General features: G+C 48.5%; 2 protein-coding genes and 1 long non-coding RNA gene across 7 annotated transcripts; all 3 read right to left on the reverse strand.

The window, feature by feature from the left end:
• Window positions 1–498: 498 nt before the first annotated feature.
• Window positions 499–13,385, reverse strand: LOC309366513 (immunoglobulin lambda-1 light chain-like). 4 transcript variants are annotated; one of them, XM_081905188.1, is made up of 7 exons: window positions 10,787–11,299; window positions 10,547–10,612; window positions 8,606–8,925; window positions 5,788–5,848; window positions 3,425–3,760; window positions 1,844–1,969; window positions 499–773 (listed from the first exon to the last, which is right to left on the reverse strand). In XM_081905188.1, exons 1-7 carry the CDS (start codon window positions 10,860–10,862, stop codon window positions 766–768), a joined length of 993 nt encoding a protein of 330 aa, XP_081761314.1. In that variant the 5' UTR covers window positions 10,863–11,299; the 3' UTR covers window positions 499–765. The 4 variants fall into 4 exon arrangements, with proteins under 4 accessions (XP_081761314.1, XP_081761315.1, XP_081761317.1 ...); XM_081905189.1 differs by lacking the exons at window positions 8,606–8,925; window positions 10,547–10,612; window positions 10,787–11,299 and adding exons at window positions 12,812–13,143; window positions 13,299–13,385; XM_081905191.1 differs by lacking the exon at window positions 10,547–10,612 and having other exon boundaries at window positions 10,787–11,296.
• Window positions 13,386–23,718: 10,333 nt separating this feature from the next.
• On the reverse strand, window positions 23,719–27,376 carry LOC309366937. The gene is made up of 3 exons (XR_014166919.1): window positions 27,233–27,376; window positions 24,633–24,786; window positions 23,719–23,839 (listed from the first exon to the last, which is right to left on the reverse strand). It is a non-coding gene; the product is annotated as an uncharacterized lncRNA (long non-coding RNA).
• Window positions 27,377–55,242: 27,866 nt separating this feature from the next.
• On the reverse strand, window positions 55,243–66,216 carry RTN4RL2 (reticulon 4 receptor like 2). 2 transcript variants are annotated; one of them, XM_081905074.1, is made up of 3 exons: window positions 65,550–66,216; window positions 57,925–58,400; window positions 55,243–57,021 (listed from the first exon to the last, which is right to left on the reverse strand). In XM_081905074.1, the coding sequence occupies exons 1-3, from the start codon at window positions 65,578–65,580 to the stop codon at window positions 56,224–56,226; spliced, it is 1,305 nt and encodes a 434-aa protein (XP_081761200.1). In that variant the 5' UTR covers window positions 65,581–66,216; the 3' UTR covers window positions 55,243–56,223. The 2 variants fall into 2 exon arrangements, with proteins under 2 accessions (XP_081761200.1, XP_081761199.1); XM_081905073.1 differs by lacking the exon at window positions 65,550–66,216 and adding an exon at window positions 60,801–61,143.
• Window positions 66,217–70,063: the final 3,847 nt, after the last annotated feature.

Genomic DNA, 70,063 nt, shown 5'->3' on the forward strand with positions numbered 1-70,063 from the left:
TTATATTTTTAATATTTTGTTGGAAGCCACCCAGAGTGGCTGGGGAAACCCAGCCAGATGGGCGGGGTATTAATAATAATAATAATAATAATAATAATACTGATTAATGGACGCAGGAGAATAGGGAAGCTGCCTCATGCTCAACAAGACCATTGGTCCATCTAAGTGAGTCTAGTCTACACAGACTGACAACAGCTCTCCATGGGTTTCCTGCAGGGGGCATACTCAGCCCCACCTGGATATTGGACATCCATCTAAATACAAAGCAGATGCTCTATCACTAAACCACTACAGCCCACATCCAACATGTGAAGTGCATACAATCCCAGAATTAATTAGATATGGGTGGGATTTCATGGATGAACATTTGAGAGAGGTTGTGTACCTTTAACAGGGGCTGCTTCTGTGTCTTCCCCCCAAAACAGAGATGCAGCAATGAGGAAAGGTGCACAAGAGGAGCTTCCCATCTTGTTGGATTAAGAATTCCCAACACAGTCATGCGGAGATAATAAAATCTAGTTCTGTTTATTGTTGCACAGGAAATTTGCTCAAGGAAAGGAAGAATTCAGCAGTTTTTCAAGTGACCAATGTAGGTCCTCAAGATTGACGAGCAGATGAGAAGGAAGATGGGAAAACGTCAGAGAAGAAACATTGAGGATCCACATTGAGAATGGCCTCCAGCTGCAAGCGGATAAGTTTCTTGACTGGAGGAAGAGCTAATGCTTCAATACCAGCAGGAAGACACAGAGCATCTCCACAGCTCCATCAGAGACCTATAAAAGAAAGGGATTCAGAGGTAGTAACCCAGCAAGGCGATGATCATCAGCGCAGGATGCTCCATCAACTCAGTGTGTACAGTGATATATGAAGCAAAGCAGAGCGATGTGCGGAAGGTTCTCAAATTTCCGAGTTAGATGGCACCATTAACAAGGCATCTTGAGCAAAAACAGATCCTGAACCATTCTGTGGCTTGGGAAATGCTCAGAGTTCAAGAGGGGAGGGAATGCAGAGCTGGCAGAGGGATCTTTTGTTTTGATGGACAGGTTTTGGGGAGGGATTAAAAAGTGTTTGTTTTGTTCCCATGGATCTACTCATTCTTTAATGCAAAGTTAATAGAGAAATCTCCATTACACCCTAAAAAATTGGGGAGGGGAGTGCACCTCACATCAATGACCCTTGGGGTAATGGGATCCTTATTGGGATGACATTTTCCTTGCTTCAATATTTCCTGTAAATTCATGTTCTTTCCCCCACTGCAGCTATCGTTCTGAAATTTGGCGGGCTATTTACCCCCTTAGAAGCTATGGCCACGCTTGCAAATTCCATCTAATTCTGGTAGAATCTGAAAATTTAATATACTTTTCCTTTGTCCCCCCTTTAAAAATCAAAATGTAAAGATGCCCTGCATGAAAACACCTGGATTTTTCCTGCCTACAATTTGGTAGGTTTAATCGATTCTGGAGGGGCCCCTATGCTGAAAACTTTATCCATTTCTACAAAAAGGAAAACAAGTTATAGCTGTTTTTAACTTCCCCATTGTATAGGATGGGGAGTGGGAAACAAATTTAACAAATCTATTTGGGTCCCAAATAATTAATAAATTGGAATGACACAGAGTGGCTCCAAAACACAACAGGCAGCTTCCCAAACCTACAGATACAAGCTGAATCTTGTGACCGATACACACTTACATATATACTGCCAAATTGTTCCAACTAAGTGGGTAGGGGCTTTCATTATATACTTTGGATGTTACCAGGGCCTCTGGATACATGAACAATGGTTCCCTGTGGCCAAGGGAGTTGTACCCTTCAGATTTCAGTAAGTAAAATGGGTCTCGTACCTGTTTTCTTCTTACAGGCTGTGTAGATTCCCAGAGCAGTACCATAGGCAAAGCTCTTAACCACCAGGAGCAGGAAAATGAGCTGCCCTGTATGAAGGCTGCTCTGAAACTCCAAGACAGTTGAGGCTGACATGAGAGAAAATAGAGAGAGTGAGAGGCCCACTCACCTTCACCAAGACGGACATTTCAGACTGGCATTTTTAGAGCACAAACTCCCTAACAACAACAAGAACAATTTATTATTTATACTCTGCCCATCTGGCTGGGTTTCCCCAGCCACTCTGGGCAGCTCCCAACAGATAATTGAAAACACGATAAAACATCAAACATTAAAAGCTTCCCTAAACAGGGCTGCCTTCAGTTGTCTTCTAAAAGTCTGATACAGTAGTTGTTTATTTCCTTGACATCTGCTGGGAGGGCATTCCACAGGGCGGGTGCCACAACCTAGAAGGCCCTCTACCTGGTTCCCTGTAACTTCGCTTTTTGCAGGGAGGGAACCGCCAGAAGGCCCTCGGTGCTGGATCTCAGTGTCTGGGCTGAACGATGGGGGTGGAGACGCTCCTTCAGGTATACTGGACCGAGGCTGTTTAGAGCTTTAAACGTCAGCACCAACACTTTGAATTGTGCTTGGAAACCTACTGGGAGCCAATATAGGTCTTTCAAGACCGTGTTATGTGGTCTCGGCGGCCGCTCCCAGTCACCAGTCTGGCTGCTGCATTCTGGATTAGTGGTAGTTTCCGGTTCACCTTCAAAGGTAGCCCCACACAGAGCGCATTGCAGTAGTCCAAGTGGGAAATAACTAGAGCCTGCACCACTCTGGTTGCAGTTTCCATCCTAGCATTCAAAAATGAAGTCTAGAACCTTATGGATACTTCATTTGTTTTTGTAAACTGTCCTGAAGGCTCTATTGAATTACTTGGTATATATTTTAGATAAATAAATAGGATATATTAGGGCTGTCTGGCCCTGCCATTAGACAGAGTAGAACAGCTGCCTCAGACTGCTAATTTTGGATGTCATGAAAGGGCAGCAAACTGTTCATTTTTTAATTTATTATTGTTATGTTTGTACTTCAGGGAGAGTTCTTTGTAGGATTTTCTGCCTCAGCTTCCAGCACTAACCTTGGGCACTATGCCTCTTGTGGGAAGGTATTCTTTTTTCAACGCCTAGCATACATTAAAGTTAACAACCATTTAGGAGCACTTCAAATTATATTTGGGAGAGGCAGAAATGCTGAACCCTTAGGGAAATCAGCCTCCAGTTGTGATAAAACTTTATCTCCCAATCCCTCCCCATCTTTGTTTGCTTGTTTATCCATCAGGGTGACCATACACAAATCCAAATTAAGGCAACATCATAAAATTAAAAAGAATATTAATCAGAAAACTAAAACAGCAAAGAAAAACATCCCTGTTTTGACCATCTGCTCCTGAAGTAATGTTTGCTGCTTTCCCTTTAATCAGCCCTGTATTCTCAACCTTTGACCACCAAGAGGAAGAGGGCACCTTCTGGCTACTCCCCCCATTATGTAGGATCTCCAACCTGGTACATGTAATTGCCTCCAGCCTAGTCCTTGCCTACCTGGCTGCTGGCTCGGCTGCCTTTCCATCGACTCTTCAGCCTCAGCTATGTTCCCTTGTCTCACGTGGCATGAGTACACATGCCTCTCCTGCCACTCTGCAGCTGTCATGCTCAGGCGACTGGAAACCCCAAAGTTGCATGTGCCATTATTTAGGCTGCGGACGGGGTCGGTGGCGAAAGAGAGACGAGTCACCTCTTTCGCATCACGCTTCCAACTCACATCAATGGGCCACTCATAGGGAAAGCCCTGGGCCACACACACGAGTGTGACATGGTCCTTGTGGCACACGGGACCCAGAAGATGGACAGTCGGCTGTGAGCGTTGACAATTTTCATCTGCAAAGGGAGAAGATGTTTTCTTTGTTCCATGAGGGCATGTAATAAACAGAAGGCCCAAGCTGATCAGCCCTGTGATCGGGACTGTGAGTGGCTGGGGAATGAGTGTGCCTGTTCACAGTGAGGCTGCCCTTGGTGCCTTAAAAGTCTCTATAATAAACCCACAGATAAGCAGTTACTCCACATGACTTGATGCTGATTAATTATACCATTTTAATCAACTTGGGAAACAAAACAAAAAAAGGTGGTTTAAAAAGGAGATTTAAAAGATGCAATGGCAATCTTAATTCAAGTGCATTAGGCTTCAATGCTATGCATGGAGGTCTATGAAATACATGAGAAACAGGATTTTTGAAGCTACGGTTAGTTAACCCAGATATGTGATTTTCTAAAGGTGGCACCTCTCTGCTTCAGTTGTGATATTATCTGTTTCTTTCTGCTGTGCCTGCCTTTGAACACACATATACACTGTCTTACTCTAATTTAAAGACAATCAGACTTTTTAGCCTGGGTATGCACCATGCATTGGAAGCACACCCCCCCCCCCGAAAAAAGATCCTGGAAACTGTAGTTTACCCCTCAAGGAAGTATAATTCACAGTACCTTAAATTACAGTTCCAAGGATTGTTTGGGGCGTTTTTTGGGGTGCTTTAAGTGTATGGTATGTACATAGCCTAAGTCAGGGGGTTGCTTCCCAAGCATGTGCATGTACATACACAATTATTGTTACTGCATAATCACTTTCTATGAGAAAATGGTACTTATTGCCAGCTGTGCAGCAGCAACAAAACCTACTTTATTCCTATAATGTTGGTGGTGCTATACAGGCAAGTTTAAAATGTGAAACTGCACTTGGTCTGAGTAGTTCTATCTTAACCAGAGTATTTTCTTTTTCTTTGGGTTTCACTCTAAACTATCAGGAATGTTGTAAATCATGGACCGCTGAAGAGAAGTGTACATTGTGTGCATCACAACTGCAGCACATGGCTGTGGGGAGCCCATAAGGCCAAATTAAGTCTAAAATAATAAAGCATTCCTGGTTTGAAACAATTTGCTCAGCTGACTCTCAATGTTCCCGCTCTCAGGATCCGGAGGAAACCTCACCATACTAACAGAAACCAGCAGGTATACCTCCCACCTGGCTTCTCTTCCCCGTTCCAGCTAATGGATCTCTTTCTGAAGATTCTAGTCCTCCTGGATGCCGAGAAAGAGCTTCTTTGTTCTGGAGCTTAGGCTTTCATTGGCTCCCATGGGGAAGGTAGTAAATTTTGGCTATGTTAGCGGACTGCAATCTTCGCTCCCGCCCCCCACTCGCCCCGCAAGTGGTGGTAGTGCTGCTCAGGGAACTTTCTTGTATCCGGGAAATTTCTCTCTCTACTGGATCCACTTTTTGTGCCCAGAGCATTTGGACTCTGACCCGGCTAAACACTCCCTGATGGGCTGTGGTATAAAATGACGCTGTTTGGGAATGGTTAGGATCTCCACCCCCAGCCCCGAGCCCCAAATATTTATTTAGAACCGTTGCAAGGCAGAAAATGCAAACATCCATTCCTCCACTCCAGCCATTTGGAGCGAATTGGAAACTCTTTTCGATATTTTAACCCCCACCCCACGTGCTTTTTTTTTTTTTTTTTAAGGAGAGCTGGGACTTGAGACAGTGGCTGGATCTGGGCTCCCTCGCTGGTGATCTGTGGTCTGTTTGTTTTTTAGCAGGAATGAGAAAGGAGGCAGGAGCAGAGTGACTAGGGCGGGGGGAGGGTTAGATTTTGTGCCTTGGGTGGGAGAAAAGCCGATCTGGCTCGAAGGGACTGTCATGACTCCCCCCCCCCATCTAAATAAACTTCCCACCCCAATTGCTGCCCATCTGGATCCTCTGCCGCCGCCCCACCCGTCGAGGAGACCGAATCAGCCTTGTTCTAATGGGAAATAATGAAAACGGGGTGGCCGGTGGGGTGGCCGTGGAGGTGAGAGCCCCCTCCCCGCTTTCCCCCCACCCCGAAGGTGGACGCGAGCGCTTTCCGACTGACCTTCGACTATGAGCTGCGTCCCAGTATCCGCGAAGTAAGCTTGCTCACACAGCACTGCCGCCTCACGGGCCCCCCTTGCAAAATCTTCCCGGTTGCTCCCGGCCCTCCGGGACGGCTCCTTCCTCGCCCTCTGGCCCTCCTTGCTCTCCGACGGCGAAGCGTCCTTTGGGGCGGCGCTTCAAGCCAAAGGCGGCCAGGGAGCAGCCGGACGAGGGCTGCCCAAGCCCCTCGGGGCCGTCCAGTGCAGTGGAGAGCTGGGAACGCATCTCGCTCGAGAGGGAGACCCTCTAGACCTCTCCGGAGCACCTCGATCTGTCACGAAGGCCCCACAGCGGGTTTTTTCTCTGGGGGCAGCCGCTTGGGTTTGCTGCCCATTCCCTGACCCCTCCATCGCCTCCTTCAGGCTCCCGTCGAGTATTGGGCGCGGCGTGTATCATCGTGGCGCTGTTGACACAGCGGGACGCGATCGCACAAAAACTCTCTCCCAGCTCTCCCGGCAGCCTGCTCCCTCCCGTCCGGTCCCTCGATAACCAGAGGCACTTGAGGCGGCTCACTCTAGTGTCCTGCTGGACCAGACCAGGAGATGATCTCCACTTGCGCCCCCGCCACCTCCTTCTCGTTTCTCCAATCGTCAGCCTTCCAGTCAGTTGGGAACGCTCCGGATTGAACAGCCGCCTCTCGCTTCGGCGTTCCTGATCCCAGACTGATACCGATCTGGAGGCAGCTCCCTTCCATTTCTGCTAGGAGGTCAGTCAAGTCCCGCTCCGTCCAGCCGAGTAGCCAGCCGCCCTTCTTTCCGCAGCCCTGAAGGCGCCGTGCAGCAACTGCTCGTTCGCTCGTGGCTGCAGAACACCGCTCTCTTGCAGGGAGGGGAGAAGGAGTCTCTTCTCAATTTACTTCTCCAGCAAGAATCTGCTCCCTGCTCAAACCTTTCTGCCTCCCATTCGAAAGATCGCTCTGCTGGGTGTCCACATCTGCACTTAAGGTTGCGTCTTAGGACCTCTTTATAGCTGGGAGTGAGCCCTACTGAACACAACTTACTTCTGAGTAAATGTGTGCAGAAATGCATATATTCGGGAAGCACTTTTGAAGCCCCAAGTAGAGTTGCCAACTTTACTTTTACTGATCTTACTCTTGTGTCTTTAGCCGCTACAGCTGACTTGACACTCAAAAGCATTAAGAGGATGGCGCTTTCCTCAGTCCCATCCTCTGTTTGCGTCCTACTGGCTGCGATTTCAATAGGACTTGCTCGGAGCTTGATTCCGTGTGGAGTTAAGTACATCTGAACTCCCTGGTTACACCCTTTTGGAACCAAACAAAGGATATGCCTAGTGAAACAGCTGGCAAAGAAAGAGTTAAGTGTCTATAACCTCTTTTAATAAGCAATACAACACAAACGCAGATAATTTCAGGGAGGAAAGGGTTAATTATCTTCTTCCTTGTGTCCACCCCCCTTTTTCTTGTTTTTGTTTTGCTAGACCCTTCAAGGAACCCAAGTTTTCATTTTTCTTAGGGCAGAAGGTTTTTGTAAAGGCACTCCCTGAGATTGCATCACAGTGACCCCCTGTATAGCACAGTGGTAGAATACTTTGCAGAAACTCTAGAATCCGGTCATGTTTCCCCTGAAGGTAGTTCCATTAGATTCAGTGGACCTCACTCCTATAAGTAAGCACAGAGGTACCCCTTCCTTTTTGCAGTTCTCCATGGCAGGACTCCTGTACCTCAAACAGATTCAGGGATTTATCAGCCGCCTCTTTAAAAGGCAGTGTGTCTCAAGAGAGAGAACTGGCAAAACTTAGTGCAGTCTTTCTTAATCGGGTGCCTTCCAGATATTTTGGATTACAATTCCTATTAGCCCTTGTCAGCCTTAATAAATTTCGAAACGTAGATATTTGGGCTGGGCAGCATGAATGAGACAGAAGAGCTGCAAAGAGAGTCCTGCCAATTCATGGGATCCTCTAGTTAACTGAGCTGTAATTTCTGTGAGCCACCCTGAGATCTACAAATGAAGGATGGTATTCAAATTTTATAATAAATAATTTCCTTGACCCCCCCCTTAAACATTTTGCTGTTAAAGTTCCGTTTGTGAACTGCTGAGAATTTCCTTCTGAAATGTGAAGTGGTGGCCAACACACCAGAGATAAAACATCTGGATGCAATTCCAATACAGATGTAAAATGGGAAATCTCTCTAATTAAAAGGCTTGCTGAAAAAGGAAGTTCATTAGAAGGTGCCCAAAAGACAACAGAGGTGGCACCTGCCTGATATCAAACAGGAGAGAGTTTCCACCACAAGGAAAGTCTGATCCCTCTGTGGTGTGGAATGGACCTCCTGCTAACATGGGATCTGCAAGAGGCCTTTACCTTCTGAGCGCAGAGATCAGTAGGATAGATAAGGGCTGAGATGATCAGCTGCAGCAAGAAAATAAGCAGCATTATAAAGAACAATGTGTGTGGGGCAGGAGAGGGTTTGTTAGGGTGGCAGAACCAACAGGATTGTTCTTTGTAACACTCAGCCATATGAAGACATATGGGTCTCCACATGAGATATTTGATCCACCACTGTTGGCTGTGTGTGTGTGTGTGTGTGTGTGTGTGTGTGTGAGAGAGAGAGAGAGAGAGAGAGAGAGAGAGAGAGAGAGAGAGAGATTATTTGTACAGAGCTGGCCAGTGGGCACTAAGTATACAAGATGCTTCGCTAGTAATATGTAGTGGAAAGTAATGTCCCTAATGTACAGAGAGGACGTGTTTCTCAGCAGCACATGGAGAGACGTATTATTGTTTGGTTTTATGACAGCTCCTGGTGCTGCTACAATCACTGTGTCCCTAGAAGCACAGAGATATTGCCCTGAGTCAGTAAGTTGGAGGCCTTTTAGGTACAAATATACTTTTGTGCCAACCCGTTTGCCACTCAGACGACTGTTCAGATCGTTTTTTGGAATCTCCTCCAATTTGTCTGCAGTAGAGTAAACAGTCCCAAGGTGCTCTAGATTAATCTCTCCAGGGAGTTGGCGGTACCAGTAGTAATGATAGGTATTTTGATGGACATCGCAGCTCAGCTCCAGGGTCTCGCCTTGCCGTTTGTTGGCCAGTGGTGGGTGCTGGGTCACTTCCACTCCAGAGGTGCTGGTTAATAGACCTAGGAGGAGAGAAATGGTGTCCTGTCAGTGAGAGATGATCACCAGGTACTGAGGCAACCTGAAGCAAGGGGAGACAATAAGGGCACTAACTGGCCCTGTCTTGGAAGTAGCATCTGAAAATTAGCTGAGGGTCCAAATGTGCCCTTGCCCTCACATCCCCAGGTACTTACCACCCTGCAGGGCCCAGAGGGAGAAGAGCAAGTGTTGGAAGAGCCCACAGCGGGAGTGAGGCAGCCCTGCCGCCATCTCGTCCTTGAAGCAACTGCCAGTGGGAGAAAAACGGATGCTGCTGGTTTCCTCTCTCTCTCTCTCTCTCTCTCTCTCTCTCTCTCTCTCTCTCTCTCTCTCTCTCTCTCTCTCTCTCTCTCTCTCTCTCTCTCGTGTGAAGAGGATTTAAAGGGAGACCTTTTCTCTTTATTTAGCTTCTATCTTCCATTCAAAGGCAGCTCGGCAAAATTAATGAGCAAGATGTCACCTATTAAACCACTGATTCACACCAATTCATTAATGGTAAAACTGTTTTTATATATTTAAATAACTATGATCTATGGCTGCCCCCCAAGGGGTGGCCAGCTCTTTCAACTTCTGCCATGTGACTGGCAAGAAGCGAAGGAAGCTTTGCCCTTCATTGAAACTCCCATACCAGAAAAAGGCAGCTTGTTTGCTGCTCATCCAGCTGTTAAAGGAGCATTATGGTTCCTCTGGGCTTCAGAGAGAGAGAAGCCATGGACGGTGGCCCATTGGAGTGAATGGGGCATAGTGTCCTACCAACCTCTGTCTGCCCTCAGCCTGACCTCACTTGCCTGCTTCTTTACTTACAGCCAGTCCAGGTAGCATCACTGGCTGTACACATCCACCCACCCACACCCTCAGTGTTGCATTTGAGAGCAGAGAGATAGAATCATAGAATTGTAGAGTCGGAAGGGAACCCGAGAGCCATCTAGTCCAACTCCCTGCAATGCAGGAATCTCAATACACAGTTCCCCTCTCTTGCAGCAAGAAGAAAATGAGCAGAAACATCAACAAGGATTCTGTGCGAGGAGCTGAATTGTTGGGGAGGCAGAAGTATCAGGATTGCACCTTGTGATTCACACATGTGCGGGGTAGATCTCTGAATCAGGGGTTTTGGACTGCTTGTGTTAGCTGTGCTTGTGTGTGTGAGAGAGAAGCAAAGAGACTGACAGACCCACAGACAGTGACTATTTGAACAGAGCTCCTTGTGGGCCCTGAATACACACAATGCCTGTTTGTAGTGGCAAATGAGCCACTAATTTATAGAGAGGACATGTTTCTTAGCAGCACATGAAGAAGTGTACTATTGTTTGGTAGTCAGTTTTGAGACAGCTCCTGATGCTGCTACAGTCACTGTGTCCTTTGAAGCACAGAGATACAGCCCTGTGTCGCTAACCTGGAGGTCTTTTAGGTACAAAGTTGTTTCATTGTCTTTCCGTTTGCCACTCAGCCGACTATCGAGGCTACTTTTTGTGTCGTCTTCTAAATTGCTACTATAGGTGCTGAACGTCCCAAAGTATTGTAGCTTTGGCTCTCCAGGTTGCTGGCGGTACCAATAGAAAAACCAGTTTGCTTGGTTGACGCCACAGCTCAGCTCCAGGGTCTCACCCTGCCGTTTGCTGACCACTGGTGGGTGCTGGGTCACTTTCACTCCAGGGTTGCTGGTAACTAGGCCTAAGAAGAGAGAAATTATATTCCATCAATGAATAATAGTTGAGCACCAGGGACTGTGGACACCCTGAACAAAAGGGAGACGGTCAGTGAACTAGCCCTGTCCTGCAAGTGGTTTTTAAATAATAGGTCAATGTGTTCAAATGTGCCCTTGGCCTCATATCCCCAGGTACTTACTACCCTGCAGGGCCCAGAGGGAGAAGAGCAGGTGTTGGAAGAGCCCACAGCGGGACTGAGGCAGCCCTGCCGCCATCTCGTCCTTGAAGCAACTGCCAGTGGGAGGAAAACTGATGCTGCTGGTTTCCTCTCTCTCTCTCTCTCTCTCTCTCTCTCTCTCTCTCTCTCTCTCTCTCTCTCTCTCTCTCTCCCTCCCTCCCTCCCTCCCTCCCTCCCTCTCCTAAAAGAGGACACCAATGGCAGATTTGATTTGTGTGTGTTTATGTTTAGTTTCTATTTTCCATTCAAAGGCAGCTTGGCACAGATCATGAGTAAAAGTTATCTGTTCAATCAGCAATTTACACCATTGCATCAATTTTGAAACTATTCTGATATATTTAAGAAACTGCCCAATGTCCAGATTATAAATATAGTTCAGTGTTAATGAGCTCCAGAAAACTCTTCATTAGGAAACACCTGAAGTATGAAACTGGATCTGAATTCGGTTATGTTTTTTGTGAATTTTAAAATCAACTTAGCCTTGACTGGGGGAATGCGAGCCAAGTGAAAATGTGGTTAACAACAACAACAACAATTTATTTATACCCCACCCATCTGGCTGGGTTTCCCCAGCCACTCTTGTCAGCTTCCAACAAAATATTAAAAATACAATAAAACATCAGACATTAAAAACTTCCCTAAACAGGGCTGCCTTCAGATATCTTCTAAAAGTCAGATAGTTGTGTATTTCATTGACATCTGATGGGAGGGTGTTCCACAGGGCGGGCACCACTACCGAGAAGGCCGTCTGCCTGGTTGCCTGGTTCCCTGCAACCTCATTTCTCATATTATTTTATTATTTATACCCTGCACATCTGACTGGGTTGCCCCAGCCACTCTGGACAGCTTCAAACATATATAATAACATAATAAACATTTTTTTATTTAAAAAACTCCCCTGTACAGGGCTGCCTTCAGATGTCTTCTAAAAGTTGTATAGTTAACTTATCTTTATGGCTCGGTGGGCCACATAACTCCATACCTTCAGATAAAAATAGGGACATCCTAAGGAAAGGCAGGACGATCCAGGATCAAATCAGAAACTGGGAAGGAGCATTATAACTCCTGTGGGCTTCAGACAGTGGGAGAGAAGCAGTGGAAGGGGGTCCATTAGGGTAAATGGGGCACAGTGACTCACCAACTTCAGTCTGCCCTTAGCCAGCCCTCACTTGCCTTCCTTCCTACTTACAACCAATCCGAGGGGTGGGTGGGTGTCTGGCTATCAGCTTCCCCCTCCTTAGTCTCACCCTGCGTGCACCCTCCTGTTTCCTCTGCATCCAGTGCACTCCCAACATCAGTCTTATAAGCAGTGGACACACAAGAATAGCCACTATCCATATTTTTCATGTATCCGTCCTGTTGTTTCTTATGAAATACTGTGTTTGGTGAATTCCCCCCTCCCCTGCAACCAGCTTTGATCTGCACTGAGAAAAAGAACGACCTGGCTGCATATTAAGTTGGTAATGTGTACACATCCTCAGTGTTTCCTTTGTAGAATGCAGCAGGGAAGAGGACGGGGGACAAAACTAGACGAATTTCCACCTGTCATTGCCTCTGCCTCTGTTGCCCTCTCTGCCTTATGCCTTGACAGACCCAGCGGGCACCAACCACCACTGGAGACAAGCAGGGACTAGAGAAGTCTGTTTGTAGCAAGAAAATGAAATACCAGTAAGGATCTGTGTGAAGTGTGGGGTTATTGGGGTGGCAGATGCAGCACAATTGTGCCTCGTGACTCTCAGGCACATGAAGAAATTTGGGTTGTGGGTCTCCCCATTAAGGCCTTTGAACTGCTCCTGTTGGCTCTCTAGGTGTGAGAAACAGGCAGAGACAATTTGTACAGAGCTGGACAGTGGGCCCCCAGGACACAACATGCCTTAATGGCATCCCCTCATACACAGAGAGGATGTGTTTCTCAGCAGCACGTTGAGAGACGTACTGTTGTTTGGTAGTCAGTTTTGTGACAGCTCCTGGGGCTGCCACAGTCACTGTGTCCTTTGAAGCACAGAGATACAGCCCTGTGTCATTAAGCTGGAGGCCTTGGAGACTCAAATTTGCTGTTCTGCCGTCTCGTTTGCCACTCAGACGACTATCTATTTCGCCACCTGGTTTCTCCTCCAATGTGTCCCCCTCACTAATCGCAAATGGTTTGATAACCCCAAGTTGCTTTAGGTTTGTGTGTCCAGGGCGTTGGTGGTACCAGTAGAACTGATAGTTGTCTACATCAACGTTGCAGCTCAGCTCCACAGTTTCGCCTTCTGGTTTGTTGGTCAGTGGTGGGTGCTGGGCCACTTTCACTCCAGAGACGCTGGTTCGGAGGCCTAGGAGGAGAGAAATGATGTCCTGTAAATTAGTAAGAGATCGCCAGGGACTGTGGACACCTTGAAACAAAGGGGAGACAGTCCTGGAAGTGGCATTTGAAGATTAACTGAGGGCCCAAATGTGCCCTTGCCATTTACTTACGCCAGGTACTTACCACCCTGCAGGACCCAGAGGGAGAAGAGCAGGTGTTGGAAGAGCCCACAGCGGGAGTGAGGCAGCCCTGCCGCCATCTCAGCCTTGAAGCAACTGCCAGTGGGAGAAAAACGGATGCCAGTGGTTTCTCTCTCTCTCTCTCTCTCTCTCTCTCTCTCTCTCTCTCTCTCTCTCTCTCTCTCTCGTGTATGTGTATAAAATAAGGGGCCAAATGACAAGTCATTTTTAGGTTTAGTTTCTTGTCATTTCAGTGCTCTCTTGATACAAATACAATGGTACCTCTGGTTACATGCTTAATTTGTTCCGGAGATCTGTTCTTAACCTGAAAGTGTTCTTAACCTGAAGTACACTTTAGCTAATGGGGCCTCCCGCTGCTGCAGCACTGCCGCCGCATGATTTCTGTTCTCATCCTGAAGCAAAGTTCTTAACCCGAGGCACTATTTCTGGGTTAGCAGAGTCTGTAACCTGAAATGTATGTAACCTGAAGCGTATGTAACCAGAGGTACCACTGTAAAGAATTTACAGCTCACTACAGTTCAATTAGCATTGTTCTGTAATAGTTACATTATTCTCTAACACATGTGGTGAAGGTGTTTCTCCCTATGTGAGGGTTTGCATTCTCACAGGAATGCAACTTGAAGATGTAGAGGATCTTTTATATGTTGGGACACTGGGCCTCCCAGAGTACTAGCAGCTTATGTAGAGAAAAAAAGGAAGCCAGAGACAAGAATCCTCAATGCAACAGGCAGGTTTATTAAAGAGGAAGGAATCTAAAACATTTTACTTACAGCGTTATATGCAAGCCAGCCTCTTATTTGCCTCTCTGCCTAACCTCCCTCACAGGGTTGTTATGAGGAGTAAATGAGAATCAGGAGAACCAAGGACTCCACCATGAGCTCCTTGGAGAAAATGGTGGGACCTAAATGCAATTAATTAATAAATAAAGCGATAAACATTATCAATTATATGCAAAAGTGTTTTGAACAGACACCCGATGCCCTTCTAGTTGTGTGAGTGTGTGGCAAAGGAAAGGGTGGAAGGAGACAAATAAAACAGCATTAGAATTCAGTTCCGGTGGCAAGTTTGCAAAGGAGGGTGTCCCTGTGATAATCTGGATGGAAAAGGAAGCAACATTTTTGGGTGCACAATGATAGAGGTTTGAGAGCAGAGAGCACAAGGCGAGTTGCAAATTTTGTGCCGTGTTCAGAGCTCCTTTCTGCATAGGGTTGATGCCTGGTTCTTGCAGCAGGACTGTGTTATATTTGTGTATGTAACACACAGCATGGGCCCAAAGGCAATAGAAAACACTGGGTGCATTTTTGTGTTGCTGGAGCAAAAGGAAATCATGTGTTTGGTGAGGACATGCAACATTTCCCATCCCTTTCATGGCAACTGGTGGATCATTTCAAAACTGTGTATGCAGCGAAAGCTGGTCTATTAGGACAGATGGGGCTCTGCCCCACCAACCTCAGTCGGCCCTCAGAGTGCCTCCACCTGTCTGCCTTCTTACTTATAACCAGTCCAGAGGGTGGTGTCGTCTGTCAACTTATTTCTGCTCAGTCTCTCTGTTGCCTTTGCAAAACTCAGCAGGGAGGAGGATGGGGAAATAACTAAAATTAATTTGCTCTGCCAGTCATTGGCTCCTGTCACTGGCTCTAGCTCCACCTACTGTTGGCCTCCATCCCTTTACCTTCACCAATCCTAATGGACATCAGCCACCACTGCATATAGGGCAATTGACTTAACCACCATGCCTTCTAAAAAGAAAAAAGAAAAAAGGAAAAAGGAAAAAGGAAAAAGAAAAAAAGAAAAAAAATCAGGCTGATGATCACAGTGAACAGCTCTGTGAATAGGAAAGCTGGGGGCCATGCCAGCAGACCCAGTGGACTTCTAGAAGGTAGAGGAAAGCCTCTGCCTGGTAATGGGGATGGGCAGAAGTGAAAGGAGGAGCCTGATCTAGACTGGAAGCTTAGTAAAGATGGAAGGGAAAGCCCTCATGTGCTTTAATCCCTTTAAATCAGTAGGACTAGTTAACCATGACTAGAGTGGTTGGGGAAATCCAGAGTGGTTGGGGAAATCCAGCCAGATGGGCGGGGTATAAATAATAAATTATATTATTATTATTATTATTATTATTATTATTATTATTATTATTATTATGCAGGCACTGCTGATTTCAGTGGGACTAACACACAGCACAGGCAGATTTAGGGGAGCACAACTGGTTGGCCTGCACTGGGCGCTGAGCTGAGAGGTTGCCACAGGGGCACCATGACAATGATGAACAACGGAAGGTGAGAGGTGGGGTACCCAATTCTGGCATTGCACAGGGCATTGTTGAAATTTTACAGCCCAACGTCTGCCACTGTGCACTGCTTATTTAGTCCGGATCCAATGCAACACATCTGATTGCTAAATTACTCTCCAAGTGAAAAAGTAGTTCTGACTGTCAGATCCTCGGTGTGTTCACTAGAAAGTTGTTTCTGTTCATCTGAGGGAACTTACAAATGTGCTCAGTTAGTCTCCTTCAAGTAGACCTTTCTAATATGCAGAGTGAGTCCGACTCAATTAACTGGAATTCTGTGCCAGCTAAGTAGAATTGAGCTGTATCGTCCCATCAAAACAACAGGAGCAACGGTATGTTGTGACTAACTTCAGCTGGTTCAGGGCTAATAGGTTTGATCTATCAAAGCTTTGCTTGCTGATTAAAATTCCTCCAGACTACCAGCAGGAAGATGCCTGGCTTGAGAACCCTGCTGCTGGAGAGGCAATACAGATGTGTGGCTGTCTCCTCTGTGCCAGATGTTAAAGGCAAAACATAAGGATGACTTTTCCTAACAGTTTGCATCCTACCCTAGCAGATGCTTTGCACTCTGTGTGGGGGTTTTTAAATAAAAAAAAACATGCTAACAAACTCCTGTCAATAAGAAGCACAGGCAGCTGAAAGTGACAGCATTAGTGATATATATATATATATATATATATATATATATATATGCATGCTAGGTTGAAATACATGTCAACACATATTTTAAAACAAGTGTTTCCATAATAGTGATGGAAGTTGAATATGTTCATTTTTGAAGCCCTTTTGCACGTTGCTATAATAGGAAAATTTTGTTTTCCCAAAATTGAGGAAGACAATATATTTTTAAATGGCTTTTCCTTTTCTGGCAATGAGCAGAAGGCATATTAAATTTGAGCAAGTTTCCTGACGCTTAAGAAACTGCCTCTTTCAATCTGTATCCTCGGAAAACGCACCTTAGTTGAGATTTATATATATATATATTGCAATAAGTGTATGCATATTTCATAGGATACACAGTTAAATTCCAGATAGCATTTTTCTGTGTTAGTTGACAACCTTAAGAGAGAGCTTTCCTTCCCGGCAAGGAATCCAGACTAATTTGAGAAATATGGCAGGGAAGACAGATGTGGGAGCTTCAAAGCACAGTATGAGATTCCCAGCTGGAAGGGTCTCTAGTAAGCAGGCTCACTTTTCTGCAGGTGGGATTCAGTTGCAAATTATTGCATGCAAGTGGATTTGGCACTCTTGCATAATAACAAACTTGCTTCTTCCCCCCACCCCAAGACAATCAGACTTTCTGAGATAAGTAAAGCAATGGGGGAATCCACTAGAAAGTATGGGGTAACAATTGTTTGACAACCTGTTGTATAACCTCCTCACAAACAACTCTAGATGAATGCTCAATAAACAGGCCTCTGGAAGTGACTCATGCAAAGGTTCAGTTGCCCTGCTTTAAGAGGTGTAGCTCCTGTCATGACGTCAACAAAGGAGCTAGAGCCTCTCCCATTCTCAAGGCTTTACCGACCTGTAATATGGTGCTGGGCTGTCTCAAGTGACATGGAAAACCCTGTTTAAGAACAGGCTGAACCCCCTGTCGCTTAGGATAGGAGATGGTCAGTGAGACAACATCGGGAGCCTCTGTGGCACATGGATTATCAGTCGTAGTATCAACATTGTGAGGTTTTGGGTAAAAGGGGTGTGATGTTTACATGGCACGCTCTGGCGCCACCCTTAGACTGGTTCTATATTTGTTTTGCCTGTGAATGACTTAAGTTAAGGGGTGAGTGGGTGCTGTTTCGGTTAGTGTCATGGTTCTAAAAGGGTGATAGTAAATAAGTCCCTATTTTGGTTTGAGATCTGTGTGGCTGTGTAGGGCTGGTGGGGGTTGGCATTGGCAGGGTGAGGATGGGGTGTGTGTTCTTGGGGTAAGATTGTAAGGGTGAATTGGGCAGGTCTGTAGGAAGGGTGAGGGAGGGGAAAGGTAGTGGGTATTGAAGGTAGGTATTGAGTGTATAGGTATGAGTGGGAGGGGTCGGCAGATAGGTTTGGGCTTATCCACTGTATATTTTTGTTGTTGTAATCTTTATGTATACTGCTTTGAAACTTGGATGATTGAGTGGTTTATAAATAAGTGAAATAAATGAATAAACCCTTCTGTGTGTGTGTCTTGCTTTAAGTGCCTGTTCGCGATATGGACTTCTGTTCTATTTGAGAGCAATTGGGTGAACCAAAAGATAAGGCTTGCACCTCTTCTGTTGATGGTTGTGGCTGGGCTTGTCATATATCCTCTTTTTCATGGGTATGCAAAATGAGAGTCATAGTTAAAAGTAGAAGCCAGCAAATGTGTCCTCTTTTTTGCTCTTCCAAATATGGCAACCCTATTTAGTCATCTGACTGTTGCCCCTGAGCACAGAGTTGCACTGAGTTTCCCTTCCTTTGATCTCCTTCTGCTATGAGGGTTAAAACAATGACAACAATGGTAATGGCATGTCCCTGGGCTCTCCTCAGCACAAACATATAGATATAATAATAATAACAACTCTCTCTCTCCCTGTGTCACCTTGTAAATGAACCTTCTTCAGCTTCATTGGGAAAGTGGAAGGAAGGAGCTTGTAGCTGCCATTCACTTTTTCATCTTTCTCTCCAGCTGAAGCCCAGACATGCTGGGAGGCTGGGAGCCTCAATGGTGCCCGTCTATAAGCTTCACCCGGGGCAGGAACCCTGGCTAAACTACGCTCTGTAAGATTCATAAAGTCCAGAGTCTAGAATTACCCCTTACACCTTTGCCATCCATTCCACACCTTTGTAACGGACTGTTAAGAATACTATATACTTTTCCAACAGCATTTTAGTAGGTTTTGAACCCTCGTTATTACAGTTCCTAGTGCAAAGCACTACAGTGGTAGCCTATACTTTTTTGTGGATGAGCCACTCACCATGCTTGCATGGAGAAAGTCTCAGGAGGCTTTCCTCTGACATGAACTCAACTAATCTCTAAACCCATTGCAATGCATCATGTGCTACCAATTCTGCACTAGTGGAAGGGTTGCTTTCAGCGCTGGCCCTGCGTGCACTGAGCTGCCTTGTATGTCCCTGAGGCAGATGATGGCACCAGCATGCCCACTAGTTGTGGGAAGTGATACTGTATGTACATGATATTGGGCATGTGCCAGCAGCACAAGGGAGGAGCTGGGGCTGTTTGACGCTGGCGCTCAGTTTTGCAGCAGCAGCAGTTCCTGTCTGTCTCACCGTGTCCCTTACAGCACACAGATACAGCCCTGTGTCACTAGGCTGAAGACCTTGAAGAACAAGACTCATGTTCTTCCCCTTCTCCAGCCATTTCCCATTCAGCCAGTCCTTTGGGATGTGTTCAGAGATCTCCTGCAGCTGATCACCATGATAATACAAGGTCCCAATAGGCTGTAGCTCTTTCTTCCCGGGCAGCTGGCGATACCAGAAGAAATGGTAGGTGCTGCTGCTGCTGCCAGAAAGTGAGCATTTGAATTCCTGTCTCCCCCCTTGGAAGGAGCTGGCAAAGGATGGTTCCTGGGTCACCTTCACTGTGGCTCCACCACTCAGTAAAGCTGAGGAGAAGAAAATGAGAAAATCAGGGAGGGAATGTGAGAGAGCTGTCCCTGGGGAGAGACTGCGGATTAACAGAGGCAAAAGAGCTCAGCCAGAGAAGTGCCACTGCATAGCGCTGTTTATTCCATATTTCAATGAACAGGGATATCTAAGCCCAACTTACCACACCACAGAGCAATGAGGAAGAGGAGTTTAGTGGATTCTTGGTAGCACTGAGCTGGGGCTGAAGCCATGTCAGTCTGGGGTCGAGAGAGGAATTGGCAAGAACCTGGAAGCCACCTCACTTCCTGTCATGGGTGCAGGTGTTCATGAGAGGATGTCCTGCCCACACAGAGGCAGGGTAATACTGCTTTCTGTTGGGTTCTGAGCTGAGCAAGAAGCTTAGAGCAGATCCTAATCCACCATCAAAACCACCTCAAAATGTTGTGATAGAATGAGCAAGCTTCTGCAATTCTCCAGAATTCTTCATCAAGCTGGGGGTTAGAACTGGGTGGGGAGAAATGGGTGACTTGATGCCAAAGCTAACAGAGTTTACATGGAAGCCACAGACTTGAAGTGGAACATGGAAGGCGATTGTAGGCTTCATTAGATTAGGCTCCAACATTGCCAGCATCCCCCCCCCATAACATTTCACAGTGCTTTTTCTCTAGAAAAATAGGTGCTGGTACTCACCATGGAGTTGTCGCAGTAAGTGTCACACTTTTTAACAACAACAAAAGAGTACTGCTTGCCCTGATATAAAAGCACTGGTGTTTCACATCCAGCTGGATGAAGAGCTCTAGAGGACTCAAATGTTTGCTCACTGTTTCATGACATTTCAGCAGGGACCAACGACTGGTTTTTGTAAGCAGCTGTGAGAGCATTCTTGGCTAAGGGGTGAATTCGTAATGCTTTCGATGAATAAATAAGTCATAACACTTTATTTGGGGTCACCGTCTTAATCTCCTGCTGCAAAAACAATCCAGGATTCTTAAAAACAAACAAAATCATTCTAGCATGAGCTATCGTGGACTCAACCCCAGTTTCATTAGATGCACCTCGAAATGCAAAGGTTCAGTGTGCCCCACAATTTTTCTGAATTCCCCCATTTATTTCTGCAAAATGGGGGGGGGGGACCACCTGCCACCACTTTTCAGTTTCCCTCCAGGCCTTTGCATCTCTAGATGCACTTGAATAAAGGCATCCACTGTATGTAGATGTTGTGCCCAGCATGGCTTCATTTCTTTATTGAGCAGAGATGGGGTTTCAGTGGACAGTCTCAGCACAGAGCTCTTTATATCTTCTTCTTCCCCTGCGTTTCTGATTCCTCCCAAGGAAGCCGGTGGATTGTGGTGGTTTCGCTGCACCTGCTTCTGGGCTATAAATAGTTTCAAAGAGGATGCCGTTCTCCATTCCAGGTGCTTCTCCGAAACCTTTGACCCTAGAGTGAGGGCTGCATGTTTTCTTCCCTGCTTCTCCCATCACACTGCATTTTTAGTCCTTAGGATTGCAAAGGCATGCATGAAAATGTGTGGGCAGTGCCTGTGAGATGTCAGATATCCCTGGGGAACAGAGCAGGAACTACAGTACTCAAGGCATTAGTGTGTTGCACAGCTTCTCATCTCTCCTTGGCAGGCAAAAGCAGAAAAAGAAGACAAAATCACAAGACTCCTTGTCTGAAACTCTGGAGAGCCTCTGCTAGTCAGTGTAGATGGTACTGAACTAGATGGACAAATTTTGCTTGTATTCATAATTGTGTGTTCATAATTTTGCTTGATTTCCATAATTTCATGGCTTGGAATAATCCAGCGATCCTTGGTGTAGAATGTTGCCTTGGCCCAGCCTCGGCCCACAAAACCAACAACTGATCCAACCTTGATTTGTTTTATTTATGGCTGTGAGGTTTTGAACCCAGGCCTTCCAGGTCTAATGCATTAGCAGTATAGTATGAGGCATACATTTTATTGGGGGCATATGCTATATGAGGCAGTAGATAAGTTAGTTTAGAAGTGAGGGAGCCCAGATCAAATGTCATGCAGTTCGGTAGCCGCCTTCATGATCTCCAAGCTCAAGAATGAAATTAACTTTGCCACTGTATAATTTCTGCAAGCATTACTGAAATTAATTAGTTGTCCAGTGATTGGTGAATCCTTCCCGTTTCTGTCTTGTTTGTTTAGCACAAACATAATTAGGGCTTTTGGGTTTTTTTGGTCACTGAATCATGTTTTCATATTTTTATCCAGCTGTTCTTCAGTAGTTTGGGTCTTTTTCATTTATCACCATTAATTAGTGTATGTATGTGGTTCTAATAGTGGTGATTATATAGAAGATCAATTCTCCATCTCTAATAGGTACAGTTTGTCTCTCTTTCTGACATTTCCAACAAGTTGGCTGTGGTTCTTATTTATTTTAAACATAATTAAAGGGGTGCAATAGAAACTAGATAGCATTTTTGTAGCATTTCTCTCTAAGGTCCACAGGAAAACATGTGAGAGAGATTTCCCACTGTTGCAAATGTTTTATCCTCTCTTGCTTGCTCAAATTCACACATATTTTTGCAAGATTTCATAAATATTTAAAAGAATGTACTTTTCGTATGAATTTTATATGGCAGTCATGGTTTAAAATGGTTTCTTCCCTGAACAGTGTGATATTTTTAAAATGTACATCTGATCTTAGGAAAGTGTTTAAGAAAGACTGGGACACGGGTGGCACCTTGGGTTAAACCACAGAGCCTAGGACTTGCTGATCAGAAGGTTGGCGGTTCGAATCCCCGCAGCGGGGTGAGCTCCCATTGTTCGGTCCCTGCTCCTGCCAACCTAGCAGTTTGAAAGCACGTCAAAGTGCAAGTAGATAAATAGGTACCACTCCGGTGGGAAGGTAAACGGCGTTTCCATGCGCTGCTCTGGTTCGCCAGAAGCGGCTTAGTCATGCTGGCCACATGACCTGGAAGCTGTACGCCGGCTCCCTCGGCTAGTAAAGCGAGATGAGCACCGCAACCCCAGAGTCGGCCACGACTGGACCTAATGGTCAGGGGTCCCTTTACCTTTACTAATCTAAAAATATTTAAATAGGGAAGGGGGCAGCATTCAAACTAGCATTTCCCCCCTCACTTTCTCTACACAGCAAAGATGGGGGCGGTCCTCCATTTGTTGCTAAACTACAACTTCTACCATCCCTGACCATTGGCTCTGCTGGCCAGGACTGATGAGAGCTGGAGTCCAACAACATCTGGAGAAGTTCTGAACTTCTTCTCTATGAGACAATAACCTATGACACTTAAGACAAGCACCCCTCTCCCTCCCTGGCAGTAAATGTCCAACAAAACTTAATTAAATAGCAAAGAGCCCTTTTGTGAGCTCTTCAGGCACTTGCCTTACCCTGTCTAACAACAGGACTGGGCCTGCACCAAGGCTGGAATAATATTTAAACACACAGCCTTCAGCTCTACTGTGATCAGTTTCCAGTTCCAACTGCTTGGTTGCTAGCACTTTTCTGGGAGTGGGGATTTGTATATTCTACAGGGGGTGGGGAAGTGTGAATATCTCCTGCCATCTGGCTCCTGCATGTAATTATTCATATATCTCCCTTTAAAAAAACAACACACAAGGCAATAAAGATTTAGAAAAGCCTCTGAAATCCAGAAAACAGTTTGTATTCTCCATGACCACCCTTTGCCTGCAACAGCTAACTAGCTTGGTTATCAATAGTGAAAACTTCAAAAAGCACGTGTGTACTGTTGATGGATTGAAGTGCAATGGAAAATAATTTCCTACCTGCATTTTTTGTTTCAGAGGTAGTGAGTAATGAAGTGAGTGAGGAGCTATCAAGGGAGGTGATATGAGTGAATTGGCCTGGAATGTGGGGCCCAGCAGACACCTGGAAGATAACAGTGTCAGTGAGAACAGCCTCTCCAGGTGATAAGTGACTGAGTCTTTGCATTGAGTTGGCTGCTGTGTGTGTGGCATAGATCAGCCTTTTGCAACCTGGTGCCCTCTGGATCATGTTGGACTTGGGCTCATATCAGCCCTAGCCAGCAGGCCCAACGATCAGGGATAATGTGGGCTGTAGTTCAAAAAAGCGTCTGGGGGGTGCCAGGTTGGGGAACCCTGGTGCAGATTATGGCATCAGTGTACACAGATTGTGGGAAGTAATGTTGTGCACATCTGACATCAGGACTGCTCCTTGCGCTGTGTGTCCCTGATGCAGATGATGGCACCAGTATGCCCACTGGTTGTGGGAAGTGATACTGCACTTATGAGATTTTGGGAGTGTGCCAGCAGCACGAGGAAGGAGCTGGGGCTGTTTGATGCTGGCACTCGGTTTTGCACCAGGCGCAGTTCTTGCCTGTTTCACAGTGTCCCTTACAGCACACAGATACAGCCCTGTGTCACTAGACTGAGGACCTTGAAGAACAAGTCTCATTCTCTTTCCATTCTCCAGCCAATTCCCACTCAGCCACCCCTCTGACTCGGTCAGCTTCTCATTGTACTCAAAGAGGCTCCCAATATGCTGCAGCTCTTTCTTCCCAGGCAGCTGGCGATACCAGAAGAAATTGTAGGTTGAGATTTCTGAATGGGAGCAGTTGAGTGTCCAGCGGCCCTTTTGCAACATGCTGGCGAAGATAGGCTCCTGGGTGACCTTCACTGTAGCTCCAATGCCCAACGAAGCTAAATGGAGAGAAAGGGCAAAATCAGGTGGGGCTGTGGAAGAAAATCCCTGGAGAGAGACTGGATTCACTGAGCCAAGGGAGGTTAAGTAAGAAAAGGGACCAGTTCCAGACACACTGGAGGATATAGGGGTCCCCAAGGATGGCAATGGTCCAGGCCACCAACCTGAGTTTGAGAGTCAGGCCCATGCTCACCACACCAAATGATTACAAGGAAAAAGAGGGAGCAGAGTTTAAAGAAGCCATGGGAGAACTGAGCTGGTGCTGCAGCCATGTCAGTCTGGGGCTGCAACAGCAACTGGAAAGAAACCGGAAGCTGCTCAATTTCCTGCAATGGTTGCAATGGTTGAAGTTGGGTGGAGGGGGCGGGGTTAGGCAGGATGTGCTGCCCCCACAGCAACAGGGTGGGGCTCTTTCCTATTGGGTGAAGAGTTAAGCAAAAAGACTAGTGCAGAACCTGAGCTGAGACACAAGTGCCACCAACAGGCAATACCTTAGGAAGCCTAATCAAAATGGCATGATGGAATGAGCGAGCTTCTCACATAGACCATCACCACCCTTTGTTTATGTTCCCTTTAATCCTGGGCTGCAGGGTGGGGGGTCAGGCAGATTGGCTGAGGTTGCCTCACTGTGTCTAATAGTAGGGCCGGCCCTGGATACTCTGAGTGCCTCCTTTGCAAAGGCTTTGCCCTTTCACTGACACCTGCTGCCTTCCTCTGCAGCACCTGCTTCTCTGCTGCTGCTGCTGCTGCTTGTGGTTTTGAGGCTAATTCATGACACCCTTCAGCACTTACCGTTCTCTTCGCTGACATCTCAGCCCTCACTTCCTCTCGCTGCTCTGCGGTTTGACTTGTTCCTGCAAGTCAGTGGAAAAGAAGTCCGATTCTAGGCATGTTGACTCAGGTGAAAGCCTCAATTGTTTGCAAAGTCCCCAAATCTCTATGGCTCCTGGGTGGGTGAAGAGAAGGGCGAGCTGTAACCAAGGCTTTGAAGTTGTTGGCCAGAACAGCCCTCTCAACCACTAGGGGTTGGCGAGATTGGCTCCTGCCAGAGGCACACAAATCACGTATCAGACTATGGTGTGCAGGACACATGTGTGTGGTGACATGTTGCCACTGTTGTGGCAAAATCAAAAGTGGGAGAAGCTTCCCTTCCTCCTCATGACAATTTTTTTGCCCTTCCTCCTCGCCTCCTCTCCTCACTGCAGACACTTTGAGTACCTGGGTTGTGTAAAACGTAGTAATTTCTAAGGTGGCTATTGTGATAAAGTGCTTTTTTTGAGAGAGAGAGAAAGAGAGAGGGGGGGGAGGGAGGGAGAGTGGAGAGAAGGTTCAAATTCCATGCTCAGCTCAAAGTTTGCACTATATTGCACTCTAACCTTCTAATACAGAAGAAGAAGAGTTTGGATTTGATATCCCGCTTTATCACTACCCAAAAGAGTCTCAAAGCAGCTAACATTCTCCTTTCCCTTCCTCCCCCACAACAAACACTCTGTGAGGTGAGTGGGGCTGAGAGACTGTGTGACTAGCCCAAGGTCACCCAGCAGCTGCAGGTGGAGGAGCGGGGACGCAAACCCGGTTCACCAGATTACGAGTCCACCGCTCTTAACCACTACACCACACTGGCTCTCAGCTCCTTGCCAAGGGCACAAGGAACCCGAGATATGCCTCTGCCCCCCTCTGACATTTCCCTTTTTGTTTTCCTGTTAGTTTCTTCAAGGATTAAAAAGGATCTAGTTGTTAACATTTTGCATAGGTGAATGGTGTGTGGATTTATTCTGCCATGTTTGGAATCTCTGCCATCATAATTTTCCTGGATCCTTCCCATTGGGAAACAAATAGCTCTTCTTCTGGACAAATAAAATGAAATTCCTTGTGGGCAGAAAATGAATCCATTCCCAGCTCCTTCCTTATAGTATGGTTCACATTCTTCTTCATCATACTTTTCTCCCATGCTGGCTGCCCTCGTTTTTTAAAAATACGGGGCTGAATGAGGCCTTCAAGTACAGCGAATAGTCAGGGAATACCTGATGCTGCAGTAATTCTAAAGTCAAGTAGGTGTGGATCCTTGGATGGGAAACCATTTCAGAGCCCATGCAAGAGGAGAGGGTGATATTTTTGGAAGCTGATGTGGTTCAGTAGTTAGAGGGCTATGATCTGGGGGACTAGGTGGGGCAAATCATACAATTTAAGCATATTAAAAGCACATTCCCCACCCCAAAGGATTCTGGGAACTGTAGTTGGCTAAGGGTGCTGGGAACTGTAGCTATTTGAGGGTTAAATAGCAGTTCCTATGAGTCTTGGGGTGTGTGTGTGTGCTTTAAATATGTGGTGCATACACAACCCTAGCTTCAAATCGATGCTTAGCTCAAAGCTTGCATGGTGATCTTGCACTCTCACCTTCCATAAAAAAGGTTATTATTGTGTAGGTAAAAAGACCTATGTGTGCACTTGCCTTGAGCAACTGGAATCCAGCCTGGGATAAATATGCAATAAATATAAACTGATTAAGCCCCTTCCCCGCTCCACCCTTTGATGTGCTAAGCTGCTAGTTCTATTCTCCTCCTGTCTCCATGCCAGCTGTCCCCTCCCCAGCCCCCAGCATTAACAGGGTAGAGGGAGATGCTCTCAAAACATTTTAGTGGTGAGTATATATTATTGCTCCTTTGGCTAATCAATGCCCTGACTACCAGAGCGAGCAATCAAGATTTAAAGACGTTCAAGGAGATGGGCCAGCCATTAAGACATATGAGTCACTATGAAGTGCATATTGAAACCGGTGCTAAGATGGGCTGCTTCAAATCCCTCTGCAGTACTGTTGAATGAGAATATATTTTACCAGGGTGAATTATGTAGAACCAATGGAGGGCTTTATTGAATACATAACCAGAGAACAACAGCCTCCGGCCCAGAGATGCAGATCAGGCCAAAGTTACAAGGCAGGATCTCAATGCAGCAAAGAGCAACTATGGATTGAATCGGGGGTGGGAGGGAGAAGGGGGAGCTAAATTAAAACCAAACGCTGCTTTATAAACCATCTCTGAAATAAAAGGAGAAAATGTGTTTGTATTGTGGGAGGGCCGCCATAAAAAGAATTTTTTAAAAACACCAGGAAAATATTAATCATGAATTTTAGAGGTGTCAGGTGTGGCCTCATGCTATGAATCAACCTGGCACGGGTTCAGGAAGGAGCAGAGAGGGGAAAGGGTGGAAGGGAGTGATCCCTGACCACACTGTCTTAAGTAGGTCACACTTCTTCCGGGAAGATCTGCCCTTTTCTTAGCATGGAGCTGACTTTTCCCTGCAGAAAGGGAAACAGCTGTTTCCCTGCACTTGATGCAGACTGTGTGACTTTGCTTTGCTATGTGGAAGTTCTGCCCACGAAGGTTACATACCTGGGATAGTTCGTTCGCACATGCAGCTGCTGATGCTGCAGTTGGCAAGTGATCGCGATGAGTGAGCATGTGTGAATCAGCCCAAGGTCAGCGGATCCCACAGCAAGGAGAGATGGGCCTCCCTTGGGAAGCAGGGGCGGTTGCCAAAGAGGCCCACACTTCCTCCTGACTCCTCTCTATGAGTGTCTTGGCTAGACGAGGAGGCAGAGGGCCAACGCATTAGTGCTATAAAGGAGATTGCATCCTTCATCCCTGCTGTTTATTATTAGTGCTAGGGTATCCCAGAAGCCATCATTTATTTCTCAAGAGCCTCCTGTAGGAATTTCAACAAGTGCAGTCATCTCATGCAGGCTGCCCATTCTCCCACCAGCCCACGCACCCTGCCCTCACTCCCCCTGATTCATTAGGTCTGCTTGATGCTGGGTTCAGGCAAAAGTGCCCACTGCAAAACAAAAAACAAAAACAAAAAAACCCCTGCCTGCCATCATTGCCTGTGCCCACTGCCCTAAGGGAGGGGCAAGTATGGGTGCTCTTGCCTGTGGGAGGCTCCAAATGCCATGGTATTAGCAGCCCTAAAATAGCATGCAACCCCAGACCATTGCCTGGAGCCATCTTCTGTTAGAAGCCGAACTTTGGCAGTCATGGCTTCAGGTTCTTATAACGCTCCCTAAGTGGAGTGCTGCTGGATCAGGCCATCAGCTGCGGCCTCCACGCTCACAGTGGTGAACCAGATGCCCATGGGAAGCCCAGAACACGAGAGCAACAGCGCTCTCCCGACCTTTGAATCTCATGACTAGTAGCCATAGACAGCCTTGCCCTCCATGGACTTATCTAATCCTCTTTTAAAGCCACCCAAGGCAGTGGCGGTCACTGCTTGAGAGCCAGTGTGGTGTAGTGGTTAGACCAGGGTTCAAATCCACACTGGACCACAAAGCTCACTGGGAGACCTTGAGCCGGTTTTGGCCTCTCAGCCCTACCCTACCTCACAGGGGTGTTGTGGGGGAGGCGGGGGAGAACCATGTATGCTGCCTTGAGCTCCTTGGAGGGAAAGGCTATAAATCAGGCATGGCCAAACTTGGCCCTCCAGCTGTTTTGGGACTACAACTCCCATCATCCCTAGCTAATAGGACCAGTGGTCAGGGATGATGGGAATTGTAGTCCCAAAACAGCTGGAGGACCAAGGTTGGCCATGCCTGCTATACATACATACATACATACATACATACTTGTGGGACAAAATTCTATAGTTTAACTATATGCCAGGTGATGAAGCATTTTCTTTCCTCTGTCCCGAATCTTCAAACCTTCAGTTTCCGTTGGTTGTAAGGCAGAGAGAAGAAAAACTTGTGTCTATCTGTTTTCTCCACACCAGCGAGTGAGAACCACCAGCAGATAAGGAATAAGACTTAAGGAAGGGCAGTGAGGATGTTGAGCCAGGGACTGATATGAGAGAGAGAGGGTGTTGTCGCTAGCAAAAGAGGCCCTGCTGGGGCATTAAGAAATGGCAGGCCTTGGCAAGATGGCAGAGGAGGGACCGTCAGGCCCAGATGCTCCAGGATATTGTGGCTGAAGCAGGAACGAAGCATCATTTCAATTCTTTATGTGCGCAGAGCACCAAATTGCTTAACGGCGCTTAAGCCATGCCTTGGCAGAGTCTGGTGCGTTTGACGGTGCAGTGGAAAGTTACGTCCAGCAGGTGGCACTGCGGAACTATGTCACTCTCCTCCGGAGGCAGCAAGTAAGGGACGCAGCGCCCAGTCAAGAGGTGAGATAGGGGATGGGTGAGAGGGTGGGGTGGGGGGGGGATACAGAGACCCCGCCCCGCGTAAAACGGGGGGGGGGGGGACTGTCGCAGCCAGCTCACATCCAGCTCTCATTCATTTATTAAAGCATTTTCTCCTTCAAGAGATGGAATGCATAATTTAGCGACGGCAACGTGTGCAGAAATGAAGTATTAGTAATTTAACATTTCAGTGTTAGATGGGATGCAGAAACATGGAATGCCGCAGGTAACCCCCCCCCCCACACACTTAGTATTTAGCCCTTCGTAGGCGCTCTCTGTATGGAGAGGCACTCACCGCGACACCTGGGGTGAAGAGATGCTTATCAAGTTGTCGAAAGTCCGCATTACAGTATTTTCGCAAGAAGTGCACCTCAGTTTACAAGGACCAAGCAAGGAAGTCTTGAGTTTTTCATGTGCTTCTACAACTTCGTGGCTACCAAAAACACTAAGATGATCAATCAATCAATCAATCAATCAATCAATAGTCTCTCCCAAAAACTTTGGACTATTTCCCCATTTGCCCATCTGCTCTCCCTCCTGTGAGACATGAGTTCAGTGATGAGTTCAGTGGTGTTATTATTAGCCCCCTTTGGCCCGTTGAGCTGTCGAGGGGACCAGTCCCATAGCCTGATCTGCTGTCCCAGGTCTGTCCCCTGCCCCACACGTCTGGTTTACCTAGTAGAGACTGGCATGCTAGCCCCCAACCACTACTGGAACGTAGTCCGAAGCTGAAGCCAAAGGATCATTGGCCCATCCACCTCCCTGAAGCCCGCCTGATGATGCTGGACTCCCACCAGCCCTGGCCAACATGGCCAACGGACAGGGATGATGGGAGCTGGAGTCCTGCCGCATCCGCAGAGCCAAAGCTTCCTCATCCCTGGTCTAGCAACCCCTCTTCGGACTTTGCCTGGAAATGCCGGGGACTGAACCTGAGACCTTCTGCGTGCAAAGCCGATGCTCTCCCCACGGAGCTACGACTCTTCTCAGCTGTGCTGAGACCCTTGCGGGTTGTAAGGAACCACATAGATCAGAAACTGGGCCCCCAATAGCCACGATTCCTACTGTGGAACAAGGCTCTGGGTGTCAACTTCTAGTAGGGCTCCTGCGCTTTGGGCAGCACCCTGCAAGCGGAAACGAAGCCGGGGAATGCCAGGCTTAGCTTGCTACATTTCTTCACGCCAGGCTGCTGCTAAAAGGATAGGATCAGGGAGGGAGGGAGGGAGGGAGGGAGGGAGGGAGGGAGGGAGGGAGGAAGGAAGGAAGGAAGGAAGGAAGGAAGGAAGGAAGGAAGGAAGGAAGGAAGGAAGAAAGAAAGAAAGAAAGAAAGAAAGAAAGAAAGAAAGAAAGAAAGAAAGAAAGAAAGAAAGAAAGAAAGAAAGAAAGAAAGAAAGAAAGAAAGAAAGAAAGAAAGAAAGAAAGAAAGAAAGAAAGAAAGAAAGAAAGAAAGAAAGAAAGAAAGAAATCCAAATGATCGAGGGCTGGCAAAAGAGTGGATTCGCCCTCCTCTTATAATGCGCTATTATCTATACGGCGATGCTAATGCATTCAAATGCGCGTGCACACACACACGTAGTGAATAGATGATAGATAGATGATAGATAGATAGATGATAGATAGATAGATAGATAGATATAGATAGAGATAGATAGATATAGATAGATAGATTGATAGATGATAGATAGATAGATAGATAGATAGATAGATAGATAGATAGATAGATAGAGGTAGGTAGGTAGGTATTAGTGGTTTTAAAGACATTTAACAGGGGATGGGGGAGGGAGTTGCTAGCGGTTAATTAATCTGGAATAAAAGAGTGTAACCATCTTTCCACCACATACAAAATACTTCATCTTGGGGACTTGGGATTCATTAGTCCGAATAACTACCATCTGCTCGTTTTCTGTTCACAATGGATTATTAGAAGAATGCCACAATGGATTATTAGAAGAATGCCTGGGCGTATTGTGTGGGGCGGAGATCCACTCCATAAGGATCTCTTGATCGGGGGTACAATGCAATGGATATAGTGGGGTGGCGCTGAGAATAGCCCTTAGGCAAGGCTAGCAGCGCAGTGTACAAACAACTCTGCAGGCGTTTCCGGGGGTGTCGGGTCAGCCCTGCCGGCTCCTCTCTCTGCCCACCCCCACCTCCGAGCCATTCCCTTGTACTGTATAGGAAGGGAACGTAGAGCATTTTGGGCTTTCTTCCTGCGTTTAATTCAAGGTTCAAAGACACTTCATGCAAACTGAGGCCAGTCGAGATTATATATATATATCCCTCCCGCACCCAAAGCCTTTTCAGTGCTTATATATATATATCCCTCCCGCACCCAAAGCCTTTTCAGTGCTTCCCAAAAGGCAGTCGCTCAACAGGTGCAGCTTTCTGGCCAACCCCTCCCAGCTTTACTTCTTGAACTTCTGCCTGCCGATTAGCTCTTAAAGGCGCAGGAGCCGTGAGAAACGCAGGTGAGGGGAGTATCTGATGACCATTCACCACTCTCCTCTCCCCCCCACCCCCCCCGCCACAAATATGCTTCGAGATAATAATAATAATCCCGGGGCGCGGGGGAAGGCAGCAGCGATGAGCAAACCGAGGGGCTGAGAACGGGAAAACAACGTGTTTTTTGCTGCTTAACAGGGAACAGATGGCGCGAAAGGGCTGCATCTCCTCCTGCGGGGGCCGGGATTAGAGGGGGGGGGCGATGGATGGATGGAAGTGGGGGCCCAGCAGAGACAAGCACCAGGAAGGATTAAACCCCTCATCTCCCGATGAGGAGCAAGCAGGAAGGGCGGGTTCTCTTTCAGGCCCCGCCCCCGCCCCGCCCCTTTCATTCATGGAGGGAGCGGGCCAGGAGGAAGCCGGAGAATCCCCTGGAGCTCGGCTTGAGCTGGGAGCTTCGGCTTTCTCTATCTTCGTATTACAGTACAAGGAGGTCCCCAAAAAGGCTGAAGAGTGTGCGCTCGCGAAGCGCTCATCAGCCCCCCTTTCCATCCAGGGGAGGGGCGCGAAGCCCTCGGGGCGCGCGTCTCCGGGGCGCGTGCAGAGTACATTTCGATCCGCGGCACTAAACCGCCGCCCATTCGGGAACACGGACTTCCCGAACGCGCGGGCGTCGGTTCCAGGAAGGCAAGGCAAGGCGGGCCGCTCCCCTCTTTCCTTTAAAACAGCAAGAGCAGCAGCGAGGAGTCCTGCCCTGAGCAGAACAGCACACGCCGATCCTAGCTGGCCCGGCGCCTTCTTCCTCGCCAGGAAGACCACCTTCGTCGCCCGCCGCGTGGTGCCAGGATCGCCACGCACAGCAAACCCCACCCTGTCTCTCTGGGCAGAGGTGCCAACTTGAATAAAATGGGGGGGGGGGAATCGATCACATGACACGCACACTATTTGAATGGCAGCGCCCATCAGCTTGAGAGGGCCCAAAGGGACATTGGCTCCTACACCTCTGGGTGTCTCGCTTTCTTGGCACAGACAGAGCATCCAGTGGTCAGGTCTTCAAGGCCAGAAAGCCTTGAAAGCAAAGGCTGCAGCGTTGGAGGCCCAGGCATAGTCCCATTGCTAAGACCCCCCCTCAAAATCCAAGTTGTTCCACCCCGCCCTTTCTCCATAGAATGCAAGAATGGCACACAGTGTTCCCCCCTCCCTTCTTCTCCCCTTTGAACCTCACACCAGCCCTGCAAGGTAGGCCCAGGCTGAGAGACAGTGACTGGTCCAAGGTCACCCAGTGAGGATTTTCACCCTCACTGCCCCACTTTTGTTCTGACGGTCTCTAACCACTATGCATTACACGAGGAGCTTCGGTGACAGAATCGCTTGAGATGTCAACCAGCCCCACACCTTTACTGGAAAACAGCTTTTTTGTAATAATGAAACACCAAAACGAAGTTTTAAAAAGGAAATCTATTTTTGTTGTCATTACACTGGCAAAATGCCCTTCATGATGACATGACAGGTGCCGTGTGTGGAGAGAGAGAGATGGTAGTTTGAATTCAGTAGGACTTGAGTTGGCATGGCTAGAATAATTGTGCTGTAAGCTAAATGCTGTAAGCTAAACTGCAGCCCCTCTTGGTCACAATGCAGTGTGACAGCTGTGATGGGACTGGGCTTTCATATTGCTTTAGAAACACTTGTAACTCATTCTCAAACAAATATCTGCATGAGAAGTTTGAAATTTTGAGGAGCAAAATAATCTTCTCCTCGACCTCCTCCTAAACCTCATTTCCAGTTCCAAAGAAAACAATGAACATTCATTTTGAAGTAAAGGAAAACATTTCAGTGTATCACACTTACTGGAGACAAAAGTAATAGTGCAGTATGAAAATTGTTCTTCAGACAATCTGTCTGAAATGAGGGGTAAAGAGCTCCAGGCCATTAAAATTTCAAAATAGATTAGGTTTGCAAAAAATAAAACAGAAAGGAGACCATAAGTAGCAGAAGAAAAAGGTGGCTGTGAACAGACAAATGCTTCGGTTTCCAATACTGTGACAAAATGTTAATTGCATTTTCCAAAATGTCCTATGAGCAAGAAAATCACAGGGGATGTTGCCTAGAGACAGAATATTTAAAAAACGATCGTTCTGGAAATCTGGATGCCCTGACATTGCTCTCTTGAATGACTCCAACCAAGGATCACCTTTCTCCTGCCTGCACCTCTGTTTTCCTATCTGCATAATTGAGATAATGGGTACAATCCCAAATCATTAAAAGCCATGGGCTTCAAATCCAAGGAAGTGAGGGCTAAACTATTTCACCTCTCTACTGCGAATTGTTTTACATATGGATGCATGGAGCTAGTTTTTAAAAAGAAAAGAAAACCCTACAGGTTTAATCTCCGTTACACATTTTAAAAGGCGGCATTCCGTCTTTTAACACAGTTCCCTAGGGATAATAGGCAAATCAAAATGGTGAATACAGTATTGGCCGATAGATAGCACCTCGCTTATCAGAGCAAAAGGTTATGACCCTTTAAGAAATGAAGCAATACCAAAGCAAAGCTGTCTCTCTATCCTGCCTTTCTTCCTGCAAAGTGCAATGCAATCCTATACAAACCTTCAGCTGGTGGGCCAGAACTGATCCATGGGGGGCCTTTTTGTCCAGGTCTACCTCCCTTCCTGCTCCTCCCTGTGCATAAAGCAGCCCCCCATTAGAGCCAGTGGAAGTTCAAACCGAATTGCCTCATCAAGAAGCATTTTCAAGGAGAGGGTAGTTTGCTGCATACATGTCTACTCAGAAGTAAGCCCTTATTAAGTTAAATGGTGCTTACTTCCAGAAAAGTGTGCACGGGAATGCAGCCTTATTAGACTTCATGCAGACTTTTCTCACAATGAGGAAGGTTGCTACTTGCATTTTTTTTTTCCAAATATGAAACCTTGGGCATGAGGAACTGACACATCCTCCACCATAAAGCCTCTGTCCATGTGAAGAAGGCTGTGGCAGGACTTAACCAAGTTGATGCTTAAGCTTCCATATGGCACTTGAATTGCATCACACCACAGATGGTTAACTGCCCTGTGGTTACAAGTTTGGACCCTTAAGAAAATCTATTTGAAGGAGGAGAAGGAGAAAGTGACCTGTCCCAAGTTCAGCCAGTGAATCCAGAATCCAGCCAGGCTATGATGGATCCACTTCTCTCAGGCCTCGTGACTTTCTGGATCCTACGCTGCTAGCCATTATAATATTTATTATAATTATATGTAAGGGAAAGGGTTAATCCTTGGCACTGGAGCATTCGGGAGTGGGAGGGAAGGAGCTGGTTGCCACTTACTCATGACTGCAAATTCCAGGGAACGTGTTTCATGTTCTGGGGATCGCAAATAGAAAGGGGGAAACGTGTTAATTAAGACAGAATACAGATGAGGGGGGAAGGGAGAGAGGAAAAGGAGGAAAAAAGGAAAGGTGAAGTGGAAGAAGGGGGGTGTAGAGCAGGGAAGGCCCAAGGATTTTTGCACCGCTGCTTTGGGGGAAATACAGTATACCTATCCAATGGTGCAGATGCGGGAAGCGTTAACCCAAGAGCTGTTGGCTCCTGAAGCATAAAATCCAAAGGGTGTCTCCTCTCTAGGTTACAGCGGGGACGGGTGCCCCAATGCCAGAAGGCAGCGAGGCCAGAAGCCGGTGGAGTCAGAAGCCGTGGCAGGCGGAACCGATTCATTCCAGTTTTGTTCCCAACCTCCACGCTGCTGACGTCCACCAGGGCAACACTGAGAGGGAGGAAGGTGACAACCTGGGACACAGCATGGCCTGGCAGTCTCTAGCGCCACCTACCGTTGGCCTCCCTGCCTTCCGCCCTACCAGCCACCGGGGAAAGTGTCATCCTGTCTCGCGCGCCCCATTCACACCGCACTGCAGCCCGACGGGAAGGACAATGGCCTCCCGCCCCACACCCAATCTAGGCTGAATCCCAACGAGTTTCTCTTTTGCTAGGGAGGAAAAAGTCCAGTGCTGTTGCATTCCCTTCCTCCGTCCGCGAATTTCTCAGCCAACTGCCTCCTGGTCCTGCTCCCCAGGTGCTGTTCCTGCTCTCTCTCGCCCCCTCTCCTCTCCGCCGCAGGTCAAGAGCTGAAGGGCATGGTGGGGAAGCGAGGCCAAAGTAGTAAGAACGGTAGCTGCTCCTTCCTAAATGGCCCTGGGAAGCAAGCCGGAGAGAGGGGTCCCCTTGACCCTGTCGAAGGTTTTCACCGCCCCCCTCCCGATCTACTGTGCCAGCCGCCCTGCCTCTCCCTTGCCCTGTCCGCCCTGGCGCAGCGCTGAGCTGAGAGGCAGGTGCGCGGGCGAGGACGCAGAGAGGACATCGGCCAGGCCGCTGGCGGAGCAGATCTGGGCAGGATGATAAAAGAGGGAGCGTCTCTGGGGACAGGGAGAGGGCTGATTCCGGAGGTCACAAACTGCGAGGGAGGGGAAGGAGCGCAAGGGTTAAACACAGCTCTTGACGCACGTGACTACGGGCTTGTGAATGAGTTAACTCCTTAACTTTTTTTTTAACCTCCCCTTTTGCACCCTCGCCCAATCTGAATGAGATAAAGTGCGCTAATCTGAATGGTTCGATCTGGATTAATTAATCCGGAGTGGTCTCTCGTCGTCGCTCGTCACAATCAATAAATACGGATTAGCGGAGTTTGTTCTCTGGGGGAGACAAAGAAGAGCCCAGCAGCGCCCCAAATGCTGGGGAATGTCTGGTGGTGGGGAGAAAACGGAGGTGGCGAGAGAGGCAGAGCCGGAAAGCGGGAGCCGCAGATATGGCAAACAAAAGAGCTGCCTCTTAATTTGGAGAGTCACGTGGCGGGGAGATGGGCGCGGTGGGCGAGGACTGTCGGAGGAAGGCCCTTTCCTGGAGAGAACTCTCTTGGGCAAGGATCAACCAGGGACGAGGGCGAGGAAGAGGAGGAAGGGAAGATGACCTCTCTCTCGGGTTTCGGAAGGTCTGACGGGGCAGGAGGCATTAAACATTCATGGCGGTAACTGGAGTGCCCCCCACTGATTTCCCGCCCCCCCGGCTCTCATTGTCTGCCGGCTGATAACTGAGCCGCTATCGCGTTGCATCGGTCGCAAGGCAAAGAATGGGCACTGCCAGTCACGGGAGGGAGACCGGAGAGCTTCCAGCCGGCAGTGCCCAGCCAGTGCCCAATCAAAGCACCAGACCAAGACGGCACAAAACAAGCGCTCTCTCAATGCCCGGCTAGGGTTGCAGTATCAAACTTCAGTTGATCGGGCTGGAGGCTGGGAGCTGCTTTCCAGGGAGAGGGAAGGAAAAAAGACGCGGGAACCGCGCTGCGCAACACAGCGCCTCTGCGCTTTGGAGATAGGCAAGGAGCGTGTGTGTGTGTTTGCAGCACAGAGGGCGTGTCTCGGCGCTACAGCTCTCCCCACCGCACCCCCACGAGAATCCTGGGAAGTGTAGTTGAATGCTGAGAATTCGGTTTGGAATTGCCAGACCCCACCCACAGGGCTGCAGTTCTCAAGGCTCCCTGGGGGAAAGAGTGGCTACCAAGCCAGTACAGTGGTACCTCGGGTTACATACGCTTCAGGTTACATACAGAAATAGTACCTCGGGTTAAGAACTTTGCTTCAGGATGAGAACGGCAGCAGCAGGAGGCCCCATTAGCTAAAGTGGTGCTTCAGGTTAAGAACAGTTTCAGGTTAAGAACAGACCTCCAGAACGAATTAAATAGGTAACCAGAAGTACCACTTGTATGTATATTATGGTGTAGATATGCCCATTGAGTTGAAAGGAAGCAATTACATATTCCGGCACTTTATGCGGAGGCAGGGACATCTTTCCAGATCACACAGACCAGAGCACAGTGTGTAAGGCGATCATGCATCTTGATAGGGCAACTGCCTATCAGTCTAAGGGCAGTTTAAGAATGAAGAACCTTAAGAAGGGAGAGTGATGCAGTGTGGGGCCTTGAAATTCTCCATCGCAGTTAGCATCTGCACAGGTCACCTGGTCACAGCCTTCTTCACTAGAATCATAGAGTTGGAAGGGATCTTGAGGGTCATTCTGCAATGCAGAAATATGCAGCTGTCCTATACGGGGGTTGAACCTGTAAGCTTGGCATTACCACCACCACATTCTAACCAGCTGAGCTATCCAGGCTGAGATGTGTTCCTATTTCAATTATAGCAATGATTTCTAAATGTATCACTATTTTCAGGTGATACTCAGTCGCATACTGTACTGGCAAATTCAGGTTGTGCAATTAAAGCTGATTTGGGGCTGGACTTTATATAATAAGGAAAGTGCCCTGGAAAGTTTGGGGTAACTCTTGCTTGACACAACCTAGTCAAATCTCCCTGCAGACAAATCAGGATGACTGCTTAATAAGCAGATCGTATGGAAGGGACCTGTCTCACAGACGCCTTTTTATGCCTGGTACAGCTGTAGAGCTTTGCCAGTCCACACATGAAAATCAGAAAAATGGCACAGGTGTTTTTAAAGACAAAGATGAAGACAACATTTATTTTAAAAGCCCCCCCCCAACTGGAATGCAACAGCTTGTCAGCAGCCAGTTCGGATTCCCTGCAATTGCTATGATATAGTGAGCAAATCTAGCAACCGGTGAAAACAGCAAGTGTGGAAGCAGCCACTGCCTTTAGAGGCAAAAGCACACCATCGCGTGCTATTAGCACTACAAATGTGTGTAACAGCATCTTCTGCACGCCTCTGTAGCTATGCGATGTGATGGTTGGTGTGTGTGTGTTGGCTTCTAAGTGCAAGCGAAGGTGCGTGTGTAGCGTGCAAGAGAGACGGAGAGCAGATGTACAGGGCATGTGTGAAAAGTTCTCTTGGATCCCAGGGACATACCCGGTGCTGCCTTGGCTCTTGCTGACTGGCTGGAAATTGGGTCACTGCAATGCTGTGATGTCACACTTCAGTGCTCTGTTAGAATTACAGTGAAAGGGGCCCTTGGGAGGAGAGATGGAGCCACTGCTAAACAATACAAGGAGAATCACTTTAAATCTACTGTAGCCGGGGAAGTGCACCCACTGCTTGTCTAGGGAGACATTCTTTGTGGAAAGCCTATAAGTATTTGGTCTCCCCTGTTCTGAAGCCAGATGGTGATGATGCCTCCTGTTGGGCTGGAGAGGAATCCCTGCACAATTTGATTGGCAGCTTTGTAGCGCCATGGCTGTCATAATCGTGGAAACTTTCACACCTGTACAGTGCAGCTTCTGAAAATCCCTCTTCAGCTCTGCACAGGACTTGAAACCTGACAAATGTTTCCTTTTTGCAAATCAAAGCTAGTTATGAAACCTAGACTCACCTGTTCTGTACTGGAAGGACCAGGGATTACCCCCCCCCCCAAGGAAATAGAAAAAGGAAGATGTGAATGAAGGAACAATGATTTCTTTAAATTCATTCAATTTAAATTCATTAAATTTAAATTCATTCTCAGATTAATATTTCTGTATTTAAACAACTATGGATGCAAACACCCTTTAAAAGAAAATAATTTGTGGTTCCTGGGACTATATCAACAAAGAAAGTCAAGCAGCACTCTGGGAGATATATCCAATTAAGCCATACTCAGGGTAGATCCACTGAGATCAGTGTACAGTACTCAGAGATGGTTGATGCCATTGGGACTGGTAGGGTGAAAGGCAGGGAGGCCACCAGTAGGTGGAGCTAATGACCGGTGGAGCCAACTAATTCTGGTTTTGTCCCCATCCTCCTTCCTGCTGAGTTCTACAAGAACAACACTGAGGCTAAGAAGGAGGAAGCTGACAGCCAAGATCTCTCCATGGATTGGCTATTGAGCAGGCAGGTAGGCTGATGAGGAGTGGGTGAGGACAGGCTGAGCGTGGTGGGGCAGTGCCCCATTCACCCTAATGGCCCAGCATCCACTAATCAGTGTCATTAAGTACATTGACACTGATTTCAATAGGTCTACTCTGAGTATGGTTTAATTGGATATCACCTTTAGTATTCCAAAATAACAATGAGCTTTTATGCCACAGAGGTGAGGAGGGGACTTAATAAATATTATTCTGGCTTCTATTTATGTACACTCACCTGGGAATAAACCCACTGAACCTACTTCAAACATGGATAATATTGTTTCAGTGAGGCAAGAATGCTGCTGGCAAGCCTGTTTCTTGCCCTGCTATGGCCAAGTCCAGCTGTGGACTTGAAAAGTTTGACACCTTCAAACATTCCAAGGAAAAGGATTCCCTTTTCCTAGTGGCAGAAGAAAAAACTATGAATCAATGTGGGTTGGGGAGCAGAGATGTGCTGGTCGAGTTCCTAATTCCCTGGTTTGGAGTAGGAATTTGTCCGGCTTGTAATGCTCAACTAGAAATCGAGAGTCACTTCCTCCAGATCTTCTCTGGGTGAGAATGTAAAATGAGTTTCTGCACATGGGCAGTCAGAGTTTAGGCTGACGAGGCTGCTTTGTAAGCACATGCACGTAAGTTCTTTAATTTTATCCCCTTACTCTCAGTGAAACTCATTGATCACCATGAAACTATGTGAATAACAAAGCCAGCTGCTTCATAGCTTATGTGCAGAAATTCTTTAATGCCTGCCCCTTACTCTCAATGAAACGCTCATTGATTGCTGTGAACTACGTGACCAAATTAGCCAGCCAAGCAGTCTTCTGCTTAGGAAGAGGGTCTCTTGATTGCAGTCCGATCTCTCTGTTGTTTCTTGCAAGTGTTTCACTTGCTTGCTGTCCCCCATCTAGATCTAACACCCTATCTTGCTACTGAACGGAGTCTGCTTTGGGCAAGGGAGGGGTGGTTACATTTGCAAGTGGCTCTGAACCATGGCTGATGATGCAGGGAACTGCAATTCCCCAGAGGATGAATATGATAAGGTCTGCATGCCTGGCACCATCAGAATGCATGTGACAAACAACATCAGGAGCCAGAAACAGATATCGCTCTCAACCACCACCCCTCCACACCCCACAACCCTAAGAAAGTGTGTAAAAACTGAGACAGTTCAAAATTGAACTGTGGAGAGTTTGTCCAGCAAAAGTTCGGAGGCAATTGGTAACTATTATTTTGCTATTTAGTAGGTGTTTACAGGTGGAGAAGGAATTGGCAAACCACTCCAGTATTTTGTCAAGAAAATCCATGGACATAAAAAGGAGAAGCTTTGAAAAGAAAGTGAGAGTTTCCAAGGCTTGCTCTGGTTCATGGGGTCACGGAGAGTCGAACACGACTAAGACGACTAAATAACAACAACAAGGTGTTTACGGGGCATTTTGCTACCTGAGACAACCCCCCCTGGTTCCATTTCATGGTCAGAATCCAGTCAGATGTTAGTCTGGTGATGTTCCATCACACCCAAAGGCAGCAGGTTAGCTTAGGGGTGTGTAGCAGGGCCTGTGTCTGAATGGACCTGGGTGGAAATGGGATTTATCCTGCGGTGCTCCATACTTTTAAGAATGTAAAGGCTGCCATATTTCTGAAACCACCAGATCTTTAAAAAACAACGACAGCAAGAAATACATTTGAAATTATCTCAGAAAGTGTTGTGTATGAATCATTTGGGTGAGGAAAACGTCTGAGTGCTGGATGACTTGAATACAAAATAATCATACTTCCAAACTGCATCTCCAGTTGTTAAATAAGCCGTGTATCCCCTACTCCAGAAACAGCCTGCATTTAAATGAGAGAGATTTTTGAAAAGCCCAGTGTCTTGCACCTTATAATGGTCAGTTTCAGATGCCGTAGGACAGCCATCCTCAACGTGGTGCCCTTCAGATGTTATTGAACTATAACTCTCACCTCCACTGACCATGCCAGCTGGCACTGATGCAGTGGCGTAGTGTGGGGGTGCAGGGGGGCTGGCCGCACCGGGCGCAACATCTGGGGGTTAGGGGGCGCAAATTACTTGCCTTGCCCCGGGTGCTGACAACCCACGCTATGCCACTGCACGGATGGAGTTGCTGTCTTGCAGTATCTGGAAGGTTCCAGCTTAGGGCAGGCTGCCTTGGAAGAAGCATAGCGCAGCCCAGGACACTAATACAGATTAGCAGGTCTCTACCACACATTCCTTCTATCCAGTAGTTCATTGCTTTACCCTCCACAAGACAGGAAATGCCCAGAACATTTTTGCTGATACCTACCTGTCTAGTTTTTCTCTGAAGATGGTTGTCTTTCACCAAATCCTATGTCAGTGGATTTCAAATATCAATTGTCCACTGAAAACGGATCAGTTCAGAGAGAGGCACATTTAAGACCATTGATTTCAAAGATGTCTCTGGGACAACAAACTACACATGACATGGGAAATTGCAGTGGCGTAGCGTGGGGGGTGCAGGGGGGCCCGGCCGCACCTGGCGCAACATCTGGGGGTTAGGGTTAGGGGGTGCAAATCCACGGGTTAGGGGGCGCAAATCCATGGGTTAGGGGGCGCAAATTACTTGCCTTGCCCCGGGTGCTGACAATCCACGCTATGCCACTGGGAAATTGGATTCTGTAATGTCATTTCATTTGCTTAAAAGCATCTGTGAAGAAGGGGTTTGGATTTGGATTGTGGTTACAGTGCTGGGGGGAAAGGAGGGGAAAGACCACTTCCTCCTGCACTGTTTTCCTGATCAAATAAGACACCCCCACCCACCCACCCCCAGATGCTGTTATTAGCCATGGAGTCAAATAAGCACAGGCATTACTATTCCCTTCTGTGATGAACAGCAGCTGGGCATGTGAGATTTGATAAAATCATGGAAACACTGTAGGGGGAAATGTTCAACTTTGCTTCCATAGCACGGCTTTGCTTCCAAATGCCTCCCACCCCACCTCCTCTATATGGCTGCTTTTAAGCAAACAAAAAGATGTCAGAAGAGCCAGTCCATGGACCTCTCACTTCATGGTGGCTTAACAGTCACCTAATTCAGCGTAGACTTAGGGACGTTAGTTTGGTCCTTAAGCACTACATGTCATTTTTGTGCTGGACGGCAATGTCTGCATTCCAAATCATTTAGGTTTCAAAATTTAGTGTAGGAGAAGTTTAGCACCCTTCTCTTCTTCCACCCACTGATTTATCCTGTGGTGCCCAGATGCAAAAGAGGACACGACTTCTGCATGTAAATGAAGGGATTTCAGCAGAAGTTGGCCAAGATAATGTGCCATTCCACCCGCAAGAGAGGTTGCTCACATGTTTTCTGCCTTGGGAATGGAAGTAATTCTGCTGCCCCAAATAGATGTGTTTGACTTACTTCCCAGCGCCTCATGTTCTTTTAATATCCATCATGCGGATGTCTCTGGGAAGGTCAAGTTTACAGCTGGCTGTCACGTCAAGGCTCAGGGGAAGCATGGAGTCCAGTTCCATACCATTCCCATGCCCTCTTTTCGTAGGCCGCTCTCTCACTTCTCGATTGATTTATTTTCTGAAAGCTCCCTTGAATGGCTTCCTGGCATTCCCCGCATCTGCCTGCCAGCCTACGCTCCTCTCCACTCCAACCTGCTCGCTCATCCTGGCTGCCTTCCCCAGAAGACCAATCTCCTTTTGCCGCTCCTGCCAGAGTGACCCCAAGAACCGAGGCAGGGAGAGGGGGGGATTCCCGGAATCAATGCTTACCCCTGCGGGTCGCGTGGCTCTCACAGAGCCTGCATTATGTCTGTGCAGCTGGAGCAGGAAGGGAAGGGAATGCAGCGGCCCGTAGGCTTTGCACAAACACAGGACTTCCAGCTGCGATTTGGCCGGAGTGTTCCTGCCACCGGGATCATTGAGATTTATTTGTGTTTATAGAGCCCTGTTGAGCCCAGCAGAGTTGACAGTAGTTGCAAGCTTCTGCCCTAAGTACTATATAAACTCTGTCAGCAGCTGAATCATGCCTGGATTGATCTGCCGGCTTCTTAGAGCAAGGTGGCTGACAGGAAGGGGAAAGAAAGGCGACAGCCCAGTCAAATGAATGCAGCAGGACAGGCCTCCAGGCACCTTGACCTGTGGTTCAGCTAGTGGGCTCTCCCCTCCCCTCTCGTCTCTCTTACAAAAAAGGGCCTATCCAATATTTAGTGGCACAGTTCTGTCTCTTTTCCACATTGTGAGAGCTTGAAGGAGCCAGGTGCCATCGCCTCGCCTTCGGATTCCATCTCTCTGTGTGTCAGAAGAGGGAAAAGTTCTCGTATCAAGAGCAGGGATGGGGTCATCTTGAAGGGTTGGCAGAAAATTTTTTTTGGAGGGGGCAGGAGGGGGCAGAGAAAGAAGGGGAGCCACTGTGGAGGGCAGGAAGTGGGGGGAAAGCCATTTTGCGGCAGCTGGCTTACACTCTGGGCTGCAGAAGTTCTTCAGGTCAGGGGCAGAGGCGGGCATGAATGGTGCCAGCTGCAGAAACATGGCATGGCTTTCAGTGGTGGGAGAGGACCCAGCATATGGTTCAGCAGAGGGTCTCCGAGCCAAGATGACCCAGGGAGAGTTCCTGCCTGATATTAATAGGGCAGCCTCTCACACTTCGCTACAAAAGAGGAAATGCCCTACCAAAGCAAGGACAAGAGAGAACAGGTTTCTGTACTGTCTGCTACTTTGCATAAATGCAGATTTAGTATTAATGGGCATAATTTAAATAGAAGCAGAAGAATCCCCACCATAGAATGGAAGACTGTGACTTGCTCAGTCTACTACCATCCAGGTGAGGTTGATGGACAACTTCACACACACTCTCTCTCTCACACACACACACACACACAAACACTGCTCACCCTCTCTTCCTATGGCCAAATCATATTGAACCAGGCAGCGCCTCCAATAGAGAGCTGTCCTCTGTAAAAACAGGACACCTGGCCACTCTAACAATACCTGCTCAGAGGTGATGCAGAGAGCTTGCCTTCCTGATAAGTGCATTTATCAAAAACTGGACTGGAATCCCTGGATTACAAAGGATCATCCTATGACTGATGATACGACAAAGGCAATAGCCTGGATCATGCCTAAAAGATGAGGGCCTCCTTTTGTGAGGTCAGCCCAGGAAACAGCATCCCCATTCTTACTAAGGTGGGACTCTGCCTCTGCCTCTGACTTCATCACCTTCTCTTCTAGGCTAACCGGATTCCTCGGCGCTGCTGTCTGATGTCCTGGGTTCTTGAAATATCTTTCCCTTTCCATGTTAGCATCTTAATAGCCTTATGTCTTTAAGATACAAAACCATTTAAGGCCTTTATCTTCTGCTTTCCTGCCGCCTAATCCTCCTGATCCCCCTCTGAACAGCTGTTTCTTCCATCAAATTGGAATGCAACTAACCTTAGATTGAGTGACCACCCAATGAGTTGTGGCAAGGGGACCAAATTCCCTGCTGACCCTTAAACCAGGGCAGGATGGGTGTGAGCCGCTGAGCAATGACCAGCTGCAGTTCAGTCCCGAACCAACTGAGATAGCAGCATCCTCTGTCCTTGAAGAGGTGGTGGGAGAGAATGAGAAAGACTCTCCTCCCTCAGTGGTGCCAAATGCATGCGGGAGGGGAAGGAAAGAGACCCAAGAGCACACAATCGGTCAGTGTCAGAGACAAAACAAGAACCCAATGGCCATTTCAAGAGAGGCAATTCATTTCCTCCTAAAACCAGATGTGCAGAGAACAAGGATGAACAACTATGGGAGTGTTTCAGAGAACAGCGTAAGGAGCCGTATCCTCAGTCGCCCATCAGTCATGAATGCATCATGCATTTATTTCCTAGATGAGAAAAGCGGCAACTGCTTCCTTCATGCAAGGGGCCAAGCAAGATGAAATGCCATTTATGCCCTCGAAGCACTGATGTGAATGGCTTTTAAAAGTAAAGAGCAGGCATAGAGACCCGATGGGGCAATGATGCAAGGATTGTCACTTGCAGCTGGGTCCAGCTCAGTCTTCTTCTTTGTTGCTGCTACAGGGATGCTCTCCCCAGGGAGGCTCACCTGGCACCTTCACTACTTATCTCTAGGCAAAAACGTTCCCTTTTTTATTGTAACATCCAGTGGCCTTTTAAACTGTGTGTGTTGGAGTTACTGTTTGTTGCTATGGTATGTATTTTTGTGTTTTTATATTGTAAACTGCCCTGTGATCCTCAGATGAAGGGTGGTAAAGAAAAAATAATGCTAATGACAACGACAACAACAACAACAACAACAACGCAGGAGGATTTAAGCTTACCACCACCACCACCAGTGCATCCCCACTCTGGCTCTCCCTGCTCTATGCAGACTATTTACATTGGAAAAGTAAAAGAAGAATATGGTCAGGGCAGAAGAGAGAAAAGCCATATGTGGGGAGAAGCCTTCTGGGAAGCTGGCCTCTGATCTGGAAGCCAGGCCCCCGGTTCCCTGACGTGTGGCACGATCAGAAGTATGAAAATCATGCATCAAGTCTGCACACTCCTTGAAGCCAGCGTTTAGATTTAAAAGCAACAACAGCAGCGAAACCCAGCAGAAGGAGTGATGTGAAATATGCAGGTCCAAGGCCAGAATTCCAGCTATTCCACTGAAAGGCGATGCTCAAAGCAGGGATCGCTGCAGCCACATTAGCTGCCTGACAAAGAGAGTCAAAGCAAACCTGAACTGAAAAACAGATCAAAATTTTGTTGTGTGAGGCTGAGAATTACTTCCTTGAACCCAAATGGGAGCTGTGGAAAGGCATCGGGTTACGGATTCAGCCGTGTGGGCTTGACTTGAAATAGAAACTGATGGCACACTCATTAATAACCATCAGAAAGCATCATGGAGATGTACAACCAGAGAGTCTGGGGAGGTTCTTTTAAAATATATAGTTTGTCCATCGGCACCTGCCCTCTGGGAAACTGCAGGCATGCCAGAGTCCTGTTGCTTTTATGTGATAGATATCCATAGCAGGCAGGCAAACAGGTCGATGGCAGAGATGCCACAGTGAGGTGGGGAAAGGAGGGGAGCCAATCCTTCTGGTCTCTCCTCCCTCCCCCATTCAGACAGGACATGGTCAACATCACTTGGTACCTGCTGAGGCTTCCCTCCTGAGCAGAGGTCCCTCCACTGAGCTCCTGATCTTGCTCCTCCTCATCTGCCTGTAATATGCCCTCTCTGAGCATAGAAGCAGCTGCCAGAGGGAGGAAATGGAGGAGTAGCATCCTCTGCATGTGCTTTCGCACTCTCCAAGCATTTGTGTAGATTTGACCACATTGGGGGGAGGGCAAGGAAGTGGGCAGTGGGGCAAGTGGCAAAAAAGAGGCAGACCTGATCAGAGGTGGAGTCCCATTGAGGGCACCTCACCCAAGGGACTCTCCCTCCTCAAAGCTGGAGCGGGTGCTGACCACATGCAGTTGTTCTTGCTGAACAATTGTTATTTATAACTAAACAGGCCAAAGTGCAAATCCCTCTGCTTAAAACAAAGGTTAAATGTGTATTGTTTGACCTGTAATGATCCTATTGCTCTTATTATACTGAGATAGAAATATGTAACTACATACACACTCTTAAAATGGGATGCTTTTTTTGCAGGGGCAATTAAATGTCAAATCTAGCAAAGAGTCAGGTCTCTAAATTTGGCTGAAATCTTGCCTTTCCTCTCCCTTTCTCCCGCCAGTCTCCAAATGCCAGTCCCATGACTGGGAGAGGACAGCAGTTTGAAACCACCCTTTTTTCACCTTTGATGCAAGAATCACATACACATAGTTGTTAATTCAACAGCAAGTTCCCTGCCAAAGGGTGTATTTATGGTGATTTATGTCTGTAGTATCTCGTATAGCAGTTTCCCCCTCTCGAATCTCTGAGAGAGACAACAAATTAGATCCATTAATTTTGCTTTGTTTCTGCTGACCCCCTGCAAGACTGAAAGGGCCAGCCCCAGGCATTGTGCTGCCTAAAGCAAAGGCCAAAATAATGTTTCCCCCATTCTTTTATTATTTATCGTTTACATACTGCAACTTGCCATGGTGGTTTCTAAGCCATTTACAAATATAAAACAAATCACCAAAAAAGCCAACTGGACTGATTTGGCAACTGAATCTTACTTGAACCCTGGCAGGGTCTGCCATCACAGCTGAGACAAGCAGGCTGATTTAAGAGCTGCAGGTCAGGCTGTGTGTCATGCACAACTCTGCTTTCTCAACACCACCTTGCCACTGCTCCCTGCCTCTCTGGATCTGCTGCCTGAGGCAGCTGCCTCCCATTGGCTAAGAATCTGGCTGGCTCTAAACCAGACCAGAAGAACTTCAGTCACAGTTGAGCCCAAACACTAAAATTCCAAAGGTTCAGTGGTTCAACTCCTTTCTGAAACGGCCTTCTGGGAACTGGGAAGTTGAATTGCCAGCTTCCCCTCCAGCCTAAAGATGCCTTTAAACAGCTGCATAAAAAGAAGAAATTTGGTAGATCAGCTCCTTGCCCCCAGCACGCAGATACTGTAACCACGACAGGAAATTTTTTGACATGCTAGTCAGAAAGCAGTTTAAGGCACAAGTGCTTTGCTAGGAAAAGAATTTGCGACCCAATCAGCAAGACAGAGCGAAGAGGGGTCTTTCACATGCATTTCAATTTTGATTATTTTCGGTAGCCTTGACTGTAACTTAAGCACGTCAGCCTTTGAAATGCATCCTTGACCTTTCAACTCAGCGGTGATTTGCTTTGTTTGACAAAGCACAGCAGTGCTCTTCCAGAGAATGCCGTTCCATGCTAAAAAGAGGAATTTGCTTTGTTTTATCGAGTGAGTGACATATGTACACAACATGTTAACCGCAAGCAGGCCATACATCTGGCCTCTGTAATTGGCATCATTGAGTTTCCACCGAGACAGTCACTTTGCAAGAGCCACAAAGCCACTAAATACCAGATAAAGCCTTCTCTGAGCTGAACCTTGCACCTTACACGGAGAGCCCATTTTCTATATAGATGAACCCAGATCTGAAGCACTGATACAAAGGCATTAGCTATCCACTTGGTAGGCTCCAGCAGTGAGCACAGGTTCAAGTTAAGTCCTGCTCCGTGACTGCGCCAAGAAGCTCTGCACTTAAGCCCAGTTTAACTTTCTGCTTGCAAAGCACCATATTGATGTGGAGAATAAGAGAAAAGGCTTTCTCTTCTAGCTTACTGTTTCAGAAAAGGAAAACAGAATGGCTAGATCAATATATTTTTTCAAATTATGTGACACCATTAGCATTGAAGCAGTTTGCAATCCAGGTTGTTTCTGTGCAGGCTGATCCTATGCATCTTTACCCAGCAGGAAGTTCCACCAAGTTCTGTGGTGCTTACTCTTTAGGGCATGGGTTAAGAGTCTTAAAGTTCAGAACAACCGGCAGGAATGGGAAACCTCAGGTCTGGAGCCAAATGCAGCTCTCCAGGCCTCTCCACCCAGCTGTCAGGGCATGCCCCAGGCCACACATCCCCAAGAATGCGTTGTTCCCTCCTTGACTTCTTTTGCCTGGCTGGAGCATGTCCCTAAACATCCTGTTGTCACAGTGGCCAACCAGTTGCCTAGTGGAAGGCTGTAGGCATGATCTGAGGGCAACAGCACTCTCCCTCCCGAGGTTTCCAGCAACTGGTTTTCAGGAGCCTCCAACAAAGGTGGCAGAAGATAGCCAATCTGGCTTGCAGCCAATGACAGGCTGCTTTAGTCCTCATCTAAAGCCATCCAAGTTGGTGGCCATCACTGCCTCTTGTTCCTGGTTTTTATGTGCCTGAAACAGAGCAGTCAGGTGAGTTTCTCCACCCACTTTTGCCTCTGCTCCTGCCCTCCACTGGCATGTGGCCCCTGGAAAGTTTCTCACAAAGCAATGTTCCCCATCACTGTCAATTCCTAAATGTGGCACTGGCGGTTTTTCAGTGCTAACCATTAACGGGACCCCTTGGCAAAGGGACTGGATAAGGCACTTGCATCGATCCAGCTCAGTTAAGCTTGGAAAGGAAAACAATATCTTGATGGCTAGAACACCTGGCTGCATTTAATTTCTTACAATGCCAGGGCTTGCTCAAGCAAGCTTTCCCCAATGGCACTTCTCCATCTGTAACACCAAGTTCCTTTGTATGCAGCTCTTGACTGATTCAGGGAATTTAGGGAGCTGCACAGAAACCAGTCACTCCAGGGATGTTGACATTGCAAATTTCTCACTGCATGGTCCAGAAGGGCAGAGTTAAGGGGATGAATGCATAGGACAGGACAGTTACCACTGGCTGATTCAAGATGCCCTTGCGGAAAGAAGGACAGAGCCTCCTCTTTCCTCCTTTAACAATGGGAAGAAAGAGGTGGTGTTCAGAGTGGCAATCTACATTTCATCAGGGCTTCATTTAGAAGAGGAGAAATGTCAATAGTTTTCACTCCTTCATTTATTTACATACTGCTTGGGGAGGAAAGGAAGGTCACTTTGCCCTCTGTAAAGCCTGATAACCGCCATTAGTAAATAGTGGATTAAAAAAGAGGAGGGAGAGAGAGACTAGTTAATTCACTTGTTAAGCTGGCTGCGCAGAGAGAGCAGCCTCATATTCCATTGCTTTCCCATTTTCTCTTCCAACAACTGAAGGCGGAACAATGTGGAATGGACAGATCGCTCCTTAATTATCTTCTCCATATGCTTCCCTTCAAAGTGTTTGGAATTGGTCTCCCTTACGGAAGGGACATAAGCACAGGCAGTGCTGGGGATGCTGTGCAGGCGCCCAAAAGGAAATTCTACAGCTAGGTAATAATACAAGCTGGAGTTTCTGACTCACTTGTTCACAACAAGACAATCTGAATAATGGCTTCGTCTGCATCATTTATTCCTTCTCCCTAGTTAGGAACAACATAGAAAGTTGCCTGATGCCATGCTCTCTAGGACAGGGGTAGCTCCCAGCTGGGGATCTAACCCAAGACCTTCTGCTTGCTAAGCAAATTCTCTGCCACTGAGCTACAGCCCCTCACTAGGCCCTACCCAGGGGCAGATCTACTATGAAACTAATGAATTCTAAGCTTCAGAGCGGCAGAAACTACTTGTTTAGAAACATTGGGTCTAGTAGAACTAATCTGAGTTGCATGACTCTAATGGATCACACACACACACAATCCCAAAGTTTGAGAGTCAGTAGCACAGATGTTGTAAACAACCCCATTGAAGAAGATAACATTGGTTACCCAGACCTTGTTGCTGATTGTAAAGAGGCCCACATGACTGTTTGAGCTTCAGGGCCCCCAGAATTTAGGTCCACCACTGGCCCTGTCCAGGGCAGAACACTCCAACTATAGACACCACACCCAGTGGACAAACTGCACACACAGGACTCCAGCCACAAGATCCAGTCCTTTGACTGTGACAGCTGAGCTGTGGCTAAGCAGGGCAGTGGTACACAAATACGTCTTCTGTTTAGGAGTCTGTGAGAGCTCATAGGAACAGCAAGTTGACAAGGTATGGGATTAACACCTGATGCAGGAGTATCTGTCTGGAGGAGCTGCTGCCAGGTATTTTAAGAGCAAATACAGAACATGAGTTGCAGCAAGCCCAATTTCAAATCTCAACCCCTGCATCAAGTCATACCCTTTAACCTAAAATTTGGGAAGCATCCTGAGTAACAAGGCTCTTGCAAAGATGGCTGAGGTAAGGTACGCAAAGCATGTAGCTTCCCATTCCCCAAACTGCCCTGCTGTAATAGTTCAGCACACAGGAGAAAGTGAGGACACAGGTCTATTTTGCCCAATGGCAGGGATGGGGAACCTCTGGCCCTCCAGAAGTTATCAGGCTCTGTCTCCCATCAACCGCAGCCAGTATGGCCAATAGCTAGAAACTGGGGGTGTCAGAGCCCAGCGGCATATAGAGAACTACAGCTTCCTATATGTGGTACTGCACTCCTCATGGCAACCAAGCAGCACCGGTTTCAGGATAGTGTGGCGGTTTCCCCACACAGGCTGTCAAGATGAGTAGGTGCAAAACAACAAACAACAGCAAATGTATTTATATGAATACCTACTAAGAAGATCCATAAGATAGGCAACTGTACCAAAGGAAATTATTGAGAAAATAAGAAATATGGGGGAGGGGGAGGAAATTTTTGCCTTTGCCCAGAGCACAATGTTACCAAAGTCCACCTTTGCAACTGAGCAAGGCATAGGAATTTGTGACTCATCCCAGCACGACAGATTTTTGCCATTCGTCCTAAGGATTGCCCATGCCCAGCTCAGGAGCAAATTGGACTTAAAGGTTAGCAACCGGAACAAATGGGTCACCCAGACGTCAGTGGCTGTGATTACTAATGAGAGCAAGTTCGGCGCATCTCTTCACACGAGCAGAGGCCAGTGTTGGTGGCAGTTCTCGGGGAGAGCCAAGCCCTAGAAGCCTTTTGGAACGACGCGCCTTCCAGTTTCCACAGCGGCTCCGCACAAAAGAAGCAAGAGAGACGCTAGGTTTTCCGGGGGGTTGTTGCTGTGGCAAAGATGAGGCGGGCTGCTGACTGCCGCGACAATAGCAGGTCACCCCCATCATCTTCTGTCTGGACAGGAAGCCCTGCCTGCACAATCTCGTGGATGTTTGCCTGTGTTTAAGGGGAAGGGTGGGCAGGAGGCACGAGACGGTGTGTAATTTGTAAAGATTCCATGCTGCGATGTAGCTATGCGTATGTGTGTTTGTATCTTCCCGAGCCTTCATTCTCACATCCCTCTCTCCCCCCCTGCTGCTCTGAAATAGCATCTGGGATAAGGGGTCATGAATATTTCACAAGGATAATTACCTGACCTGGAAAGACTGAGCCCGCTGGAGTCTTGCTGGCAGATTTAATGGCACTTTCCTCCCGTTTCACGGCTCAGCATGGCCCTCGCTGCAGCTCTGGCCTTTGCCTGCACCCCTGCCAATTAACCCTAACTTCATACTCATTCACTCCCTTGCCCACCCTTCCACAGGAACACCAGAGAGCTGGTTCTGTTGCTCAGTCACCCCAAGGTGTACGTGTGTGTGTGTCTTCAATTCTCCTCACCTTCCAGCTCCTAAAACCCTTTTCAATGGACCTGCCTATTTAACCTGCCTCAGACAACACACACACACACACACATGCATACCCCACACCTGTACTCTCACATTTAACTTTGGCTACGAGCAGCCTTCTACCTGCTAAAAATAACCCACTCTTCCAGCTCTAACATCCTCTCTCTCCCTTATGTGAAGTTAAATTAAGAAAGCTGCTGCCCTCGGAGTGGGATAATATACACGTTCTTCTTGCTGCTTCAACCCCAACCCCGCCCTTCTTTCCACATATTAAAAAAGAGCCTCTCTAGCACCATCTCTCTCTATCACAATTTGCAGGCACCCCAGGGCAATATTAAGCACTATAAAGCCAAGCATTCTGGTGCTAGCCACCTGATCCACGCTCTCCCTGAACACATACCCCAGGGCTCTATTGAATTTTTATTTTAGGAAGGTTGGGATCGCTCCTATCTTTACAAAACATACTTGCAGTCTATTTCGAAAACTAAAAATAAAAAACGGGGGGGGGGACTGGTTGCAGAGACTTGGAGAGTTTTGAGATGCAGATAGTTCTCTTGCTGGCAAACTTAACAGGGGAATGGGGACAAGAAAGGAGAAAATGCTATTTTTTTTAAAGCATATCATGTTGCCAAAGGAGGACACTCTCGGCAAATAATCAAAAGAATTAAGCAGAACATGTCCTTTTAAAAAAGAAACCTGTGTGAGGAATACCAACACAGAATATTTTCAATTTAACACGGCATCCTAAAAGACGATTTTTGATCCACTTCCAGTTATCAATCACAAGCCTCTCTGTTTAGAATATTAACCCTGTACAAGTATTTGTACCCAAAACATATACAATAACTGTGTACAGTGGTACCTTGGGATACAAACTTAATTTGTTCCAGAGGTCCGTTCTTAACCTGAGGCACACTTTCACTAATGGGGTCACCTGCTGCCGCCTCCTCACAATTTCTGTTCTCTTCCTGGGGCAAAGTTCTCAACCTAAGGTACTACTTCCGGGTTAGCAGAGTTTGTAACCTAAAGTGTTTGCAACCCAAAGCATTTGTAACCCGAGGTACCACTGTACAGTATAACAGGAGTAAGAGCTCAGGAAAAGGGAGGTCAGTACTACTGGCATTCTGAACACCTGATGCCCATTCCAGGACTGGAAGGACTTTCCCTTCAATCTGAGAGGAGGCCATCTTTCTTCAGGGTGGGCCAGAACAAATTATTAGGATGCTCTGAAAATGAAAGGATTCTTTCCCACCAAAAGCTTTCATACACCCATGGGAAAAACCTTGTGATGAGGAACCTGTAGCTCTCTAGATGTTGTTAGACTACAACACTCCTCATTCCTACCCACTGGCAGGCTGGCAGGAATTAAAGACCCCCAACATCAGGAGGATGTCCAACCCTGCCTTCTGAGGACCCTCCCTCTTGACATAGCTTCCTCTCTCTATGGTCCACATTGCTTATAGAAGCAACTTTCAGCGGACGTAGCAGGGTGTGCTGCTCTTGCTGCTGAACAGGCTGAGGGTCCATCCAACCCCTCAAAGACTATAACACATTTATTACAGCCTAAGAACATAAGAAGAGCCCACCCACTGTATCAAGTCAGTGGCCCATCTAGTCCAGTATCCTGTTCTCACAGTGGCCAACCAGATGTCTGTGGGAAACCCAAAAGCAGTACCTGAGCACAACAGCAAGCTCCTCTCCTGCAGCTTCCGGAAACTGCTCTTCAGAGGCATACTGCCTTTGACAGTAGTCGAGGCAGAGCATAGCCATCCAGAGTTAGTAGCCATTGATAGCTTTATCCTCCATGGATTTGTCTAATCATCTTTTAAACCCATCCAAGTTGGTGGCAATCACTGCTTCTTGTGGAAGCATAAACCTTTAAGGAGTATTATCCATTGCCAAAATAAATGTGTTTGGGTTTTATGCTACAGTGCTCTTGTTTTTGCTGCTGGTAATTTCTTCCAAATTGCTATGTCCCAGCCAGATTTTATATTACCCCTAGCTCTTTCGGACACTAACCTCTTGGGCTATATATGCAACAACACTTCCAGGACCACACTATATGGTTACTATGGGGCCAGCCAGGCTACAACAGCAACAGGAGATGGCTTCAGGTCTTCCTTCCCATCAGCATCTCTGACAGCCTCTATCTCTAGGATTTGTGAGAATAATCCACTGCTGGAATTTCTCCAATGAGGCCTTCAAGTAACATTCAACTGATGGAAGAGGGCGGATTATAAAGTGTAGCCAAAGCTTTAGAGTTAGAGTGTTTTAATTATTGTCCAATTTTGCTTTGTAAACCACTTTGCTAACTTTATGCTGAAAGGCAGCATATAAATAAATATTGTAAATAAGCTATGCAGCAGGCTAAGACAGAAGTAGAGGCTGTTTCAACCCAACTAAGCCTAGAAAGACCTGTGGACTAATGTATCTGAAAGGAGCCCTTGTTCCAAAGCTCTGGGCCTGTTTTAAGCAGGTACACTTTTATAAAGTAAACATGTGATTATGAGAACACTTGTATAAGAAAAGGCACACATTGGGAAGCTGGACTCAGTTGTGTTTCTTTGTCAAGTGTAGCACTCTGCAGCAAATGCAGGTTACACAGCAGCAGACATAGGCCACAACTTCAATGCGAGTGAAGACCAGTTGCAATAACGGAATTTCTGAAGAAACCATGGATGAATGGACTGGATCTCTTTCAATAACCAAATGACTGGCTTAAAGGCTACTCCAGGAAGTATCCACACAAGAATGTGTAGTGAGAAATGAGCAACCTTTGACAGAAGAATGAGCTACTCATTTCCAGTTAACTTCCAGTCAGCCAACCATTACGGACTTCTTACACCTCATCATGGTTCTTTCCGCGTATCCCATCACAAACTTCCTTGAGTGACCAAGTCCACCAAGCCATACTAAAATAGTTTAATAGTTCTCCAACCAACCAATTTTTTGGCCTTTTTTTCCAAGGGAAAATAGGGGCAGGGGAAGACATGGAGGCACCAGGGGTGGGGTGGGGAGAGGGCACAGCCACACAAAAAATGAAGACCAGCAGTTATGAGCAAGGGCCAATTCACATGATCGTGTTTATCATGAGATAACTGCAACTGTTGCCTAAGACTTGGTAGTATGGAAGAGCCAACACAGCCACTTTCATCATCATGTAGACACTATCCCTGCCAATGAAGATTAGATTACCGAGTGAAGCATTGCACTTGGTAATTATTACCTGAACTGATTATGTGAGTTGGTCCCCTGGTGTTTAAACTAAAACCCCCAAAACATATACCCAATAATGGGGGAGGAGTCAAGAGTGACAAGGGCCCAAGATTCCTGTAGCCTTCTGCGGCTCAGGAGGAGAATGGTACCGTATTTCTTTTCTTTCTTTCTTTTTCTGAGTTGAGATATCCTATCCAATTGGACAAAGCAGGCACTTATGTGCATGGTAGGATATTGAAGAAAGAACAGAACCTCTGAAGATCAGATCCTCATTCATTCCGCACTTCCTTGTCATGCACAGAAGAGATCCCTGCTCTTTCCAGGATATGGAAAACACAGAAGGCCTCGTAACAGCCCTGGATAGCAGTAGAATTAAGGGAACATCTTTAGCGGAATTATGCAACACCCCAGAAATAAAAAGGGGGTGCTCTTGCCATATGTTCACAAAATATGTCAGATACCACCCAGAAAGTGGCTCCAGTGTTAAGTCTCACAAATGGCCAGGAAAGCAGCAGCAACGGATCTAGTCTCCCTTTGTCCCTGTAGCAGGAGGAAGCTTAATCCCTTTGGCCTCAGCTAAGCGCTGGGTGGGGACCCATCCTGGCTTGGATCTCCCAGAGAGTCAGTTCTCAAAAGGCAGCTTAGCATCCAGCAGAGCAGCCACCCTCCATTGTCAAAACCAGGAAGGTCCCCAAAGCATCAGCAGCCAGGGAAAGGGAAGCAACAGGAAGCCAATCCTGGTACCTCCAGAGTCCAGCGAAGAACAGCCAGGTCCTGGGCACCCCTTTTTCAGCTGCCCCCCTTCTTCGTTGCCATAGCCCCCCCAGTAGCCGTCCTCTGTGGGTGGGTCATACTTGGGGCTGCGGATGTCATTTGCCGGCACGTCCCTGTAGAAGGAGGAAGGGTCAGCGGGAGGCGACCCTCCGAGGCCATAGAGGTGATTGGATGAGCCATTGGAGTGAGGGCGGGGGTGGGGGTGGGGGTGAGCTGCTCCATTCTCCCACTCGGGCCTGCAACCCCAGTCAAAGCCTACAGGGTGGTGGTTGCCCGGCGGGCAGCCCCGGAAGGCCGTTTCGTTGAGGCGGCGCATGTCACGCCCCACGCGGTCGGCCGGAGAAGTGCATATGATGTCCGAGACAGAGACGCGCGTGCGCTGGAACCAGGCCCAGAGGGATCGGGCCCGGCAGTCGCAGGCCCACGGGTTGTTGTTGAGGCGTAGGAACTCCAGGGACGGCAAGTCTGAGAGGGTTTCCCCGGAGAGGGTGGTCAGGCTGTTGTTGAACAAGTAGAGGATGGTGAGCTTGCCCAGATCGCGGAAGGCCCAAGTCGGAACGGCGTGCAGGTGGTTCCTGTGCAGCAACAGGCGGTCTAATCCAGACAGACCCCGGAAGACGTTCTCGGAAAGCTGCCAGATCTTGTTGCCGTGCAGGAAAAGGTGGCTCAGGTTTGCCAGATCCACAAAAAGGTCGTCCTGGGAGATGCAGGAAGAAAGGACAAGCTGTGAAGACACCACTGGCAAAAGGAACAGCCCCAAAGGCCTCTTCCTCCATATGGGAGATTCTAGGCCGATTGTCAACTCAAGACTGTAGACATTCACTGCTGCCTCCCCACCTTTCCAGATCTCTCCCACGCAGCTACACAGGATTTACTGCTGGACGCAAAGCCAGAGTTTTATGAGGAAGTTGACTCCTGCGCTTTGGTTGAGGAAATGATACAGGCTGGCTCCCAAGTCCCCCACCCACAAACCTTGCCCTCCCCCGCTAAGGATGTGGCTTGAAGCACTGAGGCATGATCTGCAAATGCATTTTTGCTGCTGCAGGCCAGGCTGCAGCTCCCCTACTCTTAAGCCACAGCGCGCCTGAGGCCGGATAGGCATGTGGTTTTTAAGTGAGTCGCTGGCAGGGCACAGAGAACCTTCCTTCAGGAGAGGACCAGCCATGTGGGGGTGGAAGGCTGAGCGGAACTCCAGTTCCTTGCCGGTCTTCAGAGAGAAATGGCGGAGAGGCCTCCATTTGCCCTCTCAGAAGGCACATCTTAAACCATCTATCTGGAAACATGTCAACACCTTGCCTCATTGACCCACTCCCTGTTCTGCCCAGTGAGAAGCTCTCCTATCCATCTGCTTGCTGGAAACTCAGAGGAAATTCCCCATCTGTCCTCAGGCTCCACTGCCAGTCATTTTTCTTCCTACCCACTCCCATCATCTTTCCTTGAGAATATGCCCCAAAAGGTCAAAAGGAACTTAAGCCCAGAGGACCTCCAGAGGAGAAAGGGGTCCATACCTCCACTACCCACCTGGGAACAAGCTCCCCCTAGAGGCCAGAGGCAGTGGCCCAAGTTCCACGCTAACCCACAACCAAGCACTCTGGCTCACCTGCAGGCAAAGCAGGTTGTTCTCCTGAAGGTAGAGGTATTGGAGGCTGAAGAGGTTACGGAAGATGGTGGTCGGCAAGCTGCTCAGCTGGCAGCGGTACAGGTGCAGAGACTGCAGCCGCTCCAGCCCGCGGAAAGTGTCTGCGTCCAGGGTGCGCAAATTGCGGTTGTCCCCCAGGTCCAGCCACTCTAGAGCTTGGAGGTGGCGGAAGGTGCCTGGCTGGATTGAGGAGATGTTGTTGGAGTAGAGCCAAAGGGTGACGAGGCTCGGCCCAAACATGCCAGGCCGCAGGGTCCCAATCAGGTTGTTCTGCAGGAAGAGGCGCTGAGCATTGGCGGGCAGGACCCGTGGCACCGAGGAGAAGTTGTTGGCCTGGCAGCTGACCGTGGGCGGAGAAAAGTAGCAAGTGCAAAGCATGGGGCACATGGCGGCCACCAGAGGAAAGGCCAACAGGAGCAGGAAGGTGGGAGCCAAGCCTGGAAGCAGAGAAGGACAGGCAATGAGATGCTTCCTTCAGCAACCATCACCCCCCGCCCTTATGTGGAATATCCTAGGAGTGGTCCCGCCTTCCCTGTCCGCCCACAGCATTGCTATTTCAAGACAGCTATTTATTTAAAGCTGGGCTGGGGAAGCTGTGGCTGCCTAGATTTTGTTGGACTATTAACTCCCATTATCCTGGACTACTGGACATGCTAGCTGGGGCTGCTGGGAGTTGGAGTCCAATGACATCTGGAGGGCAATAAGTTTCCTACTCATGATTTAAAACAGGGTTTCTCAAACTTGGGTCTCCAGCTGTTTTTGGACTATAATCCCCATCACCCCAGACCACTGGTCCTGCTAGCTAGGGAAGATGGGAGTTGTAGTCCAAAAACATCAGAAGACCTAAGTTTGGGAACCCCTGATTTAAAATCTTTATACCCCAGCTTTCCTCTTGAGAGCTTAAGGGGGCTATTCCCATTATTCTCCTCCTCCTCATCTTCATCATCATCACCCCACCCTTGCTCTAACCACTACACTACACTAGCTCTCTTTAGTACTCCCCCCACAATACACACATACTACCCAGATATTTCAAAGGTTCAGTTGTCAGGCTTCCAGTTAAAAACATGATTTTGAAAGATCAAAACAGAATGTCAACATGGTGTTCTTGACGGGTCACTTACATTTCCCAGCTCTTTATCTTTGATTTACTGGCTATTACTTTGATTTAAAAGAAAAGAAGAGAAAGAAAGCCAAAATCCTCCCACTTTTCAAGAGCTGCGATGCAGAGAGAGAGATCCCAAACCATGAGACTCACAAGTCACCAGAGCTGGCAACCCTGAGAGGCGTAATCCCATATGAGGAGGCATGCTCCCCTATTCAAGAGAGCCCAAGATGTCATCCTTCGCACGCAATTTCTCACGTGAGACCCCTCCTCCTCGTGCAAGTGTGCATGGTCCCCAACCTCTGCATGCATGCGTGTGGGCAGTGTGACGTGGCAAACGAGTAACACAAGCTGCCGATGCCGTTTCGGTAGTTCACACCACCTCCACGCGGGCCCTACGCTGCCTTCCCACTCTCCCCAGCCTCCATGCTGCTCATGACAAGTCCTTCAAGGAGCCTCGCCAACACCCAGAATGCTTCGACACAGCTCCATCTTTACCAGCATCAACAACATTGTAAAGGCTGTCATATTCCTGCCCCCCCAGTCCCAATGTCTCTTCAATAAGAGACACCTGAAATCACACACCGCTCACCCAGCTTAACTTTACAGTTTTGACATGTTCACTGTTTTGGGACTTGCATGAAGCATACTGGGAAAAGCCTCCTTTTGGCTACACCAGTCATAGTTGGGAGATAGGGGTAGCATAGACACTAAGCACAATTTAAGCCCATTTCGCTACCTCAAAGAATTCTGGGCACTGCAATTTCCTCCTCATGGGGTTAAAATTCCCAGCAACCCTTTACAAATCCCAGTGTTCAGAATTCTTTAAGGGAGGATTTCACTCCACAGGTCAGGAGATTCACAAGTGTGGCACCTGAGAAGGCCAGGACCCCCTGCCCCACCCCTCCTTTTGCTGTAAGATTACAAGCAGAAGTCTTGCACTGACCCAGTTAGACAGAGCAGGCACACAAGGGGGGGGGCAGGCTGAATGGCCAGTGGGACAAGAGGGAATTGCAAGGCAGCTGCTAAAAGATGCCAAGGTGAAATGCTGCTGCCCCCCCCCACCAAAGAATGCAATTGTTCCCCCTCTTCCCAGTTTTTTTTAAAGAATTCTGTTTGTGCTCAGTTTTGGACTAATTACCACAAGCTGGTAGCAAAGAAACATAAATTTTCAACAACAAAAAGTCCTAACTTACATAACATATGCCATGCCAAGGAAAGGAAAGGAGTGTCTCTCCCACCCCCACCGCGTTTTTACTGATGGGTAGCTTTGTGACAATAACAGGCACATCTTTGGCAGGATATGACACAGGCAGGACTGGGATTCAGGTTGTGAATCAAATTACAGAACTAATAGTCACAAAAATACATGTCGCTTTATAGCTCCAAAAGCATGGCTTTGAGTCGGCAGCAACCATGCATGTTCCACAACCAAAGAGACACATGAGGCGAAGTTCTGTTTGCAGGACCTGTTTTTCACCCCTGAAGTAGGGAGGGAAATCTGCCCTGACCTCCCTGCTCCCTTCCTGCTAAAACACCTCCCCTAAAACCCTGGGGCGGGGTGGAAGGAAGCCTATGTTCCTCAGTGCCATCAGCAGTGGCCATTTCCTCCAATAATGGCAGGCCAGTTTTCCCTCAAGGGAGAACAGGGAAAAAGGCTTTATCTTGAGCAGAGGGGTGGGGGCAGAGAAGAGAGAGGGAGCTGCAGCTGCTACTAATGTTGACTGCTTGCCTCTTGTCTCTGGACTCCTCTCTCTCTCTCTCTCTCTCTCTCTCTCTCTCTCTCTCTCTCTCTCTCTCTCTCTCTTTCTCTCTCTCTCTCTCTGGTGCGGTGGAACCGGCTGTAACCCAAGGAGTCTCATCCATAATTCAGGCCTGTGGCTTTTCGCTGGAGCTTGGGCAGAGAAAAAGCAGAGGGGAAAGGGATTGGAAGCTCTGCATCTCTCCCCATAAAAGCCCTCTGGCCTCTCTGCCTCATCTTAGGGGGAAGGGAGGCTTGCAGGCAAGTTCTAGATACTGCTGACCTCCCTATGCCCCACCCCAACCAACCCTCACACCCCCACCCTTGAATCTCATGCGGGGGGGGGGGGGTTCGCAGCAAATTCCTTCTCAGTTCCACCCACCCCACATTTCCCCAATATTCTCAGGAATTACCCACCCACAGTTACCTTCCCGGTCTCCTCTCCAACCTAATCCCCCCACAAAATCATCATCGTATGGGGAACGCTTTGCTTCGATTCCTCCCCCCCCCCAGCAAATGCAAGAGGTGCTCATTCATAATTTTCAAGGTGAAAAGCTGAACGGACTCAGACGAGACCGAGCGCATTTGTATGAGACCAAAAAAAAGCTATTTTACTACCCTTGTTGCTAAACTGCAATGAGAGGAGATGTTCTTGGCTAGAGCACTAAGAATGTGTGCCCTGTAATCCCCATCCAAGCCGACACCAGCACCCCCACCCCTGCTCTTAAAGACATTTCTCCCTCCTAAACTGCTTCTCCTGAGATTTAAAACCCTTGATCCTTCCCTCAGAAGAAAACTTCACCAAATGTTCATTAACCTTGTGAGAGGATTCCAGTCCGTACTACGAATAGCACAAGCTCCTCAATGCACTCTGGCTTTTAAACACACTGTTATGGATGGATTTTACCACTCCCTTGGGAAGGTGCAGGAACAACTTGCCCCATGATGGAAAGGAACAGCGTGGGGGGGGGGGCATGGGTCACATGCAGAGGTGAGGAAGCTAGAAGCAGACCTTGCTATCTCCCCCAAACTGGTGCCTTGTGAATGTGCACGTGAGGGCCTTTCCTTCATTTATACGGGGCACACAGAGGAAGGAAGGAGGTGGGACATCCTGTCAGACAGACTCAGTTCCCGGGCTAGTTGAAAGGAAGAAGAGTTGTGGGGGGAAGCTGGGATGGGATGGGTTGCTTTCCCCCAGCTGGGCAACACAACCCTGTAGTGGCCTGCAAAATGGGTGGCTTTGCATCAGTCCTTTTCCCCCAGCCTAACTTGCCTCACAGGGTTGTTGTGGGGGCAAGAGAGGGGAATCGGCTCGCTGCGGGAAAGGCAGGATAAAAATGGTAACAAATAATCAAAACCGAAAATAAATCAGATCTGTGCCTACTAGCCAGGAAGAACTTGGGAGGGGGAGGAATAATACAGAAGTTTTCTACCACCACGTCAAGACTGAAAGCATGGTCTGACCTGGGATGCACAGCTAGATTGGCTCCATTTTTAACTCAAGAGGTAGGAGTGAAATCAATGGCAGTAGATGTGCTCTCAATCCCAGGAGGAAGGGGATGAAATGAGACAGTATTTCCAGTTCTTGCAGAAAGTCTGGCTTCTTAAGGGACACCATTTCCTCCCTATCTTGACCTCCGCCTCTTGATACTTGCAGCTCATGAGGAACCTGCTCTCTCTCAAGCAGGGAGGAAACACACATCAGACCACCTTTCCTGCAGGCTGAACATCTCTTCTAAAAACCAGGGCATGGTATTGACTGGGATCCTCCAAGGGGGAGAGCCTCTTCTCGCAGCCTTGCCCTCCCTCCTTTAGATGCTGTACAGCTACCCTGGCTGAGAGAGAGAGAGAGAGAGAGAGAGAGAGAGAGAGAGAGAGAGAGAGGAAGAGAGAGAGGAAGAGAGAGAGAGGCCTATCTGCTCCTTAGCTGCCAGCTGTTGGTTTTGTCTTCCTTTGCCAGAAGAACGTAATGCTGATCTCCAAAGTTTTAATGCTGGAAAAGTCAACTAGGTTTAAAGGTTCTCAAATCTTTTTTTAAATAAACAAATAGCATTCTGATGAATACTCAAATAGTGGGTGCAAAGGGCTTCTCCTGAAAAAGGTGGCTATATTCAATGGGCCATGTTTTGTGTCAGCCTTTTGAGCTCATCATCCCGTCGCTTTCCCCACCAGCCTCTGTTCCGAACCTTGGAGATCTTTTAAATGTGTTGGCGCCAAGTCAGGGTCCGGCATGCCATGACAGCAGCAGTGTTGGTGCTCCATTAATCAAGTGTTGATTCCCATCTTAACACAGCAGAACTCTCCCCTACTATGGAGCATTACTGCCCTTTTGGAAAGAGCTTTTGCTTACCCCTTTGCTTACACCTTACAGGAAGGATTGGCAGCTGGAAGCTGGAAGAGTGGCAGCTGGACAGACCCAGACCCGAGGGGGGTGCCATCTGACTTGCCGGTTGCCAACCTATTTGCAGTTAAAGTGGCAACAGGCCACTCCGGGAAAGAAAAGTCAAGGATTTGGCCCTCCAGCGTGATTCCATTCACAAAGGGAATGCTTCTCCTTCCTTCCATCCCCAAGGGGTTTAATGGCTGGTCAGGGCTTCACATGTCTGTTCACTGGCCTGCTTTCAAGGTGAGAGGCAAACAGTGGGCAGGCTCAGCCTACCCAGCTATTGTTGTGTTGGGGAGGGTCCCCCCTCCCCCAGCATTGAAGTTTCTCTTTATGTTTGCATTGTAGATTACAAGAAAAGGGAAACATGGAGGAAATTCACTTTGAAATTAGAAGAATAAACTGAGTCAGAAGATATGTGCTTACAAAAGATCTGTGCATTCTATCCAGTCAGATGGAAATAAATAAAATAAATAAAATAAATAATAATAATGCACTCCAGAATGCCACAGATTCCCTCTCACCACCACCACATCACATGGTTTGCCTCTAGACCTGGATGCTTAACGCTGAACAATTTCCCATCTGGAGCCACAAGTTGACATGATCTATGGGGGAGTCCAGATTTTCACCCCTGGTCACATATATCCTTGTTTGCTGTCTGTATGGCTGGTCCAGGTATGCATGTTCCAGTGTTTATAGAGTCCTGTGTCAGAATGAGCAGAGCTGCATAGGACAAGCAAGGTTTTTCCAGGGTAGGACCCATCCGAGGAGCTGGGGTGCCTGCGTGTTCCAGTGCAGGATCTGGCAGGAAGCGCTACTCAGTGTGCGATCGGAGACCAAGGCAGGCAACACTCAAGCCCTGCTCCTAAATCTGGGGAACCATGGTGGGTGCTGAGATCAGAAATGACAACTCAGTTGTGCGTAGGCTGGGGGGGTTAAGACAAGTGTCCCTGGGAGGGGCCAGAGGTAGCAGGTCTGACGTAGCTGGTGACGCGGATAAAGCTGAAAACAACCCAACTCTTCTTTCGTCCATAATTTAACACCCCCAAAATAAGCAGCTGCCTGTTGTTGCGTAACCCATTGGGGGCCAGGCTATAAATGGCAACAAGCAGAGTAGAGCAGAAAGCCACCGGCATCTCTCCAGCCAGCCAGCCAGGCAGGGCCATTGCCTCGTCTGAACTCTAGCCCGGTCTCCTGATCCCAGGACCCACACGGGCCATGCATCTGTCCTGCAGGACAGCAGCGCCAGGGAGATCTGCAGAACCTGCCATTCCTTGGCTCCTGCCTCATTCGCTGGCAGCGCACATCCTCCGTCCTTTATGAATTCAGCACTGATCAGCCCTCCAGAGATGGAGAAGCCCATTGCAGCCTCTCTCTCTCTCACACACACACTGGCCCTGTCCATCACCTTCAGAGTCAATCTCCTCTCAATGCCAAGAAGAGGCAGTGTGCATCCTTCCAACTTTGGGACACTTCACCTCCCTGGAGAAGAGAAGTGGCCTTGCTGAGCTGGAAGGGGAAAGGTCTCCAGCCTCCTCTGTGCCTACAGGACCCCACCTCCTGGCCTCCGGAGCCACTTTGGAATGGATATCCCTCTAGAAGTTGCACAATCCTGCCCAGGTGGCATGGGGAGGGGTTGCTAATGAGGCTTTCTGAGCAATTTTGAGTCAGGCAAATTAGACCACTCCTGTAATCTTCCTTGGGGTTATCCATCGGAGATGGTTTTTCTAAAACCATCAGAAGAGTAGCGCTCTCTTTCTCTCTCTCACACACATACACAGCGTCCTTCGCCAGGACATCATCGCTAGTGTGTGGTGCTTGTGTGCCTCCACATTATTAAGGCACCGGATCGGGGAAAGAGCAGTTATTTCAGAACAATCAAAGCACAGAATAACTGGACAGCCCCAGAAGACGCCCATTATCTCCAGTCCACGTGAGCATAATAGCGCCTTCGGAAATGGTGCCACCTCAAGGTCGCCTTGGGGCTGGAGTGGGCAAACAACCGAGTGCCTGCGTGTGTATGCCTGCGTGTATATTCCCACGAGATATTTCCCGTGTTCTCAAAAGGGACATCTCAAGGGGATGGGAAATAAAGCTTCGCTTTTTCCTTTCCTTTCTGAACTCAAAGGAACCACCACCATATGGACTCCTGACCGATCGTGCCCCATTCTCCCCTCGCTTTGACAGCCAGTTTACACGCGAGGTCCCGTTCTCTCCCCCCCCCACATCTCCCCGCCCCCTAATAAAACCCCCCCACCAAGTTCTTGTTCCTCGCCCACCCTCACGATCAAAACATTCGTGTCCCGCATTCCGGACCTCCCGAAAACGGATGGAGGTGGGTGCTCCTCACTTACCGTACAGGGTGGGTCCTAGACGGAGCCGCATGGTGCCAGGCAGGCTCGGTGGAGGGACGGAAGAAAACGGCAAAAAATAAGAAAGACAGACAAAACCTCAGGAGAAGAAAAGGAATGAACGAAGAGACAAGGAGGAGGAGGAGGAGGAGGAGGAGGAGAAAGCAGTAGCGGCGGCGGGTGGGTGGGTGGGGGGCGGGGAGGGTCGCGATCGCCTCGGAAGTCCTCGCTGGAGAGCAAACGCGCTCGGCGTCCCGGGACTCCCTAGAGAAGCTCCTGCGCGACAGGGCGCAAGGCGAGGGGTCGCGGCAGCCCGGGCGCGTCTGGGCGCAGCCTGCGGGGGATCATGGCCCGCCTGGGGCCAGCCAGCCAAGCGGCCGGCCGGCCAGCCACCCTCCTTTGGCCCGGCGGCGGCGCTACCCTCCGCTCCGCCGGCGAGAGCTGCCGGACGGAGGCTTCATCCCGGACGAGCCGCCTGGCACCATCTGCTCCGCTCGGCTCGGCGCGCGCGCGTCGCCCCGGCGCAGCCAACCACTCCGCGAAAGGGAGCGCAGGCGGCCGGGCGGCGGCGCCTTATTCCCAGGGCCGGCTGGGGCTCCGCCCCCCCGCGGCCGCGCTTTAACCCTTTCGGAGCGGGACGGACGGACGGAGGGTCGTCTTCCCCTTCGTCCTCCCCGATCTGCTCTGCCCACTGCCGCCCGGCCCACCTTGCCCGGCAGCCCCTCACTCGGCCCCGCCCACCTGCTTCCCGCCCACGCACCTCGCCCCACCCTGCAGGCGTCATCGCGTCTGGACTCCGCGGGGGGTCGCATGCCCTGCCCTTCCCCTGGAAAGGGGCGGGGGGTGGGACGGGGCGCCCGCGGGAAGTCAACAATAGGCGCCACGCGCCCAGACCTTGCACTCCGCATTAATTAATACGAATCAAACGTTCTCGCTTCAGTCCCTACGGGAGACACTCCCCCCAGCTGCCCCACCCCGTGCACACTTACTTGGGAGTAAGCTCCCATTGAAGCCGGTGCTTTCTGGGGTGAATGAATGGTTGGGGAAAGAAAAAGTTAAGGAGATCTGAGCATGCGCCCCCACCAGTACACCTGTTCCGACGCGCACCTTCCCGACGGCTCCAAACGCGGATTGCGCCTCCGGCACAGAGAAGCGGAGGTTGGAGGAGATGAACTGTGTAGCCAGGCATTTTCTGAGAAGCGGCTGGAGGCCAGGGCGTAAGCCTCGCCCGCCGCACGCTAGGCGATCATAGAAAGAGGGTGCTTCTGAGCATGTGCAGAGTTTCCCTTCTACATAGGAACCGCAACTGGATTTGGCTGAAGGCGGGGGCCAGAGGGATTAGAGGGCACGGCTGTCGAGGAAGCGCGACCTCCCTCTTTGAACAGAGCAACAGTGGGGAGAAGTTTCTGATCTTCTGATCGGTGTGTTTATATCGTGCTTGTCTCACTGCAAAAAGCGGGACTGTTCTTTAGGGGTGGGAAATCTGGTTTCGTTTCCATTGGAAAGATTTCGAGGTATTTCTCAGCAGCCTGACAGAGCGAGCGAGCGGGGTGGGGGTGGGAAATCGGAGTATCAGCGCCTACTTCCCCCAAATCGAAGTAGCTGGGCAAGTGACCTTGGCCAACTCGCTCTCCCCAAAACACACATACACTTAGCGGGAGAGATTCGGGGCAGAATAAAACACAGCTCCATGGAGCTGGAGCAGATGGGAAGTCGTCGCTTACACTGAAAAACAGCCGGTGTATGAGGCTGAAACAAGTTTAAGGACGCATAGGCGTGGGGACCTTGCGGCCTTTCCAATGTTGCTGGACTCCAGCTTCCATCATCCCTGACCACAGGGCATACTGACTAGGGCTGATGGGAGTGGGAACCTCATCCCATGGCTCATCCAGAAAATTTGCCGTATGGGAAGAGCATGGAAACAGGAAACGCAAACCAAGAGAAAGTCTGCTGCCCCTACTGCGCTCAATTGCGCTTGCTCGCACAGTCGGTGCGTCCAGGATTCCAGCCTCGGTGCAATTGGGATTTCTCTACCGCCTTTCAACAGACGTCCCCAGGGCTGTTTACTTAAGAGGGTGGTTGGGGGACACAGACAGGTTACAGCGCAAAACGAAGCGTCCCCTACTAGAAGATACCATCTCGACAAGATTTGCCTTTCCCAGATAGAAAAAGCTCATCGGGATAGCTAAACAAAAGGACGCTCGTCCTTCCGATGGGCGGGAGGAGAGCACAGGCAGAACGTCTACGTCGTAGACATTCAAAGACGCACTTAGAAAAGGGTCCCAAGGGTCATCGAGTCCAACCCCCTGCAATGCAGGAAGCTGCGGTGCCTTTGCAGTGAAGACTGGCGACCCATTCGGGTGGATAGGATGGGGCAGTGCCCCCCCAACCTCAGTCTGCTCTCAGCCAGCCCCCGACTTGCCTACCGCCTCCAGTCCAAGAGGTAGCGCTGCCTTTTAGCAACGGAGGCAGAGCGGGGTAAAACCAGAGTGAGTTGGCTCTCATGTGCTCTGGCTCCACCTACTGGTGACCTCCCTGCCACCCGCCCTACCAGTTTCAGTTGTCACCAGCCACTATTGCCTTTGGGGTGGGACATTGGGGGCAGAACAGAAGTCCAGGACTTCCAAGCGCAGCAGGGTCGGAAAGGTTAAACCCTGTCCCAGGGGCGGAGGAGGGCGCAAGACGACTCAGCCCAGAGCCTCACGGTACCTAACTGCACCGCGGCAGCGCTAGATCCAGTTGTCTAGTCATGCCAGAACGTGACAAAACCTGGAGAGTCGTCATATGATGCAGCGCACACCAGGAGGGGGAAGGCAGTGTTGTGCAATGGTTAGAGCATCGGTATGCGGGCCAGCCATGAATTTCCACCCAGTGATGCTGAGCCGTCAGTCCCCAGTGCTCATCCTAAACCACCTTACGGGGTTGTTGTGCGGTAGAATGGGGAGAAAGGAAACCAGAAAAGCGGACGACGGGACGGGACTTTCGCCCGCGAGAGGGGCCGTGCTCCCCCGGGGCAGGTTTCTGTGCCCTCCCCCATCATCGTCCCCTGTGGCGGAGAGCGGGTGAGCGAGGAGGACCTGAAAGACGCCAGCCAAGAAAACGGAGTCTCTCTGGGCCAAAAGCAAAGGGGAGACTCGGGAAGGAGCGGGAGGAAGGTGGAGGAGAAGGAGAAAGGAGCCCGCGCAACTGACAACCTGGAAGAGGCGCCAGCTGGCCGAAGCTCTGCCAAAGACTCCCTTGCCAAGAATCGCTGCTCTCCCAGGAAAGGAAGCAGCCGCCGCCTCCCTCGCTTTCGGGCCAGTTCGATTCCCACGTGAAATGGGGGCGGGGGCAAAAGTCAGGATTCTCCCTTCGCAGGACTTTCTCCATCAGGCATTAAAAAAATAAAATAAAATAACCGATTCGTATGTCAAAGGCTCTTGAATAATCGATCATAAGATGCGGTGCACGCACACCATTTGAAAGGCAATGCCCATCAACTTTGGGTCGGGGCAGGAGCGGAGACTGCGGAGTGGTCAGAGCTGCGATCCTGGCGCGCTTTACACCCGAGTCAACGCGCGGGGGATCGGGTGTAAGGGCGTGCGAGCTGAAGGTCAAACCCTTTTGGGTTCAGAACCAAAACCACTCTCGCCTAGATGGTCCTCGATTAGCTTCAAGCAGATCGGAGCATCGCCCTTCCCGCCAAGCTCTCAGGGTTGGTGTTGGGCAAGGAGAAGATGGGTTAGAGACCGACTTAGAGTAGGCTCGGTGAAATCCGCGGGTCTAAGCTAGTTACCTCCTGTTCATTTCCATGGGTCGGTTCTGATCAGGACTGAGCCTGCAATCCTGACCCGCCCCCTTACTTGGGAGCAAGGCCATGGAATTCCAAAGGAATTACTTCCGAGTAGACATGGTGGACCTTCCGCTATAAATCTGGAGCCAACCCAATCTAGGTGAAATTCCTGAAACTACTGTGGCGTTGTTGTTGTTGAATAGGACGTCCCTATTTTCATCGGAGAAATGTTGGAGGATATGAGTTAGGCCTCAAGAAGGCAGGTTGCGCCACTGCCATACAAAGTAGCGGGTTTAAAATGCCCGGAGATCACAGCCCATCCCTAATCACACGGATCGTAAGTAAATGCTTTCGGATCGCCATCTAATAGCCACGCAACCGATCCAATGCATGTTTGAAATCTGGAGTTAGTCTCATAAGATCCATGGGACTTACTTCCAGGTAATAATATGCCTAAGACTGAAGACTGGAAGTTTGTTTTACGCTCACGCAGGTGGGATCAGGTACTCCGACGGATCCGACTACAAGTCCTTGGCATGGCTAGCTTATGCAGTGGCAAGTAAACTGAAAGGGGTTTAAAAATGGAAATGTTGCCGTTTCTGAAGACGAAGGATTTGTGGGTTTGGTCCATTTTGGTTACCAGAAACCTGGGCGAAAGCAAAACAAACAAACTAAAAACACCCTCCAGTCAAATTGTGTCATAGACTTGGAAGTTCTGGCAAAAGCTGAACATTTTAGGATTTAC

The sequence above is a fragment of the Podarcis melisellensis genome (assembly GCF_964234715.1).
Source record: "Podarcis melisellensis genome assembly, chromosome: 1".
NCBI lineage: Eukaryota > Metazoa > Chordata > Lepidosauria > Squamata > Lacertidae > Podarcis > Podarcis melisellensis.

What these genes read in the sequence shown, in the direction of transcription:
- RTN4RL2 (XM_081905073.1), bottom strand. Translation starts at nt 60,930, where the DNA reads ATGAGACTCCTTGGGTTACAGCCGGTTCCACCGCACCAGAGAGAGAGA. An exon ending in GAGGAGTCCAGAGACAAGAG is followed by an intron (nt 58,401 to 60,800) that starts GCAAGCAGTCAA and finishes CTCTGCTTCCAG; the next exon opens with GCTTGGCTCCCACCTTCCTG. An exon ending in ACAACCTGCTTTGCCTGCAG is followed by an intron (nt 57,022 to 57,924) that starts GTGAGCCAGAGT and finishes TGCATCTCCCAG; the next exon opens with GACGACCTTTTTGTGGATCT.
- LOC309366513 (XM_081905188.1), bottom strand. Translation starts at nt 10,862, where the DNA reads ATGGCGGCAGGGCTGCCTCAGTCCCGCTGTGGGCTCTTCCAACACCTG. An exon ending in CCTCTGGGCCCTGCAGGGTA is followed by an intron (nt 10,613 to 10,786) that starts GTAAGTACCTGG and finishes CTCTCTTCTTAG; the next exon opens with GCCTAGTTACCAGCAACCCT. An exon ending in GACGCAGCTCATAGTCGAAG is followed by an intron (nt 3,761 to 5,787) that starts GTCAGTCGGAAA and finishes CTCCCTTTGCAG; the next exon opens with ATGAAAATTGTCAACGCTCA.